The sequence below is a fragment of the Meleagris gallopavo genome, chromosome 3 (genome assembly GCF_905368555.1).
Source record: "Meleagris gallopavo chromosome 3, MGAL_WU_HG_1.1, whole genome shotgun sequence".
Lineage (NCBI taxonomy): Eukaryota > Metazoa > Chordata > Aves > Galliformes > Phasianidae > Meleagris > Meleagris gallopavo.
This window is the reverse complement of record NC_139406.1, coordinates 12775347-12847435: the sequence shown is the minus strand read 5'-3', so window position 1 is coordinate 12847435 and position 72089 is coordinate 12775347. Positions and strand designations below refer to the sequence as shown.

At 42.8% G+C, this 72089-nt stretch overlaps 1 protein-coding gene across 1 annotated transcript; it reads right to left on the bottom strand.

Annotated features, from left to right (window-relative positions):
- Window positions 1-29765: 29765 nt before the first annotated feature.
- On the bottom strand, window positions 29766-52253 carry PXDC1 (PX domain containing 1). Its single transcript, XM_085220275.1, has 5 exons — window positions 51759-52253; window positions 41521-41612; window positions 41116-41233; window positions 37567-37678; window positions 29766-31924 (listed from the first exon to the last, which is right to left on the bottom strand). Exons 1-5 carry the CDS (start codon window positions 52012-52014, stop codon window positions 31807-31809), a joined length of 696 nt encoding a protein of 231 aa, XP_085076401.1. The 5' UTR covers window positions 52015-52253; the 3' UTR covers window positions 29766-31806.
- Window positions 52254-72089: the final 19836 nt, after the last annotated feature.

The following is a 72089-nucleotide window of genomic DNA, read 5'->3' as shown; positions in this document are numbered from 1 at the left end:
CTTAGTCATTAGAATGGGGAATAAGGAGGAAAAATGGTAAAGGCCATGGGCAGGCTGGCTGCTCTCCAGTTACCCTGGGCTTAGTCAGGCACTTGAAAGTTAATTTAGGAAGCAACATGACTGAAGTCAAACTGTAAATGAGTTCCTTAAAACAGATAAACAAATTAGCATTGATGCTGCTGTTTCTATGTTTCCAGGGTTCACAGAATGTCAAGTGACTGATGATGCATGCAGAAAGTCTTGCAACAAAGGAGATTGGTATTTGCTGAAACAGGGCAGCCACATCCCGGAGTTCCCCTTCTGATGGGACTCAGTGCTGTCACATTTGGTCTTCCACACTCATAGATGCAGGCACCGAGAAGTTTGCTTTTTCCTCCTGTATCTCTCTACCCCTTGTGCATTTTTACCAGCACAAGCTAAGTGTTACTGGGGTGAGATATAAGTGTTTCTTCTTTTGTGCAGCTATAAATAGCTGCATAAAGATGCAAAATAAAATGCTTTAGCCTTATCTGTCCTTGAAATTAATAAAAAGTTTCAGGACAGGATAGAGAGATTTCTTTCTTTAAAATGAGCATTGTACTTAAGCACAGGGTAGGGAAGTTCAAGTGATAAGCAGCAAGGGAGTTTAGATTTCACTTGTTTCTTTTCTTTCTAGGACACACTACATTTCTTCCTATAAAAACCTCAAAAACTCAGTGTGATAGGAATGGAAGCTGGGACAAAGCAGACTAAGAATGAAAACAATGTCAGTAAAATGCATCTGAGCCATAAATTTCATGAGTTGAAGCAAACTACCAAAACTGGGCAGACCACACTGGAGCATAACAATGTTAGTCAATATCACCATTATTAAAAGAATCCTTGAGGGGGAAAAAAAAAAAAAAAAAAGCTTAGTTTGGGAATCAAAGAATACACAATTTATTACTAGTTCTTCAAGGAATACACATTTCATTAGTAGCTGTGATGGAGAAGCTTTGTGTGGTGCTGAGTTAGCTGCTATACTTTATTAACAACACTTGCATTACAGCACATTCGCTTGCATCCTGCAATGAGAGGTTCTGCATGAAATATCATTATTCTTAAATGAGATGAGTTACAGCACCTGCCAACTGAACTACCATCTTTACCCAAAATACTTTCTGTTCCATGAAAGATGGTACTGGAAGAAATCCTCAGAATATGAAAGTCACTATAATTTGAATAATCTTTTGGATCATCAATGCCAGTGCTGTTGTTTCTTCTCATTTGCTGCTTCTCTTATTTGGTGGAACTTACTGAAGACGCCCAGCTCCTGTCCTCATTTAGGCTATTTGGGTCAGAAGCTGGCATAAGGGACTAACAGGGGTAGGTCTTTCCTCTCAGATATCTGCTTTGGTAATCTGAAAATACAAGTGCTTGCCAGCCCCAAGGGAGCCTGTGGTGGCTGGCTGTGTTACACCCTCATTCCTAACCCCTGAGTCATGGTAGAGGAGCAATAAGATTAGTCAAAAGGACCAAGGAGATCACTCACACAGCACATTTGCCTGCAGGTGACCTGATAGCAACCTTTCAATATCTTAAGGAACATTACAGGAAGGAAGGGGACAGTCTCCTTAGCAAGGCCTGTGGTGATAGAACAGGGGAAACAGCTTTAAGCATAGAGTGAGTTTAGGTTGGGCATAAGGAAAAAGTCCTTTACAGAGAGGGTGGCGAGGTACTGAAACAGGCTGCCCAGCAATGTTGTTGATCCCTGGATCAGGCCCCAGGCAACCCGAGCTAGCTGCACATGTCCCTGTTCACTGGACTAGTGAGCTTCAGAGGTACCTTCCAACTCCAAGTATTCTGTGATTCTACACCAATGCAACCAGTCTCCCTCCTCATTACCCTTGCCCTTTTGCCCCAGTTTTCTCATTTGGGGAGTCTCTAGATGGATACAAGAAAAAAAAAATCTCTGAAAAAAGGGTGAGGCACTGGCAGAGGCTGCTCAGGGAGGTGTTCAAGAAGCATGTAGATGTGGCACAGAAGGACACAGCTAGTGAGCATGGTGGTAATGGGTTAGTGATTTGACTGGGTTAGCTTAGTAGTCTTCTTGACAACTTTACAATGTTCAACATTTCCTTATTGTGTCTGGTCCAAGTAGACTGCAAATACCAACCCTCTTCCTACAGCTGTAGGCTGATACCAAAACACGCAGGTGACACATGCACAGAGGTTTTTTTGATATAAAAAAAGATATCATTAGAGTTCTGTGTTCTGCACACTGGTAAATGTAACTTAAGATTACAAAGTTTGCAGTATCAACATTGGAATAGGGCATTTCCACTTAAAACATGAGGCACTATGGTGGTCTACAGCCAGGGATTGCCTTGTTTCTTGCAGATTTCATAGTTCAAGAAAAAGATAAGAGACTTTTGAGCTCCTACTGGAGTCTGCTGCCTTTCTTGAACAGTCTTTCTGTGCAACGCATACACAGCTCAGTGAATTGCCTGAGGGCAAACTGGGAGCACCTCATACCACTTCCCACTATCTGTACCAACTCCTCTAACTGATGCCCACCCTCCAACCTGATAACTTAGGAGGGAGGACCAGGCCAACAGGTTGGGGTAATGAAAACGGTAGGGAAACTTAATTGATCTTAGTGAACAACATTTTTTAAAAAAATACCAATAACCCACCAAACACAAGTAGTCAAAAAGCCCCCAAACTCTCACAGCAGGCTGCCCAGCTTCTCACTCCTTCCTTGACCCAGCAGAAATTAATCTTCATACCTAATCTATCACTGAGCACCTCATCAAGAGGTCTGCCACAAGTGCCAGATAGTGCTGATCACTGTGCAATAGATGTCTAGTAATCTTATATGTGTTTAATGATCTAAAAGTTCATAGCATGTTTGGGTTTTTTTGCTAGCATTTCACAGCACCATCTCCTCAGCAAGTCTGAGGTGCAGGAGCCCAGCAAGACATTTACTGTGCCACCAGAGTCCTGAGTTGAGGCAGATAGTGTCTAGGTCCTGAAAAACATCCAGGCTCCTGAGCTTGAATCAGCAGGCAGGCTGGGTTGTTCTTTGCAGACAGATGACTTTGTGCCCACTAAACAGCACATTACTTACACTTACAACTTGCGAATAGCTGTTGCCTTTGCCATCAATATTCAAGATGACATTGCATTTGCAATGATCTCAGGTACCTAAGGGAATGTTATCTGAGCTATTGCTTCCCAAGATGCTGCAAATTTTGCAACCTGTTCTCTCATTATCACCATCTTAAAACATTTGGTTATGTTTTCTCTTTTACTACAGAGAGAAAGCTTTATTTTAAATGCAGTTATTTTTCAGAGAAAGCAACACCATTACATGTGGCACAACCTACGTAACCTCAGCAGGGAACTCAGCAGAATAACACACCCAGGCTGCTATTTCTTAGGCTGGGATTAAAAAAAAAAATCATTAATACTGAACCTGTGTCCAGAAGAAGGCTGATCCAGATTAAACATACTCGAACACTTTTGTCAGAAGGACCTATTGCAGTCCAAAATTTGTACACCTTATAGGATAGCTAGATCCAGAAGCTTCAATCCAGGTGCAACAGATGAACAATAATTGATCCACAGCTTGCTGAAAAACAGGTGATACACTGACATGTTTTCAGGAAATTGGAACTGACAGAAAGTAATTACACTGTCCTGGCAGTTTGTCTCTTGTGGTTGTAGCATTTTCGATCTAGTTAAAGGAAAGTTTTTATCTCCCCGGTGACAACAGAAGAATTGATGCCTGCCGATGCACAGACAGCTCTCCTTGCAAAGGAGATCCAGGTAGAAGCACTAGTCTGAGGTTTCTCCCCAGGACCTGGCTGGCAGTCCTTCCTCTGATTCACCACAAAACCTCCCAGCCCCAAGGACTGGTTTGAACTAAGTAGTTCCCAGTTTAACTACAATCTGTTATTAAACTGATTCAGTTAATCCTTCAGAAACTCCTTGAGGGACACAGTGAAATTCATTTATAGTAGTTATGGCTTACAGCAATTTATCTTTCAGCTGGTAAGTTAATTGTGAGATCAATTTAAAACTTGGTATTGGGTTAATAAACTACCAGTGTAAGACATCAGCTATCAGCTAGCACACTGCATCCAGTTGTGTTTTCAGGTGATATTTTCAGCAACCAATTACTGATTAGTCAAACTATTTGTGCAGACCAGCCCCAAATACTCTGCCCCAATTACATGTTCTTTGCTTCTAAACATTGAGCAACACAAGTGAATGTTGTGTCTGTCTTCTGGGAAACAAATGGGTAGCATAAGCATTGCTCGACCCATTTTTAAACAAGAGGTCAACGTGCAGGAAAACAAAGCTGGAGCAATGAAGGATTTGACCTATAGGTTCTCCTTTCAGCCTGTGGCTCCTCAAAGAGCCTCAGCATTAGGCAGTGTATTAGCAAACAGTGAGCCTCACATGCACACTTTCCATGCCTATCCCAACCCCTAATTAGAGCCTTACATGTTTTGTGCAGCTATCCCCTAGTACAAAACCGTTAGCTGCTCTTACAATACACAAGTGAACAGACCTGTTATCTGAAGCTTGGAGAAGGCAATGCCGAAAGATACCTTGAAACAAAGGAGAGTTTCAGCTAAAAGCAGGTGCTTCTGTTACGGTAGTTTTCCCAAGTAGGCTTCCCTCCTAATCAGCACCTTAAGATTAATTAGCTACAGAAACAAATATATAAATGGGATTAAATTAATATAATTAAATAACATTAATGATTTTTTTTTATGATAGTAGAAGAACAGCAGAGAGAAAAGTCTTTGGAGTGACAGCAAACTCCCCTTACTTAACTGCTGTCAGAGACAGTGACATACTGCAGCCATTTTAGGGAGCAGTGTCCCCAGGACACACATTTCAGCTTGATGGTCAGTCCAGGGCATTTGCCCATTTTCATCATCAATGGACAGATCCTTTCCATTTCATCAATGCATGCAAGTCCTGTGCTATTTTAGGAGGGCACTAGGTGTCATGGCTGTGCACTGAGACACTTTGAAGATTTTTGTTTTTGATTTCTTCTTGGAGTTGATGTTAACTTCTGTTTTCCTTGCTTTGACATTTTCCAGGGTTCTCTTGGGATTGTCTATGCCATCTGGGCAAAGCCCATTAGTTTCACTGATGGCTTTTGCCTCCCAGTGTATAAGTAGTGCTCAGCATGGCAGTTTCAAGAAACTGATGCGATGCTATTGCCTTTTTTAAGCTTCCAGTATGCTGCTCGGTGGCAGGTGATCTACAGCATACTAGATAGGTGATAAGAACCTTCTGATATTTCCACAGTCTTGTTCAATCTAGTACTAAAGTCACATGCCCATCCAATGCCTTTTAAAGTAAATTGAGACATAAAGGGGAACACATTCATCTCCACACTCATCTAGCAACTCTTCATCAGGATCATGTGAGATGTCTCAAAGCTGAGGCTGGCCTCATTTTCAAGCTTTGTAAGTACTTCTTTCATCCATGGCTCTTTACAGAGCTCATTCATACTCAAATCCTCTCAAAGAGGATGAGAGTGTGGAAGCTTCTAATTACATCCACAGCATTCCCTTTCACATCCAAACCCTCCCATATCTTTCAGCAAAGACATTGGCATCCAGGCAAGTCTTACCTAGCACTGTGGAGAAATCTCTCATTATGATAGGGCAGTCCAATTCTCTCCTACAGCAAAAATCTGCTGGGCAGAAAAGCGCCCTCAAGGTCATAACCCCACAAGCCACTACTATTTGGGCTATGGTCTTGTTCACTCTCTTGGTATAAAATTATTATACCAACATTGGATGAACCCCAGCTTCGCTAGCCCCTCTGAGATGGGGAGCAGCAACATCTCCTTCCCACCCAACTGCATTCATATCAAAGTAACCCAAATAAAAGGAATAAGTAAGAGTGGAAGGAAGGATAGGTGACCCTGTCTGCTTGCACATGCTGAAAAAAAAAGTGAACAGCTCTGTGGCAAACCTCAAGGTACAATCCACTTTGAGGTAGCACAGGGAGAAAGTAGAAGGGCCATTTTCCCCATGCTAACAGCAAGCAAGTTTAGCCTGGCAGAACTGTTTGCAAGGACACAGAGCTCAAGTACCCCAGAGGAAAGCCACCAAGCAGGGCTGGTGAAACTTATGGATTTCCACTGGAGACACAGCATTTCCTTCCAGAACACTGAAGGAGTTTCTAGCCAGCTTTGAGCAGTGCCAATAATTTACAACCTAAACCATGAGACTATGGTTTACAGAAGCTTTACCTCTTGAACAGAAAATAAGACCCAGTCCCTATGCTAAAGCACCAAAATGAAGCAAAACAACTGACCATTTAAAAGTTGTCTCACACCAAGGTCAGCTGGGCTGGAGGATAACATTGAGCAGGACAGAGCATAGTGTAGTGCTTTGATCTTTGCTCTGAGGGTACTACCCAGCAAAGAACACCATTAGGAGCACCGCATCACTACCAAAAACCATTCCAGGCCCAGTGGCCTTTCATGTAGTGGTTGGTTTCTGTCATGGCCAGACACAGCTGAGGGAACCTGGTATTTGATCTGCAGATCTGTAGAAGAGGAGGTATTGGTATGGGTTTCTGCCACCTTCACTGGCATAGACAGGAAACATGATCTCATTGTTCTGGTGCTTATACGAAGTATGACAAGAAACATCAAATTAAAAAAATGGGCTCAACAGAAGTCTGCCTTTAAATATATCATAGGTTATTAGTAATCCAAAGCCAGCCTGTGTAATGGGTTTTCCAGTTCAGATCTTGGTTTATTATCTGATTTAAACTAAAAGACTCTTAAACTGAAAAATTCAAGAAATGCTAGCAAAGGGAAAGTGACCATCTTAGATGGTTAAAGCCTCATGACCTTGCAATAGGCCTGGTTCTGAATCCATTTACCTTTACTATATAGCTTGATGCCTTTACATTAAAGAAAATATTATTTCTTATCTAAAGAAAGGATCAGCTGCCACCCAGTGGAATTAGAGGTCTCTGCATTATACTGGTAGCTCCTACTGTTACTTCGTCACCCCTGTGGCTGCACAATTTCCCATTCAACAGTAAAACTTGATTTCTTTGCAGTATTCCCTGCATGTGGATGACTCGGCATGTCAGAATTGTCATCATTTCCATTTATGACAAGGGAAGCTGAGGCCAATGAGGGCCAAGTGATCTCCCCAGTCACACCAGTTCAGAAACAGAGCTAAGACCAGACAATGCCTCTCCCTGACAGATGTCTTAAGCACAGGTGCTGCTGAGCCAAAGAGGTCCTACCATAACAGAGTTGGAAGCAGAAGGAACATCATAGATCGGGGAAGAGATGGGCACACAGCAGGGTTCAGGCTGCCACATTTATAATCGGGTCAGTTTTGGGTCTTTTTGGTCTTCCACATTTCCTTACAAGTGAAACAAGCAGTCTGTTTTAAGAGATGCCTGCAGGGATGTTGCGAGCTGTCACCGGTTATTTTCCATTGTAGGAAAGCATGCTCTGTTACTGCAAGAAAGACCTTGACATATGGCAGGAGCTAGAGGTGAAAGACAGAGCTGTCTGTACAGCTGGCAGTGCAGCTCCCTGCAGTGAGCAGGCAGCCAGGAAGGATGAGATACAAAGAATGAAGAAGTGCTATACAGAAGCATCCACAGCCCTAACCAAAACATGGACACAAACAGTCCTTGCATTAGGCTTTGAACACCTTACATTTAATGGTAGCATAACCAACATACTGGGGCTTACAGGGGACCTGAAGTCCAACAATCCCTCCTCTGTCCACACAATTAACAGAAGCTTTCAGCCAAGTCTTTCCAGTGAAATAAAACTGAGATAGTTGGAATATTTCTGCGCCATCCTACACAAACATTTCTGAGCTGCAGCCCTATCGTAACAGATAGAAGAACAGGTAAGTGCCACGCAGAGGCAGAAGGCCACTAGAAATCAGCATCAGCAGCAAGAGAAGCACTTGTTTCTAAGGGCAGTGTGCATGCATGCATGTATAGACATACATACTTTGCTTGGAAGATAAAGAGCAATGTCAGATTCAAAAGAGACTCCAATTCTGAAAAAGAAGGATTAGAGCCATTTGCAAAGATAAACCTTCTCTGAACTAAAGTACAATAGCGGGATATATATAAGCAGGTCATTTCTCAGAAGAGAAACACTTTGTTCCTTCTGCTGCCATCCTGAACAACATTCAAACAGCCATCATCAGTAAGTGCACAGTTTTTCTGTCCTCCTTGAGCAGCTACATTTGCAAGGTGCATGCCCCAGCTCTTACCCAGAGGATCCAGGTAGCTCAGAACACAAAACAGCAAACTTCAGTATTTTAAGGATTCATGAGAGAGTGACCAGCAGGCCGGGAATGGCACAAATTGCTGGCAAACGGGAGCCTCACCATTCAACTCTCTTGTTCATTTACTGATCCTTTAAAAGAAAAGGTTTTAAGGATGCTGAAGAGGAGATAAACACACGCATCATGCTTTCTACGAAAGTCAGTGAAAACCCATTGCTGTTTGATAGTTTTCCCTTTCGTAATGAAAGCTCACTTCAAACCAAGAGCGTATAGCGACCCAGTGCCCCAGACCACTGCCAGGTTGCAGTAGCATTATCTATATTGGGTGGCATCAAGAAATCCTCAAGTTTTACTTTGTTAGACTTCCTAAGCTGAGAACTTCAGATAAAAATATAGAGCTTACTAATATTCAAGTAGGTCACTTCTATCTTTACTTTCTTACCTCAAGAAGAGAGGAAAAGGCACTTCCTATAGCTACATGGTAGGATTTTAGAACAGTTTCCATAGAAAGCTTCCCCAGCATTATCTACTTAACCTTACATTGCTGTTTCAAATCCACAACTGGTGCAAATCACTGACTGATTGACTACACTGGTCAGAAGACAAATGATTCTGATTAGCAAGAAAAGAAAGCTGTGGTTCAGAAATTCAAATTGATCTGGCCACACACAACCAGATCTAGACACACAAGTCTGAACAGAGCAATTCCAGGAAAGTCTCAAAATTAGCAGAGGGGAACAGGAGGAAAGATAGATGTGTAAATAGACTTCTTATTTATCAGGCTGACTTTATTAAATCTGTTGCTCTGGATGCACAGAAAATTAAAGCCAGAGGATGTACTTCGCTGGGTCATCATATAACGGACATCATATCCAGGCACACAGACTGCTAAGTCCTCTACCTAGGCTGATAGCCTCACTCCCTAAACAGGCCTTGACAGGTGAGATACCATCATGCTCCAAAAAGGCAGTCACAGCAGACCACACATATGTAGTGCCATCTGTCTCTCTCTCAGGAATGCACATCTTTGGATCTCCAATTGTACTTCCATTCTGCCTGAGAATATGGAAATGACATCTGTAAATACATTAAGTGCATTGATACACTCACATATTTTAAACTTTGCATATTGAAATTGATGTTGCCCTGGCTTTCCTGGCATGCTTGACTTCCTTGGTGCTTTTATTTCAAAAAAAAGAAAGTACATCCCAGTCTTGAAGACTAGATCAGAGTGATGCCCATAGTTACACTCCTTAGAGTGAATCCAAGGATTCACACAAGCTGACCATCTCTCAAAGTAAACCACACTTTCTTGCTTGGCAATGAACTACCACAGTGCATGCATGCACAAACCATAAATGAATGTTATAAAACAACGCAGAGAACTATAACCAGAGCCAGCCTTCCCCAGCAAATTGGGCCCTCCTTACACTGCATGTTTCCCTGCATGAGGACAGGTTTCAGTTAGCCCAAGAAACCCATGTCATCAGATCTGTCCAACATGAAGAGATAGCTTTTATTTTATCTTGGCAGTGTTAGAAGCAGTGCTGTAGCACATGCTCACAAGTTGGAAGAAATGTGATGCCAAGAGGCTTCATCTCCAACCCTATGTGGATTTATTTGTCCCTCCTTCAATTGTTAACCTGCTGGCCAGTAAGTAAGGGCAAATGAGAGGAGCTAAAATGAGACAACTGAAAGAATTTGGAAAACTCAGAATTAAGTACCAGGAAATGACAGCACAGATGAGACATCCTAAAAGAAGAAAAAACAGAATTTATCTTGGGAAACTATCACTCTGAATAATTCCAGTATTTTGAAGTTATGCTGTCCCTGGCCACGAAGAAGGATTTCCTTGTGTTAGGTTCAGTACAATAGGATGGTTCTTGCCACAAATAACTCATGCTTAATGAGTTAACTTATTGAACAGACACAGGCTGCAAACAAATGCCAGGAGAGAGGATAATTTGGCTTTGTTTTTAGAAGAGTAATAATCAAATATCTAACCAACAGCAGCTGCAATTCCCATCTGCGTGAAGACTTTTGGTAAGATAAAAGCTAATTCTGAAGAAGAGCTTTTCTAGCTTAGAACAATCACTATGAGAGGATGGCATATTTCTGGAATCTAGTGAGATTTCTCAGCACTTCAGGATATAGTTCTTTCCTATAGTACTCCACTACCTTCCCTATGAGGCATTAATACTCTGGCTTACATCCTCATAGACAAGATTGTTCCTATGTCTGCTTGCTTCACTTTCAGGCCACTTGCAGATTTGGGAACAAGCAAAACAGATGCCAGCATATAGGAACTGCAGCTGACATCAACTTCTCTGCCTCCTGCAGATGTAGGAGCATGCTTCTCAAATCATCTCTTTTCTCACTTTTGTCTCATTTTCCTTACTGGAGATTGTAAACCTTTTTGTTAATAACTCAGATGACACTGGTCTTCATTGTTAAGTTATTTTAGTGCTGAAGTGTAAAAACACCATTTCCACAAATATGTCCTCATGGTTACATTTTGCTACCCAAAATCAGCTGTTGCATGGGCATCTGAGACTTTAGAATGCAGTAGTAATCAAACACAACTAATTGTAAAGCCTCGTGAACACTCAAAAGATACGCCTCGAGTAGACAAGGCATGACATCTACAAGATGGAAACAGCAGGAATGAGAAGGATGATTTCGTTGATTGCCTTCAAGCAACATGATTACTATTTTCTTACCGCTCATTTACAGCCAATGAATGCAAACACAGAAAAAGATTCCTCTTAGACATCACTAGTCTCAGCTCACAGAGCCATCGGATGGCAGAGAAATACAGAAATAGGCTTCCTTTATAACATAATTTATATTTTTATATAGTATAGTATATATTTATATATTTATAACATTTTCCTTCAACTTTTGCTCTTAAATCCCTATCTTGGGATGTTTGGGGAAGAAGTAATACTAAAACATCTAGAAGCACTGCAGAGACTCATTAAACTTATTACTTAAACTCCAACACATAGACAGAAGTTTGTTTTCTTTCTGCAGTACCAAGTGACATTCACCACTGTTTTACATCATTTACAGCTGTATTCCTACCACCACCCATGGTATGTGCTGTTACACAACAAAGCAGCAGCAACAACCACCACCAAAACTACTCCTCTGAAAGTTGATACTGACATCAGAAATACTCGTAAACAGGCCTGGATCAAATAATGCATTTTGACTTTGGATAGTCATATAGGAATTTATACACCAACATGTCACTTATCTACCTCACAGGACCATAGGAAGAACAGAATCTACAAGTAATGGCTGAATTGATCTTACAGCCATTTTAGAGGCAAGCTACACTGTAGATTTCATCTGCCAAGAGAGCCTTTGTGGCTCTTTCGTCAGCAAGCAGAACATCATCTGGGCAAATAGAGACTAGCTCCTGTATGGAATGCGTCTGTGTACAGTGCTGCTGCTTAATGGGAAAACCCTGATGTGCAAACACTGTTGCTAGAGGCACAACTTCAAATCCTATCAGTCCCATGGGCTTAACACACCTTTAGGGTTGATAGATACAGTTATAGATAGATATGGTTGACACCTTACAGGTTCGGGATGAGTTTTGTATGCAACCTTACACCGATACAACTGCTAAGTTAGAAGCAGCCAAGGAACACAAATTGCTTCAACTCTGTCCCAAACATTATTTTAGTTCCAGCCCAGTATTTAGATCCAAGTTCTTTACTCATTTAGACTGTAAAGATTTTTTTTTTAGCATATGACAATGGTTGGTAACATCACAAACATATGCAAGTCAAATGTACATAGACAGTCAGATATATATGTATATATGTATATACTTGGCTCTGAAGGGTCATTCTTTCAACCACACAAGAAAGCGTCAGTCCTAAAAGAATTGTTTTCCCTAGAAACAGCATTATACTGATAAGAATGACATGCAGACTCTTTCCAGATTGTTATACTACAATTATTAGGGAAACAAAAATACAAGTTATTGCAAACAAAAATGAAACACAATCACAGTATTGTCTAAACCACATAATGTTTCAAATTACACTCAAAACAGCTGTGATAGTTAGCTAGGAAGTAATTCAGTATCATGAATGTTCTTTGTTACAAGGAAAAAATAATAGGTAATCCATAGTAAAAGTGAGAAAACTGAACTCAAGGAGCAAACTCAGCAAGCATCCTGCTTGGACTTACATGCTGAGCCCCAGGAAGAACCCCACCTTTAAAAAAAAAACAAAGGTTTGTTTAGCCCCATTCCATTTTAGAAACACACAATCGTGTGCTTGAAATAACTAAGAGATAAGCAGAAAAAGCAAACAACAGAGCTATCAGAAACTATTGAAGCCATCAAAACCATCCCTCTGCAGCCACAGGCTAGCCAGACTCTCATACTAAACTAAACCAAGTGTTCACTGTACCCAAAGTACACACAAAAACGTTGGGGAAAACAAACAGTCACTTAGGAATGAGTCAGACAATACTGATTCCCACAAAAGCTGAAGGATGCAGGAAGATGGAAGCCTCACAGCACATGGCTAATACAAATGCAGCAGCCCATTGCTTCTTACTGCAAGGTAGAGATCCATCCATGTACTGGAGCATGCATTTCTGCCAGAACGAGGAGGTTTAGGGTATACAGGTGTGATGCTATTATTGGTGCTACAGCCAGAGAGAAAAGGATTCAAGCAAGGGCCCTGGCTGTCTAACAGAGCAAGTACAGAAACACAGCTCTGAGGGACATGCCAGGATAGAAAACACAGCCACAGTGTAAATGGACTTACAGCAAGGCATTAATAGTAGCATTTGTTTTGTATGTGTTTAGCAAGCCACTGAAAAGCAATGTCTGTCACTTTCACATGGATCATAAATGGTATTTGGAATTCCTCATTCAAGAGAGATTAAGTGTGACCATTTACATCTTTCTCTGCCACATAGCCCCCTGAGCTCAGTAACGTAGGTTGCAATACTGTTATTCAGTAAAGTTCTTAGTAAAAGGCAGCATCTGACAATGTGAAAGGTATTAATATTTACACTCAACTGAGAGCAAGCTGCTTGTCAGTATCATTCATCTACTGAACACCAAAGCCTTGTCTCTCGAGTCAACTGCAGCTCATCTTTTTTTCCCTTTCAACTTAGCTGCCTTTCTTGCTATGACCTATTTTCTAGGGAACATACATTCAGCTAATGCTGGGAGATCAAATCAGAACTGCAGCTATGCTTCCTTTGAAGAGAGATACATCCTTTGCATTTGAAATACAGCATATTGGTTTCTTTCTGGCACTTATTTCTAAATGGAAACACTAAATCTGATGGGAAGCCTAACTAATCGAAGAATCAGCCATCCTTATTACCAAAAGCACTTCTGGATTACAGCAGCAAAAGCTCATTTTTCCCCCCTCAAAGCAGATTGGGATAGCTCTACAAGTAACTCAGTTGCTACCTTTTGTCTGTAATACCCACAACAAAAGGCAGATGGGAATAGCTCTGCTGGTCTGACTTCTGATTAATTTGTTCCCAGCTCTACTTACATGGATATGTTCGCTGTTCTGAAGCCTGCTAGATCCTTACCAAGCATAGAATCAGTAAGGTTGGAAACTACCTCTAAGATCATCTAGTCCAATCGTTAACCCATCCCCACCATGCCTACCAACCATGTCCCTCAGTGCCACAGCCACACATTTCTTGAACACCTCCAGGAATGGTGACTCTACCACTTCCCTGGGCAACCGTGCTCACCACTCTCTGAGAATGTTTTCCTAATATCCAACCTGAACCTGCCCTGGTATAACTTCAGAACATTACCACCCATCCTATCACTGTTACCTGGGAGAAGATGCTGACACCCACCTCACCACAACCTCCTTTCAGGTGATTGTAGAGAGCAATAAAGTCTCCCTGAGCCTCCTCCTCTCCAGAAGAAACTGTTCCAGTTGCCTCAGCTACTTTTCATAAGGCTGCAAGCCCTCCACAGACTTGCCCTTCTTTGGGCATGCACTTTAATTGAACCCAGCAGGAAGAAATACCTTTGGATTCTCCTTATGTTCAGCTCAGCATGAGATATGCTTAGACTTGCTCCAGCACCTTCCCACAAAAGCTAGATTCTCCTGAGCAGCACTCAGACCCGGTCTTCCTTTCACTGGCTCCAAGTTAAGGGGAAAATCTAAATCATACAGTGGAAATCCCCTCTTTTCAGAATACATGAATTCTTCCCAGCTCAAACCATAAAGTGGAGGATGTTCATTGGAAAGAAGATCCAGAATGGGCTGCAATAGGTAAGTCTGGACAAATTTAGCTCTAGAAAAGTAAAATCTTCAGTTATGCAGCTGCTGAGTTGCAATCTCTACTATACACCACAGCTCTGAGTTGAGTATAATGGCTTTAACCGAGCACATTTTCCTCATGATCTTACAGCTGTTCCTCACTAACGAATGCCTTTAGCAGGCCATTTTCCAAGGTCTCCCCCTTTTCTCCCTATGGACTTCATGCACACAGAACTCAAGTTCTCCAAGTATTAGAAGTTACTTTAAAAGTTCCCCTTCTCCCAGAAGGGCACTGCTGCTAGCTTGTGAACACTAGAAGACAGCTACTGCATAGACAGAGTCAGAGCAAGCTCTGCTACTGCAAACAGCTCCATTAATATCTTTTATAATTAATATTGTGGGTCAAGGGTCATACCTAAAGCTCTCATCAAGTGAATGTACATCTTTCTATTTGCTTCACTGCGAGCTGAATCAAGACCTTGGCCTCCATCCAAGAGCCTCTATACTTTTGACTGCATTTACCTGCTGCAAGTGGAAAGAGGCTGAACCGATCCTGTAAACATTTCCCTATTTTTAAGCTGCAGAAATGCCTCCATGCACCCAGATCTGCAGCTTTTGGAGCTGTGATTTTTGAAGTGGTTCAGTTAGAAAAAAAGCCTTAGTTTTAAAAATAGCTTTGATCTTTTGACTTGTCAATTTTTTAGCTTTTACAGCTACACGGTATATATAAAAAAAGGCAAGTTCAAGAAAAGAGCTGTAGGAGTACATCCACAGTAGTTTTAAACTAACATGTTTCCTGTGCTAGAGGATAAAAGGCCAGGTCTTTTAGGCTAGGTCAGCTGGAAAACACAATGTTCCTTCAAGATAGCAAATTGTCAGACCCTCAGATCATCTCTTTGCTTGTCTATTGTCCAAAGAGACTTGGCCTCAGTGAAGAAGAAAAAAAGTGAAGGATTTGATCAGCAACTGAGAAAGTCCTGAGAACAGATTCTTTTTCTCCAGCTGTTTCCCATCATGTTCCTCTACGTATCAACTTTAGACAGGCTAACCCAAGGGAATGGTGCTCCAGAAGTGACGATGAAGGCGAGAATGCAGCTTTATGCTCTGAAAAAACAGCACGTGCCCTAGTGCTGATTTTTCATATTCCCTTCCACTCACTCTTGTATGCGCCTTGACAGATACTATCTGTAAAGCAAGGGTGGTTTTTTTTTTTTTCTTTTTTCACTATTTCCATATAATTTCAGTGCATATCATGTCACAGCAAGATAGCCTTGAGGAATTTGATGCAATGGATTTAACACACAGCTGCAGACATCATAGAAACCTTCTGCAAGATTACCTTGACCTTCTGGCACATGAGCAGCCAATTTCCAAATGAATTATAACTATCCTCATATTCAAAGTGTAGTAACATCGTGCAGAGGGCCGACTGTCAGAGTGATAAATAACAGAAGGAATTCATCATTGCCATGTTGTGCAGCTTTGCCCTGAGATGACCAAAAGACACTAATGCCAGCCAGGCCCATGCCCCAGTTTTCAGAAGTAGCCAGCACATTGCTACTGTCACACCATTTTAGTCCAATGCAATTGCTTTCCTGTCTCTAAAGCTGCTTTTGTAAAGGCTGATGTGAGCTCCTTAGGTTTTACTGAAATTTCTACTCTGCTCATATTAATTAAGTGGCAAATAACACTCATTATGGATCCTAATTAGTACTAAGTTGGCAGAGAGATGATGTATCAAAAATACAATGTTTAATGATTATGTGGCAGATATTAGTCATCTCATTTAGCACAGCTGGCAGAGGCTCCTCTCACAGCAGAGTAGGCTGGTGAAAAGGAACCAACCACAAACGCTGCTGGCCTTTGCAGAAGCATTTGTGGACCACTAGCTGACCTATCAGGTCACCAATAAATATCTGTCAAAAGCTCTCCCCATCAGTCAGCCACTGCTCTGCTGGAAGACCCTCACAACTTCAGGAGGCTGTGGTGGCCAAGCAACACAAGCTGCACTCAGCCACATGCCCAGCAGAAACCCTCCCATCACAGCCAGTAGTTGCTTAAGTCCTCAGCACTGACAACTTCACAAGAGCACACTACAAAATATGGATATCCCGTGGTGCTAAGCTGCCACCTGCAATAAATAGCGAGGAATTCATTTTAATTGCTTCATTAGAATATGAAAGTCACAAAACATTCTGCTTTAGGAACTGAATGTTTATTGCCATTTGCAGTGTTTTACTGCTTGGTAAGCTCCCCTAAATGGCTAGCTGCTCTTTCCATCAAAAACTCATTTCATTTTCCTAACTACTGCAGAGCTGTAGAAATTGCAAACAAAAAGACATCTGCAATTTGGGCTTTATAAGAAGTCCAAAAATCTACATTTAAAATTAATTGGGAGGTTTTAGGGTATGTTTAGCCAGAAGGTTCACATTTAACAGTAGCCAGATAAAGAAACTTTAAGAAATTAATGAAAATACATTAACATAAATCCTTTGATAGCCTTGCCTGGAATATCAGTCAGTCTCGTGAGTGCTTTTATCAGCATCCATGAGATGCAGATGCACTCGCCTTAGAGATATTGGTGTCTGCTCAAACAGTCCTGCATTGAAGACGAAGCTACAGTTAAACTTCACAGATGAGGAAAAAAGAAAAACTAACTACTAAGTTTACCTGTAATCTGCTCTTCTCCTTTTCACTACAGTCAGGACTTGCAGAACATTAATCAAAATTGCCTGATTGACAATGAGCAGCACTTTTTTTTTTTTAACTGAAGAGTGACTTGGGTAACTTAGTTGTTCTGTCCAGGCTACAAATATATGCAGATGCTCTCCAGTGACCTTTTCTAAAAGGTCTTCTAACTTACCCTCTGCTTTTGTAGTATGGGCTCCCTAAAGTTTCATTAGGAGAAGTAATGAGTTCTTTAGTTACTACTAAAGGACCAAGGTTTGCTTCAGGCTTACAGCAACCAGGTAACATGCATCATAAAAAAAGGGTTTAAATCATGCCCTGTACTACCTCCTGTAAACAGTGCCAACACTCTTTATGGGCTCAACAAACCAAGCACTGTGCTGAGCTGGCCAGAGAGCCCCAAGTATCTGCCAGTGCTACCAAGAATTGCAACGGCAAGGAAGAAGTCATCACATCCCTCTCAAAACTCTGGATTTTGCAGTTCAGTTTGGTTCTTTCCTCCAGATAAAGTGGAAGTACAATCCTGAGTGAAAGAGAGAAAGCACTTCTCTTTCTTACATAAGGGAACCACACAACTTAGTTTAATAGCATTTTACAACATAGGCTGTCCCCTACCCTTTAACACTCAAACCACTACAGAAATAACAGTGCTTCCAGCAATCTGAAAAGACATGGCATTGAAAGAGCACTACATTTCACAGCAAGACAAGGGGGCTGAGAATAATATCAATTTTTCCTCTCATTTCACATTGGCTTTTACCTAGCATGGAATGGCCATTATGGATACAAAGCACATTTTCCTTGCTCCATGTGTTGGTTTGTGAATTTGCTCTCTGCAGATTTCTCATTTCAAGAGCAACCGTGTCCTTGTAACCATGGAAACCACTTTCAGCAAATTCCCTCAAAATACAGAAGCAAAAGAACAAACATTTTAAGAAGGTTTTACACAAGGAGTATGACAGCACCTCCACAGAAGCATTCCAAATGGCTTGAGGATTATGCAGTAATGGACAAAGTCACAGGTTCCTGATGCTAGAGGGCTGGCCACCAGGCTGCTCACCTTCCTAACTGGACTCAAAACAGAGGACTTAGGCTCAGACTACACAGAAGACTTGCACTGGTTCAGAAAAGCTCCAACACTGTACATTTGGTGAATCAGGGGACTCAGCACTGAATTTTCATGGAAGTATAAGACAATCCAGAACAGAATCCCATCAATTTTTATCACATTTCTAAGAATGATAACTTGCATTGCCTTCAAAAGGAAAAAAGGCATGTACCTGTATAAAACCATAAGAAAAGAGGAAGAGTCATTTGAGCAGATTTTAGTCTTCCTAGTTTAGTTTCCTGCCTGCAGCAGGGCCTATAAATGGTAAGAGTAAATATCATTCGGGAGACCCTTCCACCCTAACACCTCCCACCAGTAATTCCCCAACTTCAAGGGACTCCTTGAGCCTGCTGAAGTTTGTCTAGAGAGTAAAACTCAAGGCAAATCTTCTCCAAGTACTTTTCCAAGGTTCCTTCCAAACCACATCAGCTTCTTGGATCAGCACCATCCTCCTGTAGGCAGCACAACAGGCATCACCCACTCCACATGAACTAGTCTGCTAGTGCCATTTCATGGCCCTCTGTACTCATGCTAGAAGAAATAATCATTCACCCCTTCTACATCACTCATTATTTTGTACATCTGTATCATATCATCCACACAGCCCTTTTTTCAAGGATGGAAAACTCAGTCTGCTCAAGGAGACAATATCTTTCTCCTCCCACTGCTGCAACACATCTTAACATGGAAGAAATAGAGCTGTGGAAAGGAGGATGAATCTCCAGACTACATACTGGCTTTTCTTTTAGCCACTATATTTTTCATTACCACTGAGCAATAAATGGTTACAGTTATTGTAAACCCAGTGTCAAACTTAAATGACAGTAATTAAATTAGAGCCCAATTTTTATGTAAGGCCTTCACCAGAACTTAGATTTACCAGCATTACATTTCATCTATTATCATACACCTCAAACTCAGCAAGTCCTTCCCTATCCCTCAGCAACTCCAGAACACCTGGATGAATACCACCAGGCTTGGATATTCATTAGTTTTCATTTTTTTCATTTGTAGCTCTGCCTGTTTCACTATTACTTCAAAATTCAGGCTGATTGTTTGCTGAACTCCTACTGAAAAGAACATTAGGAATTTCCCCAGCTTCCTCCTCTGCAGCAAGCAGAAAACTAATTAGTTCCTCTGCAGTAGCCTTGTGCACATGGCTGTTAGATGACCCCAGTAATTTCTAGTGGACTTTGATCTTTGTTTAACCATGCAGCCTCTTCCCCTCCCTGGGATTTCACAGCTGTTGCTCAAGGCAGCACTGATAGCATGCAGCTGTGTGACATTGGATCTGGTTGCTGGAAACAGAGCTGGGAGAAGACTAGCTGGGGGCCTCCACTCCTCTTTCCCTCGAGAGAGGCACTGACCCTTCCCTTGGTCCCTGCCCAAGCTATGTTGGTGATCTTGAACCCAAACTTATTCCTCACCAGTCCAGATCCAATAAGTCAACTTCCCAGTCTTGGTCCTTCTCATCCCCTATGGACTCATCTGACTAGCTGGACTCCTGGATGTACCCCAGCCACCATCACCCAACCTGCCCTGCTCACTGAAAGACTGAGCCCAGCTATGACCTGCCAGCCTTCCTCACTCCCAGCCTCCCGCCCCCTACTCCTGGGGACAGGCTAGCAGGAGACTGCTTCGTTCACCTCATTGGTCCTCAAATTGGATTCATAATGTTACAGTAATGAAGCTTCAGATTCACAAAGACTAAATATGAAGTGTGCTTTTGGATAGAGAGGGGCCTCCTCTTTGCTCTGCTGTTAGACAAGGAGGCAGGGCAGCTGTGTACTCCACATTTCCTGTGCATGACCTTCATCTACTTGCTTAAATGCTCCCCGTTGGTCTCTCTCATTCTAAGAAGGGAAGAAAGTATCCTCCTGAGAGGAAAGGCACACAGCTTCCTCCCTGCCTGTAACCAGTGCCAACAGCAGCAGCCCTGACCAGGGCTGGGAGGTCTGGAAGCAGGCCATTAGCCTGAGCAAGTTCAGAGGCTTCATTTACAGAGCTGGGACAAGATAAGCTACAGAGAAGACCTTGGTTCTCCCCTGTGCATAACAGAGATATCACACTGGCACTAGGATATAAATAGGGCATCAGGTATTATTCCTAAGCCTTCTACCAATATACTTACACTTGCAGAAAGAAGCTCTCCATGTAAAAGCAGCAAGAAAAGTCTTTACTATCGCGTATACTGTATTAAATTTCTTATGTTAGCATCACTGGTTTGAGACTTGCTGGCAGGCTTGCCTTTTAAAATGCATGTTCAAGCAACAATATTACTATGCTAAGCGCTATAAAGAGCTGTACTTTACCTCTCACTAGGCTTTAGAAAACCACTCCTGCAATATTGCCTTCAAAAAACAGTACTTACACAAGTTTTGGTAACTGCACATTAAGGTATATGCATGGAATTTTTTGAAATAAAGTTTAGTGTAAGGTCTACAGTCATGTTTCAGCAGGATGCAAATGTAAACTTTAGTGGAGGGCAGGAAGTTGTAACATCAGGCTTTCTCAGCATCAGATTCACCCTTGAAATTAAAATAGCTCTCCCTCCTCAGTCCGTTTTTAAGGAAAGCCAAGGTAGTTCTACAGAGCTCCAGATTTTAGTTTGTAGGGTTTTTACCCTTCACTCCTTCATATTTTGTTGCATAAGTTGTCACTTAGTGACAAAGCATCAGAAGAGGAGGGAGAAAAACAGGGATATAAATGAAAAGCTTGGATGTATCTTATAATGGAACAGTTCAGATTATGAACTGTATGAACACATGGGAAGCTAGGTCTACAGGAAGAAGGTATTCTTATTTTTTAGGTTATTGGATACAGTTAGTAGAGTATTCAGGAACATAGTGAAGATTAGAAAGAAGTCTGCATTCTGAGCGAGGAGTTCCACAGAGCATGGACAGTCTGTTATTGGTAATAATTGCAGTAGATCACAGGAGACTGCTCAGATCTGCAGTTGGAATGGAATGAGGGCTTTGACTTTTGGTCTAAAGAGCTCCCAGGAAATGCTCAATATCTACTACATTAAGTTGACTATCATCTATAGCCCGAAGGAAAGACATTTCCACCTCCCAGTTCAGCAATTTGGTAATTGCCTCAGTTGCCACACACAAGTGGGCGCTCTGTTATCCCAAGCCCTAAAAACATCGGGACTGCACATCTCACAGATCATCTTTTCTCCCAGACCTTTTCTACTCAAAAGGAGTAGAACTGCAGAAGACCTGGAGAGGAAGCCAGGCCTTCCCCTGGTTCTGCAGGATGGTGAGGAAAACACAGCATCACACCAGCTGGCACAGCAGCAGACCCTGCTCAGCTCTGTCCTAATACTGATTTCCAGGTGGCTCATTTGGGAACAGCTTGGCTGCCTGAAAGCCATCAGCTGTGCACAGAGCAGAGGCATCTTGAATCCCAATCAAAGCAGCAATTAGATTTTGCCAATTAGATTTCACCACTTGTTAAAGCACAGTAGCAGCAAGGTAGAAAGCTGATGAGATAAGAATATCTTCTTCGGTGGAAATAGCCTAATACAGGTCTTATTAATCAGGATAACCCTTCTTCCACATATATGCTCCATGCACTTCCTTTTAACCCAAAATTCCACATTCACAAGTGTCTCTGTTCCTGATGTGTAATCACAACCCCTGCACCAGCCATGACAGCACTCAACTATTTCTAGCCCCACAGCCTGGAGTCCCACCAATTAGCATTATATCAGCCTGCTCCATGGGCCAGAATGGTAACATCACCATAGACAGACAGGATATTGCCCCCATTCAGGCTGATTAAAGGAGGCTCCCGAGTGAACTAATCTAACTGCGTATAAAGCACAGAAGATAAATAACTCCCTTTGCAGCTATTACTGAATTACCATTGATATGCCTAGTAAGCTGCACATTAAGATCTAATTGCTTCCTGCTTCCCTCATTAACCTAAAGCACTCTACCAGTGAAAATCCTACTCTTCCAGGAGGTACTGCAGTGCCTGACAGCCTCTGATCATCCTAGAACCCTGGATCTAGAGCTGCAATCTCAAAGCTGTCTGAAATAATGTCATCTTCTCTGCTTATCACAGCCATGTAACTACACTGCAACATTCCCTTGTCTAAGCAGTATATTTCTCTGCCCTATTATTTGTCTCATAAAAACCCTAACACTGCGGGTCTGCAGAAAATAATGCTTGTTTTTCACTTAAGCATTTTAAACCCCTTAAACCAAAGCTTGATAGATTAATTATCTACTGCAATAGTACCTGTTACTATATCCTTAACCTGAAGTTCTTGTTTGCTATCATCTGCTAACACTCCTCATTTACCAGATCTTGCTTCCTCAGTCAAATATCTAGTCACCCATCCTCCACATCTGGCACTCCTTAACTATTTCTCAGGTTGTTAAGCGCAGAGATTTAACTGTAAGCCTTCTTACAGCCTAGTGAACTGCAGGTCTGGGCACTGCAATACAAAATTGGACTTGGGGGAGATTGCTCAGTCAGCTCACAACCAAAGCCCAAGGTATTAGTGTTTTCCCACCTGCACTTCAATAGTGGTGAAGTAGAAAGGAGACCAAAGCTGCTCTCTCTGAAAAAAGGCACCCTGCTTGCATTTGAACATGACCAACGTTGTCTATGGTTACGTGGACTCCACAGTTACACCCCAACAAAAAATAAACATGGAAAGCTTCCAGCAACCCAGTGTCAGCCTCAAAACCTGTACACTGCTCATTCCTAGAAGCTACACTGAACATACTTCATTTTACTCTAAAGCCTAATAACTTATTAAATCTTCATAGATATCAATGTCACATCAGTGTTTATAAAGCATCTGTATTCCCTAGATGAAACAACTCCTAAGCACAGTATTTTTAGATATCTCTGTGAAGTACTCCTCTGTAACAGAAAGATACTTACACATCAGTGTTAGCAAGTGCTTGTAAAGATGAGGTTTACCACAAGCAGAACAGATGAACTCACTATGAACAGAACAACGTGGTGGCAGAATTGAGTCTTCACCAGCCACCCCGTGAGCACCAGGGCAATGCACCAGCCAGGTCAGAGAGCAACCCAGAAGCAGAGGCTCTTTCAGCTGGGCTGTACTGAAAGAAAGTCTAGTGAGGGGTGGGGACAACCCAAATAGAGGTATCAGATTAATTGGAGCTATTAGTACCCTCTAGGCCATAGCACCTGCACCCACGTACATTCCTAGTCCTACAGAGGAGTGAAGTATGCAGTAAAAGATACCTAGGCATTAAATGAAATAGAAGCTGAAATAAATAAATCCTTTAAACGAGTTTCACCAAGCATTTTTAAAGGATAAACACAGTAAGTTTTTTTGCTGCTAGATGTCTATTCCTACAAAGGAGAACACGTTCACCTTATACAAGGGCTTCTGATTACACACAGTAAATCTCCTCCCAACAAGGCCAACCAGGACAGCACCATTCTCTGCAGCATAATTGGTAAGGAAAAGCATGATTCTTCGCCCGGATAATAGCACCACAGGAGAACACCATCCACTTGTACTCTAGAGATAACTTATTACAGATTAAGAACTAAAATCCCTGGATATCTCCTCAGTTTGTACTACAATACTTCCCTTATTTCTCCATCCCTCTCCTGTCAAGCTGTCCACATGGCCCCCTTGCACTCCTTCTCTGTACACCCATAGGTATATATCTGAAGGTCATTTCAGGATCTCTGAATGAAGCTTCTATGAGGTAAAGAGGAATTTAATACATTTCTGGAAACTCCTATTGTGAGGAGAGCATCTCATTAATTCAGAAGTCATAGATGCTGTTCAACACTACCAATAATAGTTACAAGGGAAGATAACAGACAGTGGTTGTCACAACACAACAGGAAGCATAACAAGATGGCAGAACAGCAAGGTCTTCAGATCTATTTAGATACAATAGCAGTACATATATAAACAAGTAGCCAAACAAACAAACAACACAAAACACAACTGCTTACCTTCAGAAGGCCCAGAAGATCCTCAAATAGGCAGAGACCTCCAGCAAGATACCCTCACCTCCACTGCCAACCCTTAAACGAGGTCTGGTAAGGGGTGCATTCTGGCTCCACCCCTTCCAGTCACTCAGCTGCACTGCTTGCACCTGATCTCCCCTGTGTTGGTCCTGCCTTCTCACCAGGTGCTCAATCACTGGTTCAGGCCATGACTTGGCATTTCTGCTACAATTGTTCTTCTGGGAGTGGTGGTGGTGTGTTGTGTTTTCTTCGTTTTACGTAACCAAGTTGCTTTCTGCTGTGTGTAACTATTTATATCTCCAGTTTCGCTTCGTACCAAGGTGATACAGCCAAGCAAGAGGTCAAGATTGCTTGCAGTTGGTTTCCAAATTAAACTACAATGCTAAATGAAGCTAATCTCCCTATGGAAATTACAAAGCTACCTGGAGGCCCCCACAATACTGTGTGTATTGTAAGGTTAGGAGAGAATCTGAATATCAGAAGGTGGTGCTGAGGGCACTCCTGCAGCATGTGCTGGGGCCTCATCCATGTCCTGCTGGCAGCAACGGGCCCCTTTACAGCTGGAATGAATCAGATCCTCAATTCAGAGATGCAGGTAATCTCATCAGGCAGCAGAAAGTGAATTTTACTATATAGAGTATTTTTAGATGTAAAGGAGCTTTTCTCTACCTCCCAACCTGAGCAAGTTCCCGTAACAGCAGCCTTTCAAGCAAAGAATGACAAGAAAACCTTTGTAGCAACACCTGTCCTATGATACAAGGCACCTGCCTGCTAGCACTAGACCAAAACTGAGCACTGCAAAATCCTGTCCTTGCCACCTCTTGATGCCACCCTGTGTGATATGGAAGTTTGAGCTGTTCTCTCTCTCACCAATGCATGTGGGGTAATAAACTGTAACTGTAAAGATAGATGCTGTGTTAGCAGTGCCTGGGAGACCCTGAGGAATTCTGAATTAGTACAATTCAATAAAAAATGCATCTGAACAACCTCAGCATCTTCACTGTTGTTCTGATCTTTTATGTGAGTGCAAATTCCCATTATTAAATCTATGTATCTATACAGTATTACCTTGGTGCATTTCCCTTGTCTAAATCCCCCAATGTATGTATTGCTAACAGTATTAACTGTAATGAGAATGGGTTTAGAGCAAGAAGAAATTACCTGACAACAGGGAAAATGAGAATGTTCTGTGTGCTATAAAACTTGAGAACAGCACTTCAAGGCATGAATATTTCCATAAAAAAGCAATTACATTGATGAAAGCTGACTGGTAAATAGTTTGAATAATTTGTGTTTGTGTAGGAAAGGGAATTCAGAGGTAGCTGACTGGGACAGGAATGAGCATTATTATAGGAAGCAATGAGAAAACAGTCATCTATTTTTTTCAGAGAGTTTGGTGCTGACTTACAGACTATTCCTGCTATAAAGGGTGGCCTTGGAATCAAGGCTGAGATTTTTAAAGGTATTAGCTATAACAAATAACAACAAAAAGAGCGATGGACAAGATGTTGCATAGAGAGATATCATCAAGTTTCTGATGCAACACACACTGAGATGAATGGTAGTGCTTTGCACCCCTGAAGTTGTTTCCTGCAAAAATCCTGACATGCAGCATACAGGCCCAGAGTCCACCCACAGGCCTCGCTGTTGCTGCTCACCCCTATGGCCTAGAGCCCCACATCAGCCCTGGGGCCCTCAGCCCCTGCTCCATGCATGCTGCAAGGGGCAGGGCCCCAGCTCCCCACTGCCTGGCCTCCATCCCTGCCCAGCCAGGCCCACTCAAAAGCCCATGGCCTGGCCAGCTTTGGTCTGTCCCTGTACCCAGGAGTTGTTGGGCCTGCCCTGCTGTCCCCAGTGCTCTTACCTTCAGTTTGAGAAACTGGAAATGCAGGAAAGGAAGAATACCCAACATTTCCAAGTAATGAAAAGGATAAACAGTTACACATAGCAGACATTAAGCACTTAAGCAAAGGACTGCAAGGAGTGTTTCTGCAGGCTGATTTATACATTGTTATCCAGGCACGAGCAGCAAACAAATCCTTACACTCCAGCTATGAGGTCTTTGCCCAGGCACAAAGCTTGCCATTGATTCAGGTCCTACATCCCCTTTCTTACACCTAGGACCTTCCAATGTGAGAGAATGCCTTTTGCAAAGAGGCTGCAACTACACAGTCCCAGCAGTCAAGCAAGAGTCCAACATAGGGGTCCATCTTTGCACCAGTCCTCTTCAACATCTTTATCAGTGACCTGTACAGTAAGACTGAGGGCATCCTCAGCAAGTTTGCAGATAACACCAAGTTGTATGGTGCAGTTCATAGGACAGTAAGAAGGGATGCCATCTAGAGGGACCAGGACAGGCTTGAAGAGTAGGTCTATGTGAGATATAATAGGGTTCAACAAAGCCAAGTTCAAGGTATTGCATTTCGGTAGAGACAACCCCAGGCATTTATTTGTGCAGACTGCAAGAAGAACTCATGGAGAGTAGCCCTGTGGAGAATGACTTGGGGATCCTGGTGGATGAAAAGCTGGACATGACCAGCAGAGTGTTCTTGCAGCCTGGAAGGTCAATGGTATCCTGCACTACATCAGAAGAGAGGTAGCTAGCAGGGATAGGAACAGTCCCCTTCTGCTCTGTCCTCTTGAGGCCACAGCTGGAGTACTATATACAAATCTGGTGCCCCCAACACAAGAAGCAGCTGCTGGAGCAGGTCCAGAGGAGGCCACAAAGGTAAACACAATGCTGGAGCACCTCTCCTATGAGGAAAAGTTGAGGGAGCTCAGTTTGTTCAGCCTGGAGAAGAGAAGGCTCCAGGGAGACCTCATTGAAGCTTTCCAGTACTTAAAAGGAGTTTATGACCAGGAGGGAGACCAACTTTTATATATTCTGATAGTGACAGGACAGGGTGAATGGCTGTAAACTAAAAGAGAGGAGATTTAGGTGAAAAGTTGTAAGAAATTCTTTACTAGGAGTGGTGAGGCAGTGGCACAGCTACTCAGAGAAGCTGTGGTGCCCCATCCCTGGAGGTGCTCAAGACCAGGTTGGATGGGGCCCTGGGCAGCCTGAGCTGGCGGGTGGCAGCCCTGCCCATGGCTGGGGGTTGGAACCAGATGAGCTTTAAAGTCCCTTCCAACTCAAGCCATTCTATAATTCTATGATAGGCAACCAATCTAGTGATAAGTTTCTTTCACTTACTAAGCACTACAACACTAGAGTTGTATTTCACTGATGGCTTTTGTCTTTTTGCACTCTGAGTACCTCCAAAGGCTTGTTTACATGAACTATTTACATGAACAGTTTATATGAACTGGCAAACAAATATACATTAACTGTCTGCAACTATGACCACAAGCCATGCAAACCCTATCATTTTACTCCTTGTTGGGAGGACTGGACCATGGAAATTACCATTTCCCATACAACTACTGTGAAACAGAAATGGAGAACACCTGCCTGTGCTCCAGGTCCTCCCTGCCTTTGCCTGGGGAGCAGCTTGTATTCCCAGCACCCCCAGCCAAAGAATAAGCCAGGAGCTCAGGTATGACCACCCAGCCTTGAGCTCTGCAGATAGAGCCTATTTCGATGTCAGGTAGCAATGAGCTCCTTCTGACTGATGGGAACCATGAAAGAGTGGCAGCAGCGCAGTGAAAACCCTGGAAAAAAATTAAGGCAAATGCTATGAGCAGACAAGTCTGGATGATTTCCTGTTTCTCAAGACATTTTTTTATCCTCCCAGCAGAGAAGCAACTGCAAGACAAGAATGTTTCTTGCAGCCACAATGGTGAAAGAAGAGGAAGAAGCCAACAAATGTTTTGGGGGCTTGTTTTAAGGTATTCACTTCTTTGAGATAAATTATTTTCTGTGAAGGATCGTTTCATGATTTGAAAATTCCCCAAAAGGGTTCTGTAAAAGGGAAAAATACATGTAAACTCTCCCCTGATGCCCAACAAACACTTGCAAGTATGTTTTATGACCTGGAAGAGTCATTCCAAAAGAAGAAAAATGTTTGATCCACAGAGTGAGCACTTGGGACTCCACTTTGCCATCTCTTATTAGCTTCTGAACACTTGATGGTTCAGCTGACAGTTCCTACAAGCCAAGATCTCCTTTCACTTTTGTGTAACGCTGAGGACGTTACCTGGGAATCTGAGTGGCCCAAGCACCATACGAAGAGCTGTCAGGACACCGGAGAAGTGTGTGCCTGTTCAATGGTGATGTTGTTACCCCAGCACTGCGGAGGAACATTACTCAGTCTGGCCTGACAGAGTTATTCAGAGTACTTTAAGACAAGAGCTGAAGAACAGCTGGTCCAAATAGAACCCTGCAGAAATGCAGATAATTCTGAAGACTATACCATAACATACACAAGCAACAAGGCTCCACTGGAAACTTAAATTCAAATTTCTAACTTTCTACTGTTTCACTCAAATAGAGGTGCTGATCTCTGCTCGCTGGTGACAGTGACAGGACCCAAGGGAACAGCATAGGGCTACTTCAGGCTGGGTCAGGCTGGAGGTTAGGAAACGGTTCTTCACCAAAGGGTGGTGGGCATGGAACAGACTGCCCAGGGCAGTGGGCATGGCCCCAAGAACCAGAGTTCAAAGAGTGTTTGGACAGTGCTCTCATAGGGTTCGGTGGTGCCGTGCAGAGCCAGCAGTTGGACTCAGTGTTCCTTGTGGTCCCCTCCAGTAGAATCAACTCTTCTATGATTCTAAATACTGTCTTAATAATCATTTAACAAAACCTTGTGCACACATAATCTGCATCGTGAATTGTAGAAGGCAAGCTTCTTTTTATTCCTCAAAGACTGCTTCACCACAGATCTATTTTGAATGTATGAACCTACCACATGCATAATTCATACTCTGAACCTCTCCCAGGTGTAGAGACTTGGTCCACAGGAGAAAGTTGCAGTGATTTAACCAAAGGTAATTTTAAATTGATTCTGTGCACAAAGCAATATACACAGTCATTTACATTCTTTTGATTTATCAAATAAATAGATTTTAGTGAAGTGAAATAAGTTACACAGCAACACCACTCGAAAATACTTGATAAAAATGGCTTTTGAAAAATCCAAGTGAAATGGTGCAACTTCTGTTTGTAGATGAATTCCTTTGCATTACACTCCTCCTTCCATGAAGATTTCAACATGCATGCAACTGTTTTTAATGAGGAATGTGTTTTTACCTTTCAAAAATTAGCAGTGTTTCTCTTTCATTTTTAAATGATAGATCTTAAAGTGCTTTGAAAGAGGTAAGTAATTATAATGGGGTTAACAATTCTTAAGAACATTCAAACAAACTAGGCGACAATAGCATGACAAAAAACAATGATACTTTGGTGTTCTAGAAAACATAATTCTAGGAAAGACATGAGGAGACAAAGTAGATTCACCAAAAGCAACATGGTATGCTGACAGTAGGACCAGGGACTGAAATCAAATATTTGAACTCTCAATTCAACACATTTATTTACTAGATACTAACCCACCACGGTTAACTTAAATCACTAAAGAATTGAAGAAGAATTATAACTAACAAAATTAAACACAAACAAACAAACCAAAAAAGAAACACATTTCAAACTCAAAAGTCTGTTCAAAAAGCACTGCACAAGTATGGACATATCCCCTTCTATTTCAGATGTTTAATGTACAAAGATCTGCACGACGTTCAAAAAGGTTATGTGCCAGACTGGTTTTCAATTAAGATTGAAAAAGTGCAGAATTCCTCCACTGAACTTAGTGGTATTAAGCCACCTATACACAAGATCAACAGTGAGGCTAAGAGCTTTCACATGAGCATGTAATGTATTGGCAGTATAGGCAACACATGCAGCACAGGAGAAGTTGTGTAAACTCAGCATTTTTTCAAAACAATTGGAAACAAGGAGGATTTGGCATGATTGTGAAAGAGTCTTCAGAGATGGAAAAAGAAAAAGAAAGAAGCCACCATCTCAAGCTGCAGAAAGTGTACTGAAGGTGAGTTATATTTTATTTCATTTAAAATATATTTTAAAAACATACTGTGTAAAAGAATTAGGATTCTAAATAATTTATTATTTACATTAGCAAATGCTGTTTGACAGTTATTCTACAGATAGAAATGAGAAGTCTGCAAAGGAAGGGAGTTGTACCAGCTTCTTCAGGACAACGTAAGCCCCACTACAAGGAAACGTTCAAAATGTCCTCTTTCACGTTTCAATCCCTTCAATTTCATATTTGCAATTAGATCACAAAGAGCTCAACGACAGGCCACGACAGTGAGTGCTGAGCTCTCACCGCGCGAGCTTGGAGATCATAGCACTCTGCAAGAGAGAGACCCAAAGAGATTTTAACCTTGCACTACTCAGTAGTCAAGAGGCTGCAGGTTCCAATCCTGCTTGTGCTCCCACTGTCACAAATGCATTCATGTGATAACAAAGCCTGCACCCGGTCCTGCAGGCGTATCTCAGAAAGCCAGAAAGACCCTTTGAGTCAGGCAAGCCAGGGAGTGGGTGTTTTTCCTACTATTGTAGGCACGCTGTAGCTTATTGTTCTTTTTCAGTCCAAACATGCAATCTCATTGGCTTCCTCCCCATGCTCTGGGGAGAAACATACATAGGGAACTATCTCTCTGATGTAAACAACTGTAAGCACCATTCACATTTTCTGGTCCACGTGACAAAATTCATATCCAAGTGCCTGTCGTAGCCTTGACTGCCCTTAGCAGGGCAGCTCAGCTTTCCCATCAGCTTTCCAGATCTCTGACATCATTCAGGTACCTAAACATCATGCGTAGCCCATTGCAATGCCAGCTGCTGTCTGCTTTACTACTCGTGGAAAGAGGGAAAGAGTAGTCATCTCTTCGGAGATTACATAAAAACCCATGATTAAAAGAAGTAAAGCAGTCAGCTGGTGTTCTGTATCCTAGAGGCACTCAATGGTGTTTCTGACGTCTCATGTAAGGCACCAGTCATCCGGCAGCTGAGCAAGAAGTGACCTGCAAGGCATCCATTAAGCAATTGCAGAGGGAACTGACAAAATTCAGCTGGTTTGCTTGCCTTCTCACTTACACAGCATAAAAAGAGTGGGCACGACATCTGGGGAAATTTCTGGTGGTATCCTAAAAGAGGAAGCCTCAACTTGCACTGCAAGCCAAGAAGCATGGGTGATAGCACATCACAGCACGAGTTCAGCGGCTGTATCAGAGCTGCAGTTACCACAGACATTGCAGAGATTTCCTCAAGTTCCAAGAGGCCTCTGCTGCCTTGTTTTCATGGAAAATGAGTTTGTTGTTCACAGTGAAGCAGCTACCTCCTTACAAGGCATCTCTGCAAGACACAACAGAAGGCCAAACTACAAAGCTTTGTGGTGTACTTGCTGCAGCTTCTTAGCTGTTGGTCTTGCCTGCACAGCCTTATTCACTGAGATGCAATGCTGGAGATAGCAGAGCTTATGGACGAAGAGGTTGGCTGGATGCTGGCTGACTGTGGCATTGAACAGTCTCAGTCCAGAATATCAGTCTCAAATGGGACCAGGTGGTAGTATGTCAAATTGGTGACATAGGCTGTTGGGTCATCACTGTCTTCTAGCTCTGAGGTAAAGTCACTCACACTTTCAAACCTAAGGAGAAATTAAAACAAAACAAACAAACAAAAAAGGCATTAAGTCATAAAATCATAGAATGGCTTAGATTGCACAGATCTTAAAGGCCATCTGGTTCCAGGGCCAGGGCTGCCACCCACCAGCTCAGGCTGCTGAGGGCCCCCTCCAATCTGGCCTTGAACACCTCCGGGGATGTGACATCCACAACTTCTCTGGGCAGCTGTGCCACTGCCTCACCATTCTCTGAGTAAAGAACTTTCTGTTAACATCTAATCTCCTCTCTTTTAGTTTAAAGCCTCTTAAACTCTCTTGAAACCATTCCCCCTTGTCCTACCATTCTCAGAATATGTAAAAAGTCAGCCTCCTTCCTGTTAATAAGCTCCTTTTCTACTGGAAAGCTGCAATAAGTTCCCCCCCAAGCTTTCTCTTCTACAGACTGAACAAGTCCAGTTCCTTCAGCCTATCTTCACAGAAGAAATGCTTCAGCCCTCTGATCATCTTCTCGACTCTCCCCTTCTCCCTGCTCCAGCAGCTCCATGTCTTTCCCGTGCTGGGGGTCTCAGGCCTGGACACAATACTACAGCTGAGGCCTCACAAGGTCAGCACAGAGGGGAACAATCACCTCCTCTGCCCTGCTGGCCACCCCTCTTTTGATGCAAAAAGACATTAATATTGATGCAAAAAAAAATAATAAATGTCATTGATATGAATTTTAAAAATTCAATGTAGATAGAATTTGAAGAAAAGTACTGGGGGAGAAGGAGAAGGCTAGAATATCTGGAGACTGATCCCCAGAAAGCTTTGAGAAAAGACATTTTTGAGGGGGTCATTTGGAAAAAGAGCTGTAGGCAAGAATGTCTCTACCAATATGTCAAGTTAAGTTTCTGAGTAAATTGAACACGTGGACTTGCTTTACAGCAGAGTAGTGCTGCATTAGTAGTACTTCTAATGCTGGTTTACAGCTTGAGCTTTGTGAAGCTCAGTTTGCAAGGCAAAGATCTAGAGTCCCAGTTCTTTTTTTGAAATCATCAGTGTCTCACTCCCTCTCCTGGCAGCTTGAAATTAAAACATATGCAAGAAGTTCTTAAGCAAAGTCCATGAAAATCAACTGTGAATAGTAAAATTACAGTTTCGTGACATCAGCCTACCATCATTCTCCTGATGCTGAAAGATCAGAAATTATATCTTCCATCGCTTATGTAAACCAAAATTCAGCACTGACTGAAGAGGGTTGAGATATAAGTGAAAAACATTGCCCTCCATGTCCTTAAATAAACAGAAAACCTTCTTTGTAACCCATGGAGATGAATGAGCAAAGGAGTTTGCTTTCAGTAAAACAAGAGAACTATTCCCTTTTACAGCTGTGCCAAGACACAAATACACAGCATGTTAGGAGAGCAAATTCTCAATCTCTTTAGACGGCAGTCTGCACCGAAAGGGGCTTTTTATGATTTCTCTCCAGCATGACACAGACTCTTCACAGCACTTGTCATTATCATACCTGAACTTTACATCTCATGACATCTAGTTACTATGTTCAGTTGAAGTTGACCTGGATCAAAAACACGATAAATTCATTTTCAACTCCTTGGGCTTTTTTCCTACTAACAAACAAATAATTTCCTGGGACACAGCCTTTATTAGGCAGCTCTAGATACCTCTGGAATTAGAGCTTTCTGAGTCTAGAAAAACTGCACAGAAACTACTCAGACCTGACCCCATCCACCTTCTCATACACACAGCCACGTTTATGAATCAACCATAGGACAATGAGAACTATGGTGCGTGCACACAGGTCATATTGTTCTCTCTGACTTTCAAAGCTACTAGCGTTAAGGAAGGAAGCAGCAAGTGAGCTCTGGAAAAGTGAGTCATGAAGCTGAGGTCCACATTCTTCCATTTTATTCTCATAGCATTTGGCAGTGACATGAAATGCCTCGGTTCCCACACAAAAGCAGAACGGAAACTGCCTTTGTATGCAGATTGAACTTGTACCTATGAAGTGAAAGGGTGAGAGTCTCCTCCCTGCATTTGTCTTTTTATAAAGACAAATGTTCAAGACAAATAGGAAACAATGATTACAGCATCCCTCCTACAGAGTCTCGCTGCCCTCCCTGTGGCAGCTGGACTCCTGCAGTTAAATAATGCAATTGCAGACATCCTTCTAACTTCAACCAAGAGAGCCCTAAGAATCAAGTACTTCAGAAGATCTAAAAAGACTGGTAGGATAAAGAAACAGACAACATCTCCCACTCCTCCCTCTTCTCAAAACTCAATTTCTTGGAAAGCATCACAGCTTATCATATAGCAGAGTGCCTACATCCTAGAATGTATGGACACAGATGGCTCTGTCCCTTTTCCATACTCCTGCCTAGTACTTCTCAATCCTAAACTATGAGAACCCCAACTTTTTGAACAGAAACTCAGGGATTTTCTCCTGCAGTTCTGTTGCTATGATCTTTACTTACAACCATGGAAAAACTCAGTGTCAACTGAGGTTCAAATGTTTATTGCCTCCATTTCCCTGCTCCCTCCAAGTTTGTTTGCTTGCCTGCATGCGTGGGAACACGTGTAGAAGGGATTTGACTTAGCTTCTGGCAGCTAACTCCCAGCTGATGTTGTGCTGTCTTACAGACCACTAGAGGCCCAGGAACAAAGAGTTATGAAACACCAGTGGGGCAGACAGAATGACAATGCCAGAAAAGGAAGCAAGAAAGCTATTCAGACTCAGCTTTCTTTCTCTTGCCAATTATAGAAAATCAGACTATTGCACCTGGAAGGCCACATAGATTTTGTGGTACTTCAGTCTCGCTGATAAGGTACTACAAGCAGCATGTGAGATACAAAGCAGTGACATTCACATGCTGTGGGAAGGCAGAAAGCATTCCTTGCTGCTGGAAAGAAAGTGCAGACACAGGAGTCTGCAAAACAGTGCTCTACAGTGCTTGGAAGAAAGCAAACCCAGTAAATCAGAGTTACAGCTAGAAGCTGTGTAACACATAAAACTACCAACAGGTCTTTTCCTAAAATAAAGTTTACAGAACTCTTGAAACATTATGTGCAAGCAGTACCTGAACAGAACTCCTTCCATTTAAGAATAAAAAGCATAGGAGCAGCATTTCCTTTTCTTGTCAAGCGTAGGATTATTTTTTTTCTGGAAACCTTCTGCACCTAACTTTACCAGCTCCATGATGCTTTTGCACTGCCACACACGAAAATTTCTCCTGTGGACAACAAGATGCTTGTACCAGCACCACCACTATCCTGAAAATCCATGTCTGTTACTGCAGCAAGTTTGCCAAAAAGGCAGCCATATCCAGTTCCAAAGCCTCTGCTGCCTACTGCTGGTAGAAGTGCAAACAGCCCTGGCAGAGGAAGGTACTTCTGTGTAACAAAATCAAAGAGTTTGGATGCATTTATTTGCCACCTTTGCTTTGAGAAGCACTGCAGAGTACTGAAAGCATATAAGAGCTGCTTTTGCCACGTGGAGGCTGAGCACACTGGGTTCACCACATTTTGCAACAATGTGGTATTCTGCCAACTAAAATTAGAGAAAATGAAGGAAGCAAAAAGCAATAACAGAGTAAGCAACTCCAGCTTGCAAAAACACAATAGTTTCTTTTGCAAGAAGTTTCAGATTTTTCAGGTGATGGGCCACTCAGTGGCTAACCCAGCAAGCAATCCAACAGCTAACCCGTGTAGCCTTGGCAAATGAATGCTATTGGGTGCTTCTATCAAAAAAATACGCTTGCTTTGCAAAACGTCTGATTCAAGTACATCAGCAACCAAAACCCTTATGGATTTTTACTGAAAGGAAAAACTCCCCAGTTGAGGATAGACAAGTCCACAAGGAATTAAGTCTAATTTCAGAATAGAAAATATGAATTCTGTAAATCCAATTTTACAGAAAACAAAAAGGAACTGCATAGGGTTTTGAAAGGTTTATAAACTTCCTTTCCAGTTTACTAATCTACATTTAAAAATATAGAAAACTTTTGTATTTAGAAATAATTCAGTCTTTACAAGATAGCTTTTATACATCAGTGCCATTACTTCCAGGCCACTACCTCCCAGTTACAAAATACAGCTAAGTTTAGGTCACCATGTACGACAGACATTTAAAATTTATTAACTTCTTTGTGCCCGATTTAACTTCCTTCAGGGGAGTTAAAATATAGGTGCACAAAGCTGAGCTGTTATTTTGGATTAATTTCTTCCACCACTTTTTCTGGGAAACCACACCTACCACCCAGTCTTTATCATATTAATATTTTCCTGCCTCACTATTTTGTGATGTGTAGGGTTTGGGATGACAACCAGACGACAGAAGTTTTCGATCCCAGACCAGTAAGTTTTCCTTGGGCCAAAGCATTCTTTTAAATCAAAATCTTTTGAAATAACAAAAATGAGGCAGGACAGGGCCTTCTTTGGTAATCTGCTCTAATAATTTCACGGAATCATAGAGTGGTTTGTGGTTGGAAGGGATCTTTAAGATCATCTAGTTCCAAGCCCCCTGCTGTAGGCAGGAACACCTCCTGCTAGATCAGGGAGACCATTTATCACTCTCGATACTAAGAGATGATCTACTAGGAGCTATCAACTTTAACTCCAGACAGTGGCCTCATTTAATTATGTCCAGTGCATCATTTCGGCCTCAGTACAAGTGTATGAATTTAAATGCTGTTAGTAAGTTTTAGGCTCATAACAGTAAGTGTTAAACACTCCTTCTTATAAAAATTAACAGAAAGATTTTGAAAATTGCAGTGGATTACATTTCAGACTCTAACAAAATCTATTCAACCTGTAAACCCTTCTGCAGACTGGCAATGATCATATTTCAAACGTGGCAAGATGAATTCAAAGATAAAGCCTCCACAAGGCTTTTAGTGCTCTGTTTCCATCATTTTCATTGCTTTAATGAAAATACAGGTCAATGTTTCTCACTGAAAATATTTAAATGCTTCATTACTTGAAGCTCACCGAAACATCAATCACTTTCCACGACAGAAATCAACAGGAGCTGACTTCCATGAGTACCCATCTGTCAACATAGCACTGACTTAAGACCTAAATGAAAGCCTTCCTGGTTACTGGTCTCTGACCCCAAAATATCTACACGCATTAGCAGGCAGAATTTACAAATAAGGCTAATCTAACATCCTTCCTCCTTAATGAAATACATATTTCAGCAAGTCAAAGAGTGTAGCAGCACCTGAGCAGCTGTCCAGCTTCCTTTGATAAAGTTCAGGGATATATTTCCCTCCTCACAGAATGGTGTTTTGCTTCCCTAATAAATATTTGAGATAGTCTGCTGTGGGGATCCTTCAGTTTCCACATTCGGGCTCAAGTCAGCTCTCTTCACAGTGATCAGTGAAAGAAAAAGCTCCTCTGTTTCCACCTGGCAGGATCCCTGTGATAGCCACAGATTTTTTCTTACAGAGAGGACCAAGTTCAATTTCCAGAGAGCCATTTTATCCATTTTAATGGAAAGAGCTGTGACGCCTTAGCTATCAGACTCAGTAATCTTCAACCAGTGAGAATGATAACTGCACCAGTCTCCTACACCGAGAATAGCATCTTGCTATAGAAATAAAAAACAGCCAGAAAGTGACTGTTGATCTGAACCCTGACAGCATTACTCGTGGATAAACCACACTTACAAGTGTTCTGCTGAATCCACATCCAGGTGCTTCTCTTTTCCATTGGGTATACTGTGGTCGATGACTATTGTTTCAGTGTTCGCTAAACAAAATCCATTCGATCGCATGATTTCTGTCAGAAGAATAAAGAGAAACAAGATGAGAGTCCAAGAAACAGAAAACTGGAAATAACTGCACCTCATACGTAGTTGACATAATTGTGAAAAGGGATGTGCATGTCACACTGAACATCTGTACAGGAAAGAAGAAAAAGAGTTTGTTTCACAGTTTCTTACACCTACAGATTGCCAGTGCTTAAGCAATCCTATTCACATCATCAATTCCTGATACAAAGCACCTGAAACAAGGCCAGGTTTCAGTCCCACTATTGCCAGTGGCAAAATAGGCATCACTTTTAGCAGAATGGGAGCCCAGCTGTATAGTTGCAATCTACCATTTCTCATAATTGTGTTTTTCCTGGATAGATTTCCAAGGCTTAAACAAGTTAAGCAGGGGAAAAAAAAAAAGAAAAGAAGGAAAAAAAAAAAGCCCATAACAGAAGAAAGGAAATAAAAAGTTACATTCCGAATTATCTGAGCAATCATCATTAAGTTATGTAAAACAATACTGTCTTCTACATCATGTCAGTATTATATAGAAAGGCAAACTAGGCAAATCACAAGGACTTTTTCTAATCATACAATGTCAGATGACACTAGTGCCAACACAACAGGAATGTACTTCTCTAATGAGTGGGCAAGGAGAATGGAGAGAGGAATGAGGCAATTTTAAAGTGTACATTTGTATATTACTGCATAAAAGCCAAGCTAGAATTCAATTCCATACTTTTCTGAAGAAAGTCTGTATTGTGTTGCAACCTGCTTCAGCACAATATGTTTGGGGGTGGCAAAGACAAAGAAAACCAGCACAATCACACTTCAGCCATGACTCATATTAAGCCAGCATTGTGCTGCAGAATACAGTTTACACCATAAATTCAAATTCAGCTTCCATCAAAGAGGAGGGGCTTCCTCTCTTCCCCATCACTCATCACTCTGAACAGGCCCACGCAATGGGCAGTTTGTTTTTTCAGAGAGCACAGAATTTGTTGGTTTGTTTTTCTGAGCCTGCAAGGCATGCAGAAAGCTGCACTATGACCAACAAGAATGCCACAATTTTTCCTACTGTCCTTGCCATGACCTAAAAATTACAGCATTTTATTGCAGTGCAAACCTCTTTGCTAACATTTACTGCCACCTACTGACAACACCGACAGACTCCAAACCCGTTCCCCCAGCGTGCAATATTCAGATGAGGCAAATATCATTTCATCATCAGATTTCCACCTAAATTCTAAAAATCTATTTGCGGCAACCAGTTAGATGATGAAACAGACTGCCACATGGTGCTTCTGAATAGCTGCATAAGTCTTCCTCTGTTCTTCCTCCAATTAATTAGGTATGACTCAGTTACTAAAATCAATTTAGTTCACTTTAAAACAAAACATGTTATTGTTCTGCTAACATGGTTTCCACAGCTCTTCTATATGCAGGCTGGCAGGAGGCTTCCCTTTACTGCCTGCCTGTCTCTCAGCCAGACACCCTCACTGTGAACTTAGATTTCTCTTGATCCTCTTCTCTCTGTTGTATCCACCACACACTGACAACCAGTGGAGACCAACCAGTGGATGTGAGCACAGTGCGGCGGATGGTGATGCATTTCAGCAGTGATGAGAGTCGGTCACTTCTGCTGATGCAGATGTTTACAAGTGCAGCATGCAGGCTCTTGTACATTGCTAGTGAAAACGCAGAGTTAATGGGGGTGACTACGTTGAAGAACAGTGTTTTGTAGCTGAGCATTTGCTCTCTCAAATTGTGTTATTGTGCTCTTTGTATCTGTTGTATTTTCCACAGAAATAAGTAGGAGACACTACTTTCAGAGTCACCTATGTACTGCTGGATCCCTCAATTCATAATAGGCAGGTGCAAGGACTCACTGTGCAGCCCCTGCTCTCACAAGGCAGCAATATATTTTGGACAGAAAACAGTGAATATGTTCTCAGGATTCAGTACTGAAAACATTTCCGGGTGCTCGAAGCAAAGCATGTAAACCACAGCCAACCTTTGGAGGCTAACAAATGTCAGGAAACACACACACGAGAAATTTCGCCTTCGATTTCTGCATCAACTCAACACATCATCCAAAGCTCCCTACTCACAACTGGAACATGAAACGCACTTGTTGGCTCCTACCTCCCGGGCTCAAGGAGCCAGACCTGCACCATCCCCTTTGCAGCATGGCCCCTGGGGGCGCTGCTTGCTGAGCACCATCCTGTGCTGCACTGCAGCCTCTGCTCAGGGGCTCAATGAGAAAGCACCAGACTGGCTGGCAAGACCACATTTTTTGCCTAGGCACTGTGTTAGGCAGTATGTTTCAAAATAGTTATTGGTGGGCTCCTAAGCAATTTACCATTTAATTAAAAGAATATTTAACCCATGAATAACCAGAGCTCAGGACAGAAACAAAAATAGAAATCTACCCTGTTTATGAGATCAATCTTAAGACACACTGTCTACATCTTTCGCATGTTGACACGCTGCCTAGTCATTAACCAAAGTATTGTTACTACCTATGAAAGCTGATGTATTTCATACTAAAGAACTTATGCACCTTGGAGGACTATGCAGTATTTCACTCTTATTTCACTCACCAAAAGAAGCCCTTTTGGTGATACTAAAACTGCCAGCTCATTGGATAGCTCACAGACTGCAAGCTCCTAAGGAGAAATCTGCAGTTCCCATTAAGCTCAAAGGAAACTTTTCAATAGAGAAATACAAATCCACACACACCAAATGTCCATACACCTTTTAGCAACAGACAGTAGCAGATTCAGTGGGGGTGGGCTGAAAGGACAGGCAAATATAGAATGATACTGCTCTCCAGTTTACCTTCCAGCAGGCTGTGGTTTAAAAACTTGCCACTGTCTCCATCTATGTCAGGTCTCAATGTACTCTTCATCCATTTGCTTGCTTAATTCATTTTTGAAGTCATTTATACTTTCAGTTCCATGATATCCTATTACAATGACTTCACTCCCTAACCAAGCTCTGGATGAAAACAGCAGAATATTTAACCTTTATTTTGTTTGTTTATAACCTATTATCTGCCAGCTTTACTGGATGATTGATATTATTGTTTGGTGAGAAGTACAGGATAACTAAACCTCCTCCCATTCAGTTTTGTAGGCTTCCATCATAACCCTACTGTTATCTCTTTCCAAAGTTTACGTGTAGTTCTTTGACCTTTTTCTTGGGGAAGCTGTTCAATGACTTTAATCCCTATCCTTTGTTTGTGTGTTTTAAGATTTAATTATTTCCTGTCTGAGATAGAAAGACCAAAATTGCAGACACCGTGTTCAAGGTGTGATGTTTCTCCTCCCTTCTTTCCTAATAGTAGTTAATATTCTCACCACTGCTTTTGCTAGTTGCTTGGAGAAAGAACAAAGAGAACAACAAATAAAGTCATTTTCATTCTTAAATTCTCGAGATGACTGTTGGAAGCAACTCTTACCTGATATTTTAACTGGACTTTGAAAGCTTGGCTGAATTTTATGGACATTGTCATTCTTTAGAACTTGGTCCAAAGGAGATCTCTCAAAAAATGTGAGGACTACTTCAGATCTTGAATACTTAAAAAGAGAAAAAGAAAGAGACATCCATTTTTATTACCAACACTTTGTTTTGTTTCTCTCCTCCCTTTACATCCCTTCCTACTACAACAGAATGTCTTATTACAAGCAACTGCCTGGAGACATCATTACATGGTTCTGACACTCAGCACTTCTCCAAGATATTCAGTGGATTGTTGCTTCTTTTACATTTTGGCACAGGCCATCACTTTCTAATCTGCATTCAAGTGTGTGTCACCATCAAGGCAGAGTCAAGCTGGGCTAAGTGTGGATCTTGGCTTACTCACCTTCCATGGCATGTTTATTATAGTCTTCAGAAGCTTTTCCACTTCATTAAGTCTGGCTTCTATATCATGGGCTTCTTTTATTGTGATGAGCCCTAGAAACAAAGTAAACAGACCGTGGGCATACGCCTCGTACACATTTTCATGTGTACACACACTTCAGCAGCCAGAAGAACCAGCTCAAGAAGATGTGGAAAGAACTCAAATATTATGCCTTCCAGAAATAAGACTTCTAACCCACACTGATGATAAAATGTGTACCCAAACAAAGGTGGGTGTAGGTACACAGTCTTAGACCTGACACAAGTTCAACTGTTTACGATCACGTTTAGGAGCTGCAAGACAAACAGAAGTAGAACCACCTACACCCTCACCCACTTTTGTTATATAGTATTGCCAGCAACAAGAATCAAAATGCTGTTTCCTGCTTCCCAGAACCATGATTCATCCTTTTTCTGTCAATAAAAAGCAGAAGAAAACCCAAGAAAGCCAAAAAACACAACCCACAGATCAGTTGAAAAGACAAAACACAAACTAAACAAAAGGCTTCGAGAGCAGACATGTAAATCCCAAGACAAGTCCACAGATTTCTCAGTACCACATTCTTCAAGTGCAAAACAACTGTTTGGATTTTTGTTTTTTTTTTTAATTACAGAATTATCACAGAGCTGCAGATGAAACCGACATGGAAATTTTGTGTTCTGTTGTCCAGAATGATGCATTACAATGCTTCTAATTTTGAATTGCTCGACAGGGTGATTTTCAAGTGTAATACCACATTCCACATGTATACTCTGCAGGGTATCCATGGCTTCCCTCTCTCCTAGCAGGGCCCGGGAAATCTAACACAGGTCGTATGCACGTACAGGAAATACGAGGTGAAGCAAACTCCAATATCTGACATCTCTCTAACAGCTCCATTATTTCTGGTGTTGCAACTGCACTTGTTCTAATCCAACCACTGATTTGCTCTACATGTGTGCAGTTTTTCCAGTGCATAATATACACACGTGAACTGAAATACCTAAGCAACTACTAAAATCAACAAGATTCACTAGTTAAAACAAATAAATGCATAAATAAAATGATTGAAAATTGGAGCAGAAAAAGACTCAATAAACCAAAACCATCTACACAAAAATAAAAACAATGAAAAAAAGAAAAAACAAGCCAAAAGTAGACATCTGCAAAGCAGTCTGTAAGAAGTCACCTCAATGTACTAAAATGCTAAGCGCTAAACTTGTCTAAGTGCAGTCTCCCATGTGCACAACCATCTCTATTTAAAAGACAGAGGTACAGAAAGAGTTGTCAAATCTGCACAGTCTGGGGCCAACATTCATGGGATGTTTCTGGCTGCATCAGCCCAAGTTGAGTTACTGGTGTGATGTGACCACATACAAACTTTCCGGACAAAAGCATGACTTTGGAGCTGCCAGCTCTCCTCAAATTACAGCTCCAAATAAAATGAGACTGTCTCTGGAGCAGCCAGGCTTACTTGACAGTTGTCACACAAAATAATAAGACTTTCTATTGCTCGACATCCCTCATTTTGCATTTTTTCCTTTATGTAAGCTTCACTGACACCTCTTTGGCACAGCGTGATCCCTCCTCTGACGGTAGAGACAGGCCTGGAAGCACAGCAGCGTATCCTGATCCAGCTGATGTACACCACAGACAAGTAGCTTCTCACGGAAACTCTCTGAAAGACTGTAAACATGAATTAACTCATATGCTGGATCCACAGGTTGTGTGTTAGTTGGGTTGTGCTTGTTGCCTCAGCCCTGAGCTGCAGATAAGCACACTTCATCTTCCTAACTGCTGGGTACGTGCAGGCCTGGGCGGCTCCGCGTTGTCCCATCCGCAAGTATGTGCCTGTCCCACATCTGATGGAAAAGAAAAAAATCCACCTCACCAACAACAGTGTGCAGTGTACTCTGAGGAAAAGCAGCCAAGCAGTTGGGATTTTCTCTCATTAGTAATCAAGAGAGGCATCTGCAGCTCTGCACAGCCTTGCTAAGCCTCAGTGAGAGAAGTCAGGACGGCCAACAGCCCGCAGCACCTCCACAGCTCACCCCAGGGGAGGCTTCACAGCCCTATCTTCACAACGAAATCCAGTCCCACATAATTCTCGCCTGGGCTGTTGGAAAGGCACTCAGCACACAAACCCACCGGGAAACTGGCACGGAACATTCAAACATCTAACACAGTAACCACTGTTTCCTATTGAAGATTTTACTGATATCAAAACCAAAAGGCAGACAGCGTAGGAGGGAGAGTAGGTGATACATCTGCAGGGACAGATGCCTATATACATGCTGAATGGCTGTGGATGTGCAGCTCTGGGATGCAAAGCTGCTGACCCACTGTGGTCAGTTGCAGGGAACTGAGCTTGCTGGGGAGTGGCCTTCCTGTGTGGCAGCCCAAACATACAGAAACCACTTGACTGCCTATATATATGCTGAGCCCTGTAATTTCTTCTGCAAGAGCTACAGAGATTGTAAGGCTCTCATTTATCGTCAGTCTAAAAGGCTCTGTTTTTAAGAGTTAGCAGATGTGCCAGTGGTTTTCAACTCATCGTGGGCTGTGATCCCACATCCCGAGGGACTGCTAACAGCCCAACATCTGCACTGCCCTCAGCCAGATGCCACATGCACAGACGCTGGGAGGAGTGGAGACTGGTCCCTCCCCTTGCTTCCTTCCAGCCCTCCTGACTCCTTGCTGTCACAAGCCCCAACACAAATGTGACATGATGTCCTGAGGCGAGCACATTGTGCTTGCTGTTCATACATTGGCCACGTATGCAGCATGGCAGCCTACAACTCCTCATGAGGGGAGTGGATGGGCAATGCTGAACTCTGCTCACTGCTGACAGTGACAGGACCCAAGGGAATGGCATGGGGCTCCATCAGGGGAGGGTCAGGTCCTGGAATAGCCTCCCCATGGAAGTAAAGTGCTGGAGTTCAAGGAGCACTAGGGCAATGCTCTCAGAAATATGGTTTGAATGTTGGGTGGTCCTTTGCAGAGTCAGGAATTGGACTTGCTGATCCTTATGGGTCTCTTCCAACTCGGGATATTCTATGATTCTATGATCTGTATGGTAGCCACAGAGCATCCTGAAGCCTCTGTTTCTGTCTCTGCTCACAGAGCAAAAGTGTGCGTCTATCTTTTCATCTTTCTGAGTGACTTTCTTCAGTCAGTTCACCCTAAAATAAAAGAGAAGACACTAACAAAGCAGCCAGTAGCCCAGAACCAGTTGTGCTTTCTTCCACTTGTTCTGCATGCCCAGAGCTGTGCTCAAAGCTGGGAAATCTCTCAGTGAGGTCATGGTGAAATGCTGTTCTCATGCCTTTCCCTCTGCCCTGGCTGCTGGCTGACTGCTAATTGAAAACATGTGCAAACTCCTCCCAGGAAAACTTTGCTCTCTGTCTTGTTACCCGTACTGTGCTTAGACAATTAACTATCATTTCAAGTGATTTAAATACTATAAACACCTGTGTTTATAGGGCTTGAGGTAAACGGGAGCCTTGCTGGCTCCATTTTCTTTATTTATTTTACTACAAAGACGTCTGCCAAATATGAGAAATCCCTAGGATTTTTTTTCACCCGGCACACAAGAGAGCCCACATGCTGGGTCAAGGGAGGGATAATACAAGCACACTGTGTGACCAAGAGTGGCACTTGCTCATACCTGGGATATTTATTTTCAGTAGTGTTCTGCTGTGCACAGCCCCTGCAACCAGTGACCTAATTTTAGGGGAGGAGAGCTCCCCTTGACATCTTCCCTGCCCCTTTCCTGACCAAGAGCCCCAAGCAGAGAGACTTAAGACTGGATGAACAGGATTTGCCCACAATTTGAGACCTACAGACATAGTAACTTCACACATAGCAACACATCTGTGGAAAAACACAGCACTAACAGCAGCATGGGCCTGCAGCATCTTTCCTGCTATGGGACCCTGGTGCCAGAGCAGCTGCAGGAGCCTTGCAGATCAGGCAAGCAGCTGTGTCCCTGGCACGCTCAGCCATGGTGTGGGAGAGAGGCCCAGATCTGAGAAGAAACAGGAAACGAGCTCAGCAGATGAGGAGCATGACCTGGGAGCCAGTTAGTGATGTCAGCATCCAGCCCTGTCCTACTGCTGTCCTATGAGCCACCAAGTCTGAGTCTGCAGCTAATGACATGCTGACAACCACTTCTAGCTCACCACACAGCTTGTAATGAGACTGTGACATGGCCCTGATGGCTGATGCCCTCGATTAGCAACTTGTCTCAGGAGTTCTTTAGGGCCTTCCAAGAAAGAGTGAATCCATTCCTAAATCAAGTATGTCCCATAAATCATTCCTTGGTGATGACTCAAAATCATCTGTTTTTCTGGAGAGGTGTTGCTATGTACAAACTGCTATGTGTGCATGACCTCAAACTGTGGGCAAACCCTGTTTCTCCAGTCTGGAGGACTCCCCTTGAGGCTTTTGGTTAGGAGAAGAACAAAGAATAACCAAGAGATCTCCTGCTTTCTCCAAATTAGTTATAGAATCATAGAACCATAGAGTCATTAAGATTGGAAAAGACCTCTAAGATCATCTAATTCAACCATCCATCTGCCACCAGCATTGCTCACTAAAAACTTCAGCAAGTATATAGGTGACTGAGCAAGAACAGAAGTCAAAGCGTACTTGTGAAGATATGTGCAAGATGGAATAGTGATGCTATTAATACTATGTATTACAGTATGCACTTAACAATTAAAATATTGCAGTGAGCTCTCCTCACCTAATCTTCTCTCCAACCCTGTGAGGAAGATGGCAAAGTAGATATCAAAGTGAAAAAGAGAAGTAGCAGAGAAATACATGCAGAAATCTCAGTGTGTTTTGCTGAATCTCCACTGCAATGAAGATTTACAGCCTATAGATTCTTATCTTGAGCCCATCCTTATCTCTTTGCACACGTCCATGACTGGCAATTATGGATTACAGATCTTTAAGGAAGACATCTAAACTGTCTAGCACAGGTGGCTGCTACTCTGGTCTCTCTCCTGACCAGACTGTATGGCTTCAACAGGAGAATGCCTCTTTTCCCCACTTGCAGTATTCATTAATACAACAGTACTCAATTTTTTATATCTTTTAACCTCATTACTTTTTCTTTCCCTCAGATATGTTCAAACTCCTGTGTATATGCAAATAGAGCCACGTTCCAGGATGAGGATAGAGTAAGAAGGTCCCTGCCATGAGGAGGTATATACTATCACAAAATTATGTACAATGGAAGGGTCTTCAGGCCATCAGCTGGTCCGATCCTCCATCCAAAGGAGGGTCAGAGCAAGTTACTGAGAGCCATGTTCAGCTGACTTCTGGATATATAAATGCTGCTAGAAGGACAAAGGATATTCAGAGGAAAAAAAAAAAAAAAAAAAATCCACCAGGAAAAAAAAAAACAAGATGGGAAAGATTGCTTCACACAACATTTCTTCAATAATTCTGCAGAAATAACACCACAGGAGTCCATTCAGTCCAATGATGTGATAAGATCCAGAGAAGAGCAGATAATTAGAGGCAATGAGGGATACCAGAGCTCCAATTGAAAAAGACCAGGATACCACTTTTCTCTTCTCTGTGGGTGATTTATACAGTCTTCTAGGGCATCTGATTCTTATCACTTGGAATAAGATCCCAGAGCTGTGTCTGTGGTTTTAGTCAGGCAGCACTTGTAGCTCCTTGCTGATGCCTCTTCCTTAATTCTACTGCTCTCATCTCTCGGGAAGACGCATTTGCCCCTTCCCACACAAGAAAATCCATCCACCTCATGCATATGACAAGCCGCGGCAGTCCCTGAAACTGTGTGCTTCAGGGTGTGCTATTCATGCAGTATCACTGACGTGGTACATCTTGGTGGCATTACTCGGGGAGCAGCGAAAAAGATAGGATGGAGTTAAAAGAGGGAGGATGGATGTCTGCACTTTGAAGATATTGAAATCAATCTGTTAGACACAGAAAGACAGAAAGTTTTCACAATCTTGAATGCTCTTAGCTCTAGCACAAGCCACTGCTCCCTTGACAGATCACACAGAGCAGATGTAAAAACAAGGATGGCACGAAGTACAGCTCTAACTGTCCCAGTGACATCACCCAGAGCAGGGGCTGTGGCCGTGGCCATCTGAGGGCCCTGGCACACTTCTCAGTTAAAGCTGAGCAGCTCAGACATCCAGCTGCTGGGCTTTTCATGCAAGGTTGAGAGATGGGAAAACGGCACCTCCCAGTGACAGACCTCAGCAGATAGCCCTTCCCCACTGAGCTCCCGTCTTAATGCCTGATGAGCCACAAGAAACGAATGTCAAAGAAGCACAAGATAAAAGTGAGTCAAGCAGTCAATGCCTAATGAAAAATGCAGGCTCCTACAGCCACTTTCAGTGCTGGTTTCTTATCAGGTGAGACCTGTCATCAGAAAACAACCTCATTTCCATTCCTCCCCTCCGAAATCCCCCCATACACATATTGCCTCAGTCCGCCACAAAAAGGCAACTTGTGCCCAGCTTTATAACAACATGGCAAGCTCCGTTTATCTCCAGCATTACCGATGAACCATGAAATTCAGCTAATAAAAAAACTAACCCCAGAAGCCCCAAACTCAATTTCAGTCTCACAGCACTGCTAGAGTCTGATAACCAAAAGCAGCATCCTTTGTCGACCAGACAGACGCTCCGAGCGAGCCTCACTAATGAACTGCTGACAATGTCAACAATGGGAAGAGCACAATAGATGCAGTGTATTTATCTGCATTGTCACAGCACCCAAACAGCTGCTGTCTGTGGAAAGCACTATGCTGCTTCTGTGGAGTTCCCTCTCTGCATAAATCACGCTCCCAGATGGCCCTGTAAACAACAGCAGTGTAATGCAGCATATAGAAAACCGTAAGCTATGAATACAGCATTCATAGCAAAATGTGCAGGAAAACATTACATTCCCAGACGGTTCTTCAGGAACTCTGCTCTGCACAAGGTTGCAGCTCTGCAGGATTTCCCAAGCACTTCCTGGCACATGTCTTCCTGGTGATGCAGGAAAGAGACGGAGCTCGGCACCAGCCATCAGGAAGGGCTGCCCAGGGGCTGCTGCAGGAGAGGGGAGAGTTGCTCTGTGCTATGAGCATGCTGCACACAAAGCTTCCATAGGAAGCCTCCTCTGCGGCTGGACAGCTTTTATGGTTGGACAAAGGTTGTGTGCCAGCATGGCAATGATAAGAGAAAAGCTCTGGGGAGCCACAGGTAAACCCTGGTGGCAACAATCAGGCGAGGGAAACCTGAAAAGGAAGAGAGCCAAAAGGTCTGGTGCTGTCAGGAGTTGGACTCGATGATCCTTGTGGGTCCTTTCCAACTTGGGATATTCTGTGATTCTGTAATTCTGTATTCTGTGCCTGCACTGAAGTTGGGGCCGGATGTATAACTGCACTGAAGCTCCATCAGGCCTTAAGACAAATCTTCTCCAAGAATCCCCAGAAGTAATATTTAGAGAAAACAGAAATTAGAAAAAAAGAGTTCTTTCCCAGATTAATATTTCACTTCCAGCACCTATTGGGTCTATTGGGTCTGTTGTAACTACTGCAAAATCACTGATTTTGACTCAATTCCAGGTCCACAAAGCTGTCTTTCTCATAAAGAAATTTAAATACAAAAGCAGTTCACACTGCATACAGAAACAGACAGACCAGTGGCATTAAGAGTGAACCAGCCCATGCTTTTCTGTGATCTTCTTTTGTGCACTTGCCTGGAGGAAGGGAAGGGCACATTTCAGACACAAATCAGATACCAGCAGTGAATCATACTCAGTCACACTGCAGGTAGGCACTTACCAGGCCCTGTTTACTGTCTCCCTGATCGGATGCCTCAAGATGACCCTCTGCATCACAACGCACTCCAGATCCGTGCGTGGAGTGCACTTTACCACATGGTGTTGTCAGGTCTTAAAGGTGTGTCACAACCCCCAGGGCCTCCTCTTCCTCTGCACACAGGAATGAGTGCACAATGGTAACAACCGGTTCCTGCTGCTACTGCTGACATTCAAAAAATAATCATCTTTCTTTGTAAAGAAGTTAGAAAGGTGAAAAAGCTCAGCCTTGCACTCCTCATATCCCTCACACACAGCATACTGGGGCCTGACCCAGCCGTAGGATAATCCTGCCTCTTTTAATGCTCCTTAAGCAAATCTGTAGGAGTACTGGACTCCTTCAATGCAATGCAAGTTTAGTTTGCAACATTTTACTACTTCCTCCAGATAAAAGGCAGAGCTAATATTCAAATTCATTCAGAAAGATAAACGCACACATAAGCATACATTTTTTATGCATATACATGATATATATATGCATAAGATGTATATATGAAAATATACACACAGATGTATATGACTGAATGCTCACACACAAGACTGTGCTTTCACCAGGTGTTTTTGCTGGATTAAATATACTGAGCTTTGGACCTCTGCCTTCAAGCAGAACATGAAAAACCCACGCATACCCCAGAGGTTTTCTAAGGGCCTCCTATGCATCATGCAGTGTGCGCTCGCAGCCAGGTACCACTGGCATGAGCATCACTTAGCCAAACGGGCTCTTATTCAGGTTCAATATTAGGAATTCTTCTCAGAAAGAGTGGTGAGGCACTGGAACGCGCTGCTCAGGGAGGTGGTGGAGTCACCATCCCTGGAAGTGTTTAAGGAAGGAGTAGATGCAGTAGTTTGGGACATGTGTTAGTGGGTGATAATGGTGGCAGGTGGACAGTTGGACTGGATGATCTTAGAGGCCTTTTCCAATCTTAATGATTCTACAGTTCTGTGATTCCGTGTCCCAGCATCACGCAGTTACACAGGCTGTGGGCAGTCAGTTTAGAGCACAAGCACACTCAGCAAAGTCATTTTCTTTAGCACAGGAGCAGCTTCATTTCAAGGAGTATTACTGAAATTGTGAAGCATGCGGCAACTGCTGAGAAGCCACTCCCGACTGTACTCTGTCTCTGCTGCAGAGTGAACTCCCACCTCCTCTTCAGGCTGAATAGATTACCATCTGCTTCTATTAGCTTCCCATTTTTCAAATCCTGGACTGACGATTCGCTCACTGCAGATTCTACCGGGGTCTGCTCCCTAGGGAAAGGTGGGTGAAGGTTGCCGGCTCCGAGTCTTAGGGAAGAATCGAAGATGCTTCCTCTTGCATAATTTGCAAAAGCAAAGTTTGGAGGCACTTAAGAGAGGCGAAAAGGGCTGCGGGCCGCCTCGGCAGGGGACCAACGGGGACTGAACCCCTCTCCGCGGCCCCCAACCCCGGCCGCCTGCAGAGGGCAGCCGGCACCGCCGCGCCGCCGGGGCGATGCCGCCGCCTCGGGATGCGCCGGGACCCGGCACGGAGCGGGGTCCGCTTTGCCCCATTCAATCCCCGGTGCGCGGGGTGCCGCAGCCCCCCGGATGGCGAGGCTCGGAGGAGGACTTCTCCAGCTTCCCCGCGAATAAACCGCACATCGGATACCGGCTTCTCCCAGCTCCCGTTCGGCCGAACTACCCGGACAGCTGGGGAGACTGGAAAACTGGAAAAGCGCACATCGATCTACAAGATAGATGCTCCGTGCCGCCCGACACGCTTGATATAATTCAGAGCAAAGCGCAGCGTTGTCATCGAAAATATTCCCCAAACGTCAAACGCATTAGAAGCGGCCCCAGAGCGGCCCCAACCCCGCCGAGCGCGGTTCGCACCCCCGGGCTGCGTCGCCTCCTTCGGAAACCAAAAGGCAGAAGGAGCGCGGCGCGGACTGCTCTGCAGTCCTGGCTTCGCAGAAAGTTATGCCAGGAATTGCGCTCCCTCCACACTCGCTCCGACCACTGCCAAGCGACGCAGCCTCATTTTTCTTTCTTTCTTCCTTTCTTTTTTTTCTTTCCCCCAGTTCCCGTGGCAAACAACACGCCGACACGCGGAGGCTGTCCGCCGCAGCCCTTCTCCCGCAGCCCCACGGGCCCTCCCCGGAGGCACAGAGGGGCAGGGACCTAACGCCCGCAGAATCCATAATAATAATAAAAACGGCGCAATGCGAACCAAGGCCCGGGAGGAGTTTCCGACCGCGAAAGGCCGCCTCCCCGTCGCGTCGCGTCGCGCCCCGTCCCGTCGCGCCCCGTCCCGTCCCGTCCCGCCGCTCGCCCCCTGCCCGCCCTGGGGACACCCGCCCGCCCCGCCCGGGGAAGGCAGCGGGGGAGAGGCGAAGCCGTGCCCGGACCTTGGAGCAAAGGAGAGCGGGAGAGCTCGGGCCGGTCTTCGGGGAAGGAGTCGAGGAGGCGCTTGAAGAGGCGGCCCAGGTCGGAGTAGCTGCGGTGCAGGTAGAGGATGTTGCGGTCCGACCACTCGGTACGGATCTCGTAGAACTCCTCCTCGTCGCCCCGCCGGCTGATGATGAGCCGCCGGATGCCGTTCACCCAGCAGCCCCGCACGTACATGTTCACCAGCGAAGTGCCTTCGAACACGGCCGAGGCCATCCCGCCGCCGGCGGAGGGCGAAGCGAAGCGCCCCGCCCGCCGCCGCCGCCGAGTTAAGGGGAGGAGGAGGAAGAGGAGGAGGAGGAGGAGGAGGAGGACGGGGGGTGCCACCCGGCGCACCCCCCGGGGCGGGGGAGCGGGACGGCCCGGCCCCTTCTGCTGCCCCCCTCCTCTCCCGCTGCGGGAGGGCTCAGCCCCGCGGGCGGGCGGCGAGCCGGGGGGGCTGCGCCCCGCACCCCGCACCCCGGCCCCCCTCGGCCCTCCTCCCCGCCCGCCCCTCAGCCCGCAGCTCCGCGGATCCTCCTCTTCCTTCTCGGGACGGTTTCGCAGACGCCACAGACATGACGAGGAAATTTTTCCCCCTCCCAGTGACCCTAGAAGTTTTTCTTTTTCTTTTTCTTTTTTTTTTTTTTTTAACTTCCAGCCCGGCCGCTGAGGAAGGAAGCGGGGGAATACGCAGCGCACACCGCCTCCGGCTGCGCCGCGCTGTCAGCGCCCAGCACCACCCCAAGGCAGCCGCCAGTGCCGGGGGGAGCGGGAAGGCGGCACCGCCGGGGGCAGGGAGTGCCGCGACACTGGGGAAAAGAGGGACAAAGAGAGGAAGCAGAGGGGCTCGGGACTTGCTCAGCCTCCAGCTGCCCAGGGGTTGCAGATGTGTACGTGGATGAAGGCGAAGCCAATGACAGCGTGTGGTGATGCGGGGTGTGTCGCCCGGGATGGTGCCTCTGTGGGCTCCACTGGGAGCATCCCGTGGGAGAGGGGCTCGGGGCATGAATTCTCGGCCTGCCATGACCCGGGGAAGGGAAGGCTCTACCTTTATCAGTAACATCTTTATCAGTGACACAGATAATGGGATGGAGTCCCCCTCAGCAAGTTTGCGGACAACATCAACCTGAATAGTGCAGTTGATACGACAGCAGCAAGGGATGCCATTCAAAGGGACCTGAAGAGGCTTGAAAGGTGGGCTCACGTGAACATAATGAGTTTCTATAAGGCCAAGTATAAGGTGTTACACCTGGGTTGTGACAATCCCAAATTCCACAGAGTGGAAGAAGAATTCACTAAGAGCAGCCCTGCCAAGAGGGACTTGAGGGTTTTGGCTGATGAAAAACTTAACATGAGCCAGCAGTGCGGAAGGCCAACGGTATCCTGGGCTGCATCAGAAGAGGGGTGGCCAGGAAGGAGAGGGAGGGGATTGTCCACCTTTGCTCTGCCCTTGCGAAGCTCCATCCGGAGTACTGCAGCCCCCAGCACATGAAAGACACAGAGCTGTCAAAGCGGCTCCAAAGGAGGACCACAAAGATGATCAAAGGGCTGAAGCACTTCTCTTAAGATAGTTTGAGGGAGCTGAGTTTGTTCAGCCTGGGGAAGAGAAGGCTCTGGGGAGACCACAGTGTAGCCTTCCAGTACCTAACAGGAGTAGGACTGACTTTTTACATGGTCTGATAGTGACAGGACAAGGGGGAACAGTTTTAAAGTAAAAAGGGAGATTTAGGTGAGGTGTCAGTAAGAAATTCTTTACTCAGAGGGTGGTGAGGCAGTGGCACAGCTGCCCAGAGAAGCTGTGGGTGTCCCATCCCTGGAGGTGTTCAAGCCCAGGTTAGATGGAGCCCTGGGCAACCTGAGTTGGTAGGTGGCAACTCTCCTCACAGCAGGGGGTTGGAAATGGGAGGTCTTTGAGGCCCCTTCCAAACTAAGCCATTATATGATTGTATGATTCCTGCCTGCAGCATTTTTGGGGAGGTCGGAGGTCATTGTCCTCACATGACCTAATATCAAATTGAAGTTAATTCTGGCTACCATGACACCCATGGTTCATGAGACCAGGAATTCACATGGTAATGATGCAGGGGCTGTTTAGCCATTTGGAAGAATTGGTGGAAGCCAGTGATGAAAACACTGTTAAAGATATTGACCAATGAATGGTGTTTGGTCTTTATGGTAAACCAATTCCAAACCTACAAGTGCAGTTACATCCCACTCTCCCTATTCAAATACATAATTGCGTATTTTCCTTGACTTCTTTGTAATAAAATTGGTCTTACTTCCATTTGAAGCACAATCAGATGTAACGAATGCACTCAATGAAGCCCTTCCAGAGGCACACACACACCTGGTTCCTGCAGCCTCACTCTGCAGCACCTGCAGCCATTTCTTTCATGAAACCTGAAGCTGTAAAACCAGGACTTGAGATGTTGAAGCAGATGCTGTGGAGCTCAGAGTCCCCAGACTGCCCTCACTGTGGCTGGGCTGGGCCTTGAGCTGTCCTACAAAGCCTGACAAAGGGAGCAACCTGGGGCACAGGTTCTCCCTGTGTTCAGTGCGGTGTGTGGCACAGGCCCACCCACTTCACCTTGGCTCACCACAAAAGGGTTCTCACAGCCCCATTGGGCTCGACATCCCACATTCAGCAGATGCGAGCCACTTGGAATATGCAGTGCAGCTATGCAGGAAAGGAACTGCTGCAAACCTTTGTCCTGCAGGAGGATCTTGACACAGTTCATTTTGTTCGGGATGGGCTTTTCTAAACTCTCCTCTTGTTCCAGTACTAGGTGGTCTCCGCAGCCCTTTTGTGCAAAAACAACATGAGAAAATAAAATGCCTTCTCTTCTGAGAGTTGCTGTGGAAACATGAAATAACCACAAATCTGAAAGAAGTGAAACTAATAGGAAGAGAGCTGCAAGGCTTGTTGGAGTTCAAAATGCATCTGGACAACACTCTCAGGCATATGGTCTGATTTTTGGGTGGTCCTGTGCAGAGGCAGGAGTTGGACTCAAAGATCATTGAGACTTTACGATTCTATGAAGGCCGAGCCCCTTTTTAAAAAGATGTCAGCCTTGACTTGCTTCTAACTATGCACATGGCTTCTGCTTGCTCTTATTGGCATTTTTTGCCTTTGCAATGGAATGAATGTTGCCGTCATCAGCCTGCCCACAAGCATATGCAGCCCTGCAGACCTCCGAGGCTCCCAGCATCTCACAGAGCTCTGGCTGCAGCTGGGTTCAGCAGGGCTTTGGCTCGGAGTTCTCCACTTCTGCTGGGTAATGGCTCAAACATGGAATGGCTGGTTCTGTTTTTCTCTTTCAGTCTGACTGCTGCCACCCTTCCAACTCTATTATCAAGCAAAAGCCCGTCATGCTTGCACATGAAAAATGAGCTTGCACCACAATTTTTCCTTCTAAAGAACTTGGAGTTGACCTAGTGATACCAGATCCTGATTGTTAAGAATAGGAAAAGTAGACATATCCCTATATTTGGTTCTCATCCCAGCTGGCAGGACACATACCTCTCACCTATGTCCTCTCACCTAGCTGCTATATGTAGCAGTGTAATGCCAGCCTGCCGCTAAGCCTGGGCACAACTGCCCTTTGTGAAGGTTGGCTTAGTAATAACAGTCTGTGACTGCATGGCTCTGTTAAAGTTTTATTGCAAAATGCTCACACACAGGAAAGCAATGTTTGCATGGGAATACTGGCGTGCTGAGGAGGAAGGCAGCCCCTGCAAGATTTTTTGCACTGTGGAAAATAAAATGGATGAGCAGTGAGGATGGGCAGTCACGAGGGACACGGACATCTTGCAGATGAAAGTATTTTTTATTATCAGCACCTTCTATTGTGGCTATAGCAATTGTATCTGCTATGCACTTTTAAAAGTACATAGAGGGCATTCATTTGCATTTGACTAGTTTTACATATGTATGCAGCATGGGCAGAGGCACTGCGCAGCAGATGCTCCTTAGCAGAAAATGGGGAACACGTATTTGCCTTTTTTAAAAGAAAGGCTGTTATGGAGAGACATTTCATTCCTTTTTGCGTGACATGTTGGGTTGCTATTTTCCGTATTTAAATTTGGAGACAGAAGTAATTAGTGGCAATTGCACCTGAGAGAATAAAGATGCTGGCTGAGTATGTGTTTTATCCCCTTGCCTTTCTGTGATCTGATTGTTTTACTGGAACCATATAATACCACTGGGATGCAAGTATTCTCCTAAGCACTTATTATCTTCATTTCTACCTAGGAGTTTTTCAGTCTTGCATTCAGTTTCACAAACCAGTAATCATTCATTTAAAATGCATGTAGAATACACACCACATGCTGCTCATCAGGCAAGGTGACCCAGGCCCTTTGAAGATTGATCTGGCTAAAAATTCACTCAAATCTTCAACTGATGCAGCAAAACTGCCTGAATTTGAGTGCCAAATCATGGGGTTTGAGAAGCCTAAGAGCAGTTAACTTCCTTCTTATGCTGTGAACTATTGCTAGAGACACAACTGAAGATGAATGAATCTGTGCTTCTGAACTCATGGTGTGCTGTGACATCTGCTAGCCCTGTCTTTTCAGGCTTCTTTATTCATGCAGTGGTAATGTCAGAGATATTTGCCTTACTCTCACATACAAACATGCTATGAAGACTTCTGAAAGCCAACCCCAGTCAGCCTTCTGGGCTGCACGTGCACAATGCTAACTCACGTCCAACATTTTTTGTCCCCATCTCCTCCTCCGCAGGACTGCTTTCAATGAGTTCCTCTCCCAGACCATACACATGTCTGGGATTGCCCCAACTCTCTTCTTTGTGCAAAGATGCCCCTGTGCACAGGTTTGCCAGGAGATCTGGCTGAACACTGCAGCATGGTGGCATGGAGCAGGAAGAAGGAGCCAGAGGCAGAGAGGGAAGCTGTTTCCTTCATCTGACACTGCCACCAAAACCCATCTCTTTGGTGCATCTGCTGGAAATAGTCTGAGAAGAGCAGGAGGAGGGATAATACGTGCTGGGGGAAGAGGCTTTCCGGTTGTTCAAGTCTTGCTCAGGGAAGCTGACTTTCTATATTCCTGTAAATAAGCAAAAATTGCACCCAGGCTTCTGACTCCATTAATAATTTCTCTTTCTAACAGGAAGAAGCGTTCAGGATTCAAACATTTCAGCAAGCTGCTTAACAACTCAAAGAGCAGGAACACTTCCCAGACCTGGAGTCACCAAAGACCTCTTGCCTGGTGAATTTGTTAAATCGTTCCTGCTATGAAAACATGGCCTGGCCTCTGCAGCAAAGGATGAAGTCACATTTCCAGCCTCAGATCTGTGAGCAGGGGAGAACAGAGCCGATGCAAAGACAATTCAGCTCATTTTGCTCTGTTGCCACTGCAGCACTAGAACAAATAAAATACCATTCCTCTTGCTCAACAGTACCAAAAATCATTTGGAAAGCAAGAAGAGCTTTATCCACTTACATATACAGTGAAAACAAGACAGCGAGCTTTGAAAAGCAGCCCATGCCTCTGTAATACCTGCAAGCAGTGGGGAGTGGGTCACCTTTTTATTTTCTCCTACGACGTGCAACTTTCTGCCAATTGTTTGGGTTTCATTTGTTTTCTATTTTAAAGAGCAATCCAATGGCAAAGCAGCTCCTGATGTTCTAGTCTTTAGTTCACATGACAAGATCATCTGAACAACACTGATGAGATTAAATGAGCTCCTGAGCGAAGCACCCTTTCATGCTCCTGTGGGGCCACTGGACTGCGCGAGGCTTGAGCACACAGCCCAAGCACTGCCGGGATTCTCTATTCTCACTTTGTTCTCCTCTCTCCCCCAGGCTGATTCTGTGAAGTACTGAGCCCTCCTGGAGCTAACGGGACTTTAAAAAATGCTCAATATTCTTCCAGCTTTGGCTACCTCATAATATGGCCTTTAATGTATGCACAACCTATTTTTAGAATCTATAACATGTTTTTTGGGTAAAACACTGCTTGAAAGACCCCTTCCCTTCCCTCTGAGTTGACATTGAATTTGATTTAATAGAAGAGCCTGAAATTCTTTCCATTAAAAAGTGTATTATAAATGCTCAAGGAGCTGTAACTGCAGTTGAAAGCTAGGTATATTCCTGCCAAAGGGTAAACTAGCTTCATCTAATAGGAGAATAGTTCTAGTGGAACAGCTTACCCTTTATGAGCCTTTTTCCTAGAGACAACATAGAAAGTATGTCTTCACTATGCTTCCAGCAGAGAAAAATAAATTAAATATACCTGCAGGTTACTGAAAAAAAAAACCAACAAACACTGGCATAAAAATATGCAAGACAAAATTTATCTGCATTTTCAGACTCTTAGCCCACTGCAGTCAACCAAGTGGGCAATAAAAGTCCAGAGCGCTGGGATTTGGTTCGGCTTGTAATGATCCCGTGTATGGCCTAAGACTGCACATTTGTATTGCACATCGAAATAGAAAGCCTTAAAGTGCTCAGCAATGACAAGCATCATAATTCTGAGTCTGCAGCAGGGGAGACAGAGCCCTAGAGCAGAGAAAGCAGCTTGCCTAAGCCTGCAGAAAGAAGCTGTCTTACAGGTTGAAATATTTGCAGCACTTGGCACGTGGACTTGTATACAGCCTTCAGAGAACATACTGTTTTGCAGGGAGAAAATCACATTGCATATTTCCATTAGACCTATAAATGCAAAAGTGAACAATCTGCACATGTTAAGAGGTTGTGGCTTTTTCTTTAATATCATGGCGCTCTAATGTTCTTCCATGCTTTTCCTCTTTATTGTGAAGAAATATCATCCAGCCTAAAAACAGTAGGATGAGCATAATAACTTCAAGCTGGGCATTTTTTTGCTACTGTTGTTAGCAACTGGAACAAATTCTTCCTTTGCTCTCTCTGCACAACCCTAGGAGAAGCAACTGGCTTTGTTTTAGATGCTGGCAACTGTGTCTGTATCCCAACTAGTGACAACTCTCACTGAAAACATATGAGGCATCCAGTTGAACTGCAGTACCCTGCTCTTGAACTCAATTTTAAGGGCACAAAATTTTAAGGGCTTAGCTATGTGAATACAGAGCCCTTCAGCACTTGCTCGTGGCAAGGAGAAGTTCTCAATGAAAGGAATAAATACGGAAGTTGCAGCAACAAGAATGTTGAATATCAAAGAAATGCAGGATTGGACCCTGAGCCTGATGAACAGGTATTACTGAATTGCATTCATTCACACAGCTGCATCCATAAGTTATAGCTCATCAGTGTTTGCTGCTACAAACGCTTCGAGTCAAAACAAGCGTGAGTGATTGGATGTGTCTACACAGCGTAATGAGAGATGTAAACAGTGGCTGCCATTGCAGAAACTAGAGCAATATGCTAAGTAATTACCTGAGTTATTTCAGTCCAGCTATATTCTATATCCTTAGTGTAATTACAGGAATTAAAGTCAAGCCCATCATACCTTTGGTAGTTCAGTTCGTGTGTAACAACAACATGTTCCTCAATTTTTATGATGTTCCCTCTATAACCAGGGTAGCACACTCTCCCCCATTTTTAGTTGTCAGAGCCGCAATGTAAAGGCCCATTAATGAAAACAAGGTTAATTATACTTTATTCAGAATGGCTTCAGAGGGGATCCCTTCTAAAAAACAGCAGAGTGGGGAGTCCACACACTGTCCCATTCTGCCTTAAAAATGAAGCAAAACCTCACAATGAATGTCTCTATTTATGTTCCTGAGTTCTTTTCATGCTTAATGTGTCTATGTGAATGTACCAAATACAAATGAAGCTTGAATAATACACAACTATTTTTCCTTTGTTTTCCTATATTGCTCAGCATTCTATTTTTCAAATTCTTCCCAAGAGCAAGAAAGAAACAATTTCCCTGCCCCCTTATTTTTTGTTTCTTTTTCCTTTTATTCAGGAAGGAGCTTGTAGTGAATCTGTTAGGACCATTGTGCTATATTCACTAGTGTAACTTAGTGCAGCTCATGTGTGAATTGAGGCTCTCTTTCCTATGAGAAAAGATATTTCCCCATATGATAAATACTTTCCCTAGAGCCCAGTTATTATTTGTCAAACTATAAAGGCCAGAATACCTTGAACATGTATGGTTCATATATGCATTACACATAGTGAAGGTCATATAAGTTAACATAGCAACTCTTAATAAAAAAAGACAAAATATAATGGACAACTCTCATTATTCTCAATACAAAGAGGCTGACAAAGCACCTACAAAACTTTCATCTTTGCATAGGCCAGTGATAACTTCTTCCTTAAAAGATAAATTCAGTAACTTCAACCAAGGGTTGACTCTCAACTAAGAGTGAAGCCACAAAGGAACACGAAGAATGACACAAAAGATATGCCACGGTTTCAGTATACAAATGATTGCTGCAAAAACAACTTCTATCATGCTAAAAGCCTTTGGGCTTGATTCTACAACTGCTCCAAGCAGAAAAATACATACTGTTTCACCAGTAATGGTATTTTGTTTGTTTCATTTGGATGAAGGGGGGATGCAGTGACAGTGGGAATTGTTCCCATACTTGCAGAATATGCTGAGTTGGGAAGGGACCCACAGGGATCACTGAGTCCAACTCCTGGCTCCACACAGCACTACCCAAAATCAAAACCCACAATTCAATATATAGCTCATTTGCTAATCCCACTATAAACCAGCTTAAGTTACAAACAAGGTCGGGCTCAAATTAGACCAGCTAAAATACCTGCAGAATCCTCCTGTTTCAGCACACAGTGTTGCAACGTCCCATGGGACAGAACCCACCCGCATTGTAACATGGTGCACCAACCCAACTCATTCTGTGAGACAGGAGCAGTGACAAAAGTACAAGACCTTGTTTGATTACTGCTGCAAGCAGAGCCTATGCTAATGCAATATTCTATTGCAAGATTACTGTAATTTTAATGCATATCATCTTCAGGCCTCCCCAGCATAGTTTTAGCCCTAGTCATCACTATAGGAGCCTGATGCAGTCCTTTATCCAGGACCATCTATATCTTCTGCTGCTTCAGTGAAACTAATACAAGTAGAATAGAAACAAACAAATAGAAATTAATTGTATTAGAAGTTTGCAGTTGTGCATACAATCACTGACCCCAGAAAATAGCTGGTAAATAAGACAGTTCAAGGAGCAGAGGTTTTAACGGCAATAGTTCAAAAGAATGTGACTTCAAAAATCTAAGCATGTAATATAATGAGAAAGCAAAGAATTGTGTAATACAGGCAAGGGAAATGCATATTGTTATACGGATACTAAGGAAAATAATTAACCAAAGAAGAAATTGAAGATATCTAGAGATAAAAGCAAAAGGTTTTTTGAAGAATTCTGCTAGGGAATTTGTGAATGAAGGCTGAAAGCTTTTCTTAACTTCAGTTCTGGGACTAAGAGTAAAAGAGGTTTTCTCAGCTTCTGTAGATGGGAGCCTCTACACAAACAGGGATTCACTGCTGCAGGAACAACATCTTGGCTCTCTCATCCCAGACCCTAGCAGCTTAATCAGTAACATTAAATGATGTAATTATATAAGTAAAGAGATAGGATAGTACAGCCTTATCTTAATGTAAATAAAGTACAAATTGCATCTACTGACTAGTTTGTTGTTCAAGCTGGCTCTCTTCAGTTGCTGCCTGGAAAAAACTAAGGTTTATTTTTCTCCTATCACTTAGGTTTCTCAGTTGTCTAATTTCCCATTTGCCAAACCCAAGCACAGGTGACAAAAACTGCCCAGAATGGTTACATGCAGCTGCTACACAAGGACTCACAATTTTTCTCTTTTAATCTTTAGTGAACATCTTACACTAGTTCTTACATTATCTCATGATAACAACTACACATAGGCCTACTAAAAAAGTTAAGATTAAATAAGAGGTATATATAATTAGCTGAATGTTTCTTCTCCAAATGAGATGTATATTCCACTAATAAGCACAATTTTCCTTGAATTACATATTTTTGGAAACCCACTCAAGTTTTATGAGACTATGTTTTCTTTGCTTTTCAATTGCTTTCCCATAGCAATTGTGATCCAAACAACACAATGCTGCCTGCAAAGTGAAACTCCCAAACAAAACAATATGGAAATAAAAGCACTGCTAACATTACAGGAATACTGTTTGTTCCAAATGCAAATCGAGATTTTTTAGTTTCTGCAAGAATGGTCTAATCATTCAGCTTGCAAGAGTGGATGGGAACAGAAAGAGAAATGGTCTTTGTGAGGACTAACCGCCTTCTTCCTTAGTGTTAAAGATATTAATTCCCTTAAGAACAGGAAGGTTCTCTATATCTGAGCATTTCGGAGTGATGTCACTACAAAAACACAGCCTCATCAGTGCAAATCTTCAGGGAGCTCTGACTGCACCAATGTACAGGCATGTGTCAGCACAGTTAAACACAGGTGCCAGTTAAACCCATGCTGAAATAGGCAGACAATCGGAGATTTACTGCTAAATGCTTCAGTGGGGGCACAACTTAAGCTTTCTTTTCTTTCTAGTTTCCTAGAAAGAAGACTAGGAAGGATCTAATGAAGACACAGGTATTTGCATAGATGAAAAAGAGATGAAGATCCTGATAACATCTACAGGGAATAAGAAAACAGACAAGTCTATAGCTTCAAAAGCACAGCAGCTTTCTTGTCTTTATTGCTGCACAGAAAAATCAATGCCAGGGCTCTATATCCTCCTATCCTGAAAGGAAGCAAGAAACACAAAGGCAAAACAGCCTAAATAACAGCCATCTGCTTGGGGGGAGCTGTCAGTGGCATGATTTGCAATATGTGATGGACTGAAGCAAGCATGTCCTTCTGGCAGGTGGGGTGGCCACAGGCTTTTGTTCTTGCCTTGGCTGGGTTCACAATGCTACCTTCTTTTGAGCCAGAAGTTGAGCAACTTCTCTCTTCTGAGTGACTTGATTCCCACTGAATGCCAAAAAAACCCAAACACCTGTCTCCAAAGTTATTAGGAACATAAGTATTTTGTATATAGCAGCTGAGTAAAACAAGGGAAACTCTTTTGACTTCCTCTCCTCCCCAGCCTTCATTTTAAAAAAGTGTGTGGGGGGGAGAGTTTCAACTGCCTCCTAATTGTTCCTCAGCTTCCTGTCAAAAGATCCAAACTAAATCCCAGGAAACTTGTCATTCCCTGTCTGAGGCAGAGCTCAGGAGAACAATAGATGGCTACGATCAATGGTTCTGCAAAGACTTGTTAAAATACAAGTTTGTATTGCTATGCACTATTAAATAGCTCTAATGCAGCTCTATTGCACCTCCTATTACATTTCTGCTTTAAATGTTGTGTGTTGCAAGTCACCAACTAACTTATCTTTTAGCTTTTCTGATGGTTGCTAAGTAGAACTATCTCTTTCTAAAACATAGATGGAATATAAAGGTCAACAAAGAAATTTACAATAAAACAACATAAAATCATGGCAGTCTAATTTAACACAGAAGAGCTCATTTTTTCCCAAAGCCATCATTTCTCATCTTCATTTTAGTTTCAAAGACTGATGATGCCATAACGCCTAAGATGGTGAAGTAGATTGGCCCTTGAGTCATCAGTTATTCTTCATATCCTTCTCAACACTATCTCACTAATTCAACTTGATTAGATTAGCAGTTTCTCTTTGTGTAAGCCCCAAACTTGTTTATCTTGAAGCACTAAAAGTAGTTTCCCAAAGCCATATCTGGTATCCAAATGGGTTGTCCTGATATTCCCAGAAAAAAACAACCCTCCTTTTCTTCCTGAAGCAATAACAGAATTGTCTAGTTGAACAGCATGGCAGATGGAGTCTCTGCAGCTCGCTCTTCATATGTTTGCCACCGCCAGGCAGAAACCCATCACAGGACTGAGGGAAATAAATATCAGAATACAAAGCAGGTTCTATTTTCTATGAAGATGCCACTGTCCTGTGCTTGCTTTCCACCATCAATACAGAACTATTAAAATACATAATTTATTGCAGGTTGCTTGAATATATCTGAAAAGATACTCTATAAGGGTCTCTCTATTCAAACCTTGCACAGATTTCCTCTAGTAGCAGAGGACATTAAAGAAGTAGGAGATTTGAGAATGATTTATTTGAGAAGAATGTCAAATGTCATATCTTATTTTCCTCTCTCATTGCTGATACTCATTTGAATCTCCCATTCAGCACTGGGAACACCCAAGTTATCAGCTGTTCCCACTCACTCGGAAACTTGAAAGATAAAATCTGAAAACAGTGAACAGGACTGGAGGCCCAAATCCTGTTTGTCTGGTCTTGAGGCAGAACCAACCACACATTGAATTAGTTCTTTGCTCCACAAGAAAGCATGAAGCATAGATATGTATAAGCATCAGTGGTTTATTTGGAGAGATCCGATTCAACCATGGCACAACAAGTAGATTAAGAGGCCAAGTGGAGCACAACATTCTCTGTCCTGGTGAGAACTGGGAGGTGTAATGACCAAACTCTGAAAATCAGACTGCTTACAAGAAGCATTTCTGCATATGAATATCTAGTGCCTACCCACAGGCAACCAAGCTTGACCAAGTCATACAGCTTAAAAATGTCAAGGTCACCAAGGAAAGTCTGTGGAAAAGAAACCAAGAATAAAACTCTTATTGTCCTGTCACTACAAGGCTTTCTTTCTTCTTCTATTAAAGTAATTCATTTTGTACAGACTTAACAAGCTAAATTTTAAATTCCCTTCTAAAACAGTCTTGGATCCAAGCTACCCTGAGCTTTAGTTGGTGCAACTGAGATCAGAATTCAGACTTCCATTCTTCTTCATTCCTTACCAGGCAGCCTCTCCTCTCTATCAAAATAAATTTTGAGAATAATAAGAGAAATAAAAAGCGTAGATTTCAGTTACAGAATTAGGACTTCATCTCTACGTAAGTAATTAGAAGTACATTTTTTGCAGTGCTTTTTGCCTCATTAAAGGCACTATGGTATTTCTGAAAGGTAATGATGGCTGTTACAACTAATGATCATTTAGAAATAAAAGTGTTCCCTGCAGGATAAACATCTTGTATACGTCTCAGTCTCCCATGGAGGTCGTTAACAGAAGCATTGTCACTGCCTTTCACTTCCCAAGGACAGGAAAGACCACTGGAAGGACTCCATCACAGTTATTAGGCCACACGTTTCTTTTGCTCAGAAAGGGTGGCTGAGCTCTTTAACTCCTTAAATAAAGATCCTCAGAAAGCTCAAGATCTTGTCCCTGAGTTGGAGAGGAAAGCTATTGAGGAATAAGGCTTCAGGAACTTGGCTTCAGTGGCAGCTGAGGGCTGCCTGGCCAGCAGCAGCACTGCTGAGGAGGTGCCAGGGTGGTGCTGAGCAGCACGCTGAGCAGGAGCCGCAGCACAGCAGCCAGGAAGGCCAGAAGCAGCCCGGGCTGCACCAACAGCACCTCAGGCAGCATACAGGGCAGTGGTTATTCCCTTTTTCTTAACGCCGCATTAAGACTGGAACATGGCATTTGGTGCTGGCCCTTGGGACAAGAAGGATGATCACACAGTGCAAGTCCAGGCAACTGGTGCACTGCCGCTGAAGAGAGCTGAGGGACCAGGGATTGCTCAGCCTTGAGAAGAGACAGAGATGTCAAGGACCTGACATCTCTGAGAAGAGACGCGGGGGCTCAGTTTGCCCACAGTCCGTGCAACCTCTGACTTGAAGATTTCAAGGATGTGGCTGGTCAAAGGCCTGAGCAGCCTGGTCTCGTCTCATGCCTAATCCTGCTTTGGGAAGGAGGTTGGACAAGAGACCTACCAAGGTCCTTTCTGATCTAAATCTTTTTAATAGATGAAAGATTTCTGTGCAAACAAGTTAAAAAAAAAAAAAAATCAACTCCTTGTCACAGTAGATCTGCAAAGATTTAGGAAGCAAAACTTTTCAGATTCAATGCACAGAATCAAAACCAAACAACATTCCTTTTCCTCAATGTATAATACTGAATGTTACATAAGAATTTATTCCAGATATTGTTATTTGACATGTAAACTTTTTTTCTGACTAGTCATTTCAGAGATTAACGAGTTTAGGATTTAGAGGAAAGAAATCCCTCATTTCTCCTGGCAGGTATCCACGGCAAAGCAATTATTAAAGATTAACTGCTGCTTAAGCTTCTGAAATAGGACTTTTGCCTGTTTCTTCCAAGAAAATCCCTGCTTCCCCACCGTACAAACATAAAACCAGACTAAATCCATTTGTGTCATCCAGAGATTCTTATCCTGCCTATCGTGGCCTGAGTCTGAATAACTCTCAAAGAAAGAAATTTCTCCTGATATATACCGGAGGGATTGAGAAATGTGTGACCCTCTGAATCCCAGCATAAGTGACTGTACGAGAAACAAAAAAAGCAACCAAACCAAAACAAACAAAAGCAATCAGCTTATGTATTTTTTAAGAAGAATGAAAAGTCATCAAAAGAAAACAGTGAGTATCATTCCTTTTGGCATAAGGCACAAATAGGAAGCTTCGTAACACTAAGTTCTAAAATATACATGCTATATAAATTGGTCAGAGGGGTCTGTGGGACCTGAGCCAGGGAAGTGTGCTCCATGAGGACTTCTGAAGTCCTGTCAACAACATAAGAATAGTCATGAAATGCCCAAAGTGCTTATTATTGCATTTCCCATCAAAGGGCCAGACAACGTACTGCCTTCTTACAGAAATGAAAGGAGTCAGAAACCACTTGCAAGTCATACAGCTGCATTAACTCATTAGACACTGAAAACCATAGGCCTGGTTTAATTCTTCATAATAACTACACTGACGATGACCAACTTGAGAAAGATGTTCAGGATCTGGTTCCACATGAAGAAAAGCTTTTAACTAAACCCTGGGCACATTTTAGCCTTTTGATCTAGACAGACAGTCTTCATGGCAACTTCTAGGGAGAAAAGTAAGATCTGTGCTGAAAACCTACTTCATTTCATGCTTTGAAATGGTACACTTCTGTTTTCAAGATAATTTCCTCTCCTCCTTGTGTAACGCATGTCTAAATATTCTTTCATACACATCTGTATTTTAAAAAACATTCCAGAATGAATCCCTCTCCCCTGACAGGAAAAATGCTTTCGCGAATTTGTAGGAGGATTAGAAATTTAACAGCAACATGGAGAGTAAAATATTAAAATCATATAATACCTTTTAGGAAACCAAACTTTCAAAAAGTGGCATTTTCATTTGTTCTTGTCTTTGGAAGTTCTGTGATGGAAAGCCCTGCCCATGCATTTTCTTGCTTTGAAGTCCTAACACATTTGTAAAATAGGAAAAAATTGAATCTGGAACATTGGGTCTGTAATTACATATCATCATACAAAATAAGGGGGAATAGAAAGCACATGCTTCCTCAAGCTGTAATGACCATGCCCATAATGGAGATGGTAAAGCCTCAGGATAAAATTCTAGCTTTGCTGAAATTGACACAAGATTTCACCCTCAGAATTTCCCTTTGAGGACATGACCCCTTCCTTGTTTTGGTTTAGGTCTGTTAGTTTTAATGATGACTTTCAGTGACACACATCTCCCACATGCCAAAAGGAAAAAAGCCTGGGTGTGCAAAATTATTTGCCTCACACACAGAAAAGAAGCTTTCTTTAATAATATGGACATCATTGATAAATAGAGAATTGATCTCCATACTTCTAAGAATAACAAGTTTCTATTCTAGGTAATATTTAGCAGTCCATAATTACAATAAGTTGGCAAAGTCTTTATTTTTAACAAAAATAAGGGATATATGTATTTTTTTTTTCCTTCAGAACAAATATTTTGCTTATAATCAAAATAAGAAATTTATTACATGTACAAACTGCTTTCTTTTTAGGAGTGTGTTGTGTGTCTCTAACATACAATTCTAGATAGGGAAGGATATTCCAGTAATAGATGTTGTGTTTGTAGTGGGGGAAGAAGGCCACTGATCAAAAAAGATCAACAAAGATTAGGAATTTTTATACGTCATGAGATTCTGGGACACGTAAGAAGGAACTACTAGCAATCAGAAAGTTTATTTATTCCTTTTCCTGAAATGTTTTCATCATGACTTTCTAGGGTTGCTACTAACAGTAAGTGACAGATAGAAAAAGAAGGAATAGCATTTAAAAAGGAATATCTCTTTGCTCATTTTTGCTTGTCTACAATAAATGCATTGCACAAAAAGGAAGGCAAAAGAAATCAAAAGAGACTGTTTCTCTTGCAGTGGTAGTAAGCAGAAAAGAACAGTGTATTTGCCTGCAATCCCTTGCATACCATCCCAAATTACGATGAAATAGCAGCTCTCAATTGCATTTAAGGGCAATTTCGTCTTCACTACACCGATTCACGAAGGGTGAATACTTTACATGAATGGTGCCTTGTTACAGCATGCTGAACAGGCACATGTAGTGATGCACTGATGGTCAGTGATCCAGGTCAGACATGATATGTATTTACCAGTAAGTTCAAAAGGAAGCACACTTGAACACTACTGCTATCTAGTCCTATCACACATATTTTGTTAACCTTGCTTTCAAATTATGTTTTGCATCCTGTCTTTAGCCTGTAATTCTGGTTGGATCAGATCATTTAACACAGATTATTACCAAGACTTGCCCAGAAGTAACAGTTTTGGGAAAGCTTTGTTAATGTCGCTTGGGTCATTCCTTCCCACCTCCTCTCATTTCTGGTATAGGACTATAACTACAACCCAAGAGCACCTTTTGGTATATGGCATATTGTATAATAAAGTACACTGCAGTTGACATACAATTTATCTGCTCTTCTGCAACACATAATACTATGCTGTTGCTATGTTTTATTGTGCCCCGAGTCAATCTCAGTAAAACATTACAAACATTTCCATATTAGATTATCATAATTTACCTTCATTTTAAAGTACTTCCAAGGATTAAACCTCAAATTTCCTTGTACCCAAAGAAAATTAATGCATCAGAAATGCTAAATTCTGTAATATTACTGTCTTCTCTTTTGCCATGTTTATGGTCATTGCCTGTCCACTGATACATAGTGAAGTCATTTCTCTGAAAGCCAAGCTGGCACACTATTGAAGAAAAGATTCTCTTAAACAATTACTGTGCTTTAAATTTCAATAGCTATTATGGTGATTGATGGTGAATAACAACGCAATCATGTAAGTGGCAAAACCCTATTTTGTGCCACTCTTCTTTGGTCATTTAGACTAATAAATGAAGTAAAATCTTTCCCTGACATCTGTTCGCTCAAAAAAGAGAATGAATCATTTTAGACAAGCAAAGTATAATACTATTAGTGGACATTGCACTGGATCCCCTAACAGTTCCAGACTCATGTTGACTTTTCCCATTGCTGAACCAGTTGCCCTAGAGGAGACATTTAGAATTAAAGGGAACACAAAGCTTTACTTTAATATCTTTTAGTCTGTAGAATACATCCACAGATTCTTGAAGCTGATATCTGACAAAGCATCTGTATTCAAGATCTTCAATAATATACAAAATTAAACAGTTTTCATACAAAGTGGTAGCAGAGCAGTGCGGTCTAAAATAACTTAGGAAAGAACTCTTATCTACTGCATGTTCTATGTTGTTGTTTTCATTAAGTTTGTGAGGATTTATTATTTGTTTTACTGTAGGCTAAAATATTCCAAGAAATAATGAAAACATCAGAGTCTGAGGAAAGACAGAAGAAGACAGTACTTATTTGGTGTGCCTATTTTAAGATAAGGAAACAAAAGAAATGCCAAAGCGTGCTCCTTCCTCATCTTTCTGACATCACTGGATTTTGGCTCAAGTGCTTAGTAAATCCCACCTGAAGGAAACAATCTCCTATTAGGACCTAAATAATTCAGAAGGCAAAACTGAGGGCTAAAACATGGAGGCAGCATCTTGTAGTTAGGGAAACAAAAGAACAGGAGAGGAGATTAGTGAAACTGAAGGTGCCCTAGAGACCCAAAGACCCCCCTGGTGTCTCCCAAACCTCTACTGTGATATGCCCCCTGCAAATGTAACCAGAAGCAATATATTTAGATCCTGGGAACAGGAGAGCATTCTGCTTTTCTTCACCCCAAGTACTGAGTCTAATCAGCACTTTTGTCCTGCTTAATTTAGTCACAAATGCTGGAATGGAGGATGACGTGGCACTCACTTCCAGAGTAATTAATCGTGATTTCATAAAAGCATCGTTATGTTATTTATCCAGATAAAAGGAAGTTGAAATAGATCAATAGTTAAAAGTTACAGATATACCAACTATAAACGTGTTGTGTACAGGCAAAACTCTTCATTCAAGCAATTACACCACATTTGATAAATATGATGGAAGAAGATATAGAGAAAGCATATGTAACAATGCAATTTAGCAGGAACAAGTGTTCTTACCTTCTCTGCAGTTGGAATGTAACACTGAGGGACACTCAGAATGGTTAATTCAGAACACTTAACTGGCGTAAAGGAGATCCACCTCCAATTCTCCCCAGAAAGAGAAGTTTCTCTTGAAACTTTTAACGAGTCTCTTCTAATGAGTATTTGGTGTGAAATATTTTTCTCTACTTTAAGAAACTCCAATGTTTTGGTATTTTCCTTATTTTATGTCAGAGCCAAAGACTCTAGCAGAGATGGAGCCTGAATGCCTTGATTCAGAACCTGAAGGGACACTTCCTTCTTGCCAACGTGCAGCAGTTCATGAACCTGTAAGCCATCTGGATGAAACTGTAAGACCAAACCTTTCTCTGAGATCAAACCGCACACTGGAGCAGGCAAAAGAAGAAAGCCTTGCGTGTGGAAAAAAACAAAAGTGGCATCATCTTTCTGGTTTTGTGGCACAGCCCCACATGCAATTTATCTGGCTCCTGTTTGGAACAGGAGAGCAGAAGAAACAAACCACACTCTAATTTAGTGGCTTCCTTGCTGAGAATGGACCTGTATTTTAATTTTGTTTTAGTCAGCAGCAGTTCTCCCACTTACTTTTAACAGATCTTAAGTTTATACATGTTTGTTTCTATTTGTCACTTCAAAAGCTCAGTTTGTCATAACTGGTTCCTATTGCGAGTTCTCCCTTAAGCACTTCAAATGCACTCTGTCTAGACATTACCTCTATATATCAGGTCAACATTATTTTCTCAGTTGTGCTCAGCTCTGAGCAATAATTCCCTCCTATGTGGTAAGTGCTACAAAGACCTTCCCCTTCAAAATCCAAAAGGAGGATAAAGGTGGTATTTTTCTCACACAGAAGTAGCACTCACCTGCCTTACAGATAGTTTGAAGACCCAAAGGAAACTGCTTTAAAATGAGCTTGCACTGAAACTCTTCCCACTTTCATTTGCCTACATTTTCATTTTCAGATGTGTTACAAAAAGGAGCTGAAGAACGAGCTTTTGTATTTGGTTGGTTGTTTTGAAAGCCATCAGAGGTTTTTTTTTTCTGGTCAATTTCAGAAGCAAAACATTTTCTTGGAAAAGAATATAAAAAGTAATAGATAGAAAGCAATACCAGCTTCTCTTTTCTCCACTAGGAATTAAAAAAAACCCTGAAATGATGGGCTCTCTACACACACATATATGCTAACACTTTCATCTTCTCTATTAGAAATCTAGGACATTAAAGAGCATTTCAGCACGCTAGCTACATTTCCCTTCACATTTTTATTCATCTTTGCAGAAAATGAAGTCTATTTTCAGTCAGCACTCCATAACAGCAAAAACATTTTAAGAGCTCGCTTGGACGAACACCTTATCAGAAGGTGCTCCATATGAATCAGGCAGGGCATTCCTGGGCACAGAGCCAGCCAGTTGTGCAAAGAAAGAGACATTCAACTTTGCCCAACATCTTCTTTCTTCCTTTCCTCCTTTCCTTCTTTCGATAAAAATAACTGAAGGGTTAACATTTTCTAGGATTGCTATGTGTTCAGCCAAGATTAGTGGAGGACAGAATTATGAGGGTGCACCAGGAGTGCAGCACAGAACCCACTGGGGCATGTAGAGAGGTAATGAATGCCTCTATGAGGAAGAGAGCAAAAGGAAACTCTTTGCACATACACAAAACAGATTTTTTCACTTGAAAAGGGTTCTTTTAAGGACACTCTCCAAGGACAGGTTTGGGAATTTTTTGATAGCTATTATGTCACTTCCTTCTTGTCTCACAAAAGATGAATTAATGCTTTTTGACAGACTCATACAACTCAGATAATTCACAGCCAGCCATCACATACCATACAATTTAAACGAGCATGAAAATAAAACAATACGAAAGGTTTGGAGTTTTTAAAAACAGCATTTTACAATTTCAGCTCAAATTTGCTGCCACTGAAGACGGTTGGTGCTCTGGGGCTTTCAGCAGCAGCAGAC

Excerpts from the sequence above, each read along its gene's own strand:
- PXDC1 (XM_085220275.1), bottom strand. The coding sequence starts at position 52,014 with ATGGCCTCGGCCGTGTTCGAAGGCACTTCGCTGGTGAACATGTACGTG. Across the intron at positions 41,234-41,520 it reads TAATAAACATGCCATGGAAG|TATTCAAGATCTGAAGTAGT; the intron begins GTGAGTAAGCCA and ends TCTCTTTTTAAG. Across the intron at positions 31,925-37,566 it reads GTGGATTCAGCAGAACACTT|GTTTGAAAGTGTGAGTGACT; the intron begins GTAAGTGTGGTT and ends ATTTCTCCTTAG.